General features: G+C 34.5%; 3 protein-coding genes, 1 long non-coding RNA gene and 1 pseudogene across 5 annotated transcripts; 1 reads left to right on the top strand and 4 right to left on the bottom strand.

The window, feature by feature from the left end:
* Positions 1-19,817: 19,817 nt before the first annotated feature.
* LOC112726218 ((+)-neomenthol dehydrogenase) lies at positions 19,818-23,583 on the bottom strand. 2 transcript variants are annotated; one of them, XM_025775522.3, is made up of 5 exons: positions 23,435-23,535; positions 22,405-22,660; positions 21,925-21,981; positions 21,496-21,684; positions 19,818-20,428 (listed from the first exon to the last, which is right to left on the bottom strand). In XM_025775522.3, the coding sequence occupies exons 1-5, from the start codon at positions 23,452-23,454 to the stop codon at positions 20,051-20,053; spliced, it is 900 nt and encodes a 299-aa protein (XP_025631307.1). In that variant the 5' UTR covers positions 23,455-23,535; the 3' UTR covers positions 19,818-20,050. The 2 variants fall into 2 exon arrangements, with proteins under 2 accessions (XP_025631307.1, XP_072064595.1); XM_072208494.1 differs by lacking the exon at positions 21,925-21,981 and having other exon boundaries at positions 23,435-23,583.
* A 143-nt stretch (positions 23,584-23,726) lies between these two features.
* On the top strand, positions 23,727-24,877 carry LOC112729033 (3-hydroxy-3-methylglutaryl-coenzyme A reductase 1-like; annotated as a pseudogene).
* Positions 24,878-38,786: 13,909 nt separating this feature from the next.
* On the bottom strand, positions 38,787-40,449 carry LOC140176925 (uncharacterized). Its single transcript, XR_011868169.1, has 5 exons — positions 40,177-40,449; positions 39,688-39,812; positions 39,249-39,319; positions 39,045-39,148; positions 38,787-38,922 (listed from the first exon to the last, which is right to left on the bottom strand). It is a non-coding gene; the product is annotated as an uncharacterized lncRNA (long non-coding RNA).
* A 5,017-nt stretch (positions 40,450-45,466) lies between these two features.
* Positions 45,467-48,127, bottom strand: LOC112726216 ((+)-neomenthol dehydrogenase). Its single transcript, XM_025775521.3, has 4 exons — positions 47,583-48,127; positions 47,247-47,499; positions 46,405-46,620; positions 45,467-45,936 (listed from the first exon to the last, which is right to left on the bottom strand). Exons 1-4 carry the CDS (start codon positions 47,609-47,611, stop codon positions 45,559-45,561), a joined length of 876 nt encoding a protein of 291 aa, XP_025631306.1. The 5' UTR covers positions 47,612-48,127; the 3' UTR covers positions 45,467-45,558.
* Positions 48,128-52,684: 4,557 nt separating this feature from the next.
* On the bottom strand, positions 52,685-62,531 carry LOC112726215 (O-fucosyltransferase 9). The gene is made up of 12 exons (XM_025775520.2): positions 62,010-62,531; positions 61,430-61,486; positions 60,845-61,349; positions 60,056-60,128; positions 59,738-59,805; positions 58,879-58,967; positions 57,434-57,631; positions 56,244-56,448; positions 55,148-55,315; positions 54,429-54,596; positions 54,127-54,317; positions 52,685-53,263 (listed from the first exon to the last, which is right to left on the bottom strand). Exons 3-12 carry the CDS (start codon positions 61,241-61,243, stop codon positions 53,089-53,091), a joined length of 1,734 nt encoding a protein of 577 aa, XP_025631305.1. The 5' UTR covers positions 61,244-61,349; positions 61,430-61,486; positions 62,010-62,531; the 3' UTR covers positions 52,685-53,088.
* Positions 62,532-72,089: the final 9,558 nt, after the last annotated feature.

The raw sequence follows: 72,089 nt of genomic DNA, 5'->3' as shown, positions 1-72,089 counted from the left end.
TTAAAGTAGCGTAGAAAGGGAGGGATCTTATCGCTGACCCTGCTAAGAATCTGGATAAGGCTACCAATCTCCCATTGAGCTGTTGTACCTCTTTGACGCATGTTGGGCTTTTCATGTTGAGTATGGCCTGGCATTTATCTGGATTTGTTTCAATTCCTCTTTGTGTGAGCATAAAGCCCAAGAACTTACCTGCTTCTACTACGAAAGTGCATTTAGCCAGGTTAAGTCGCATGCCGTGCTTCCGTATGGTGCCGAACACTTGGATCAAGTCGGTTAATAACGTCTCTTCACTTTGTATTTTTATCAACATGTCGTCCACGTAGACCTTCATGATTTTTCCGATGTGGTCTGAGAAGACCTTATTCATTAGCCTTTGGTACGTTGCTCCCGCATTCTTAAGGCCAAAAGGCATTACGATGTAGCAGTAGTTTGCCTTGGGTGTTAGAAACGAGGTTTTTTCTTGATCCGGTGGGTGCATTGGGATCTAGTTGTACCCCGAGTATGCGTCCATAAACGAGAGATACTTATATCCAGATGAGGCATCTACTAGAGCGTCGATGCTTGGGAGTGGATAAGGGTCTTTTGGGCAGGCTTTGTTGAGATCGGTGTAGTCGGTGCACATTCGCCACTTCCCATTTGACTTTTTCACCAAGACGACATTTGCTAGCCATAGTGGATATTTGACTTCTCTTATGAATCCAGCTTCTAGCAGTGCCTGCACCTGTTCTTCCACAGCTTGAGATCGCTCTGGCCCGAGTTTTCTTCGTCTTTGTTGTATCGGCCGGGATCCCGGATAGACTGCCAATTTGTGACTCATCAGTTCGGGATCTATACCGGGCATGTCGGCGGCTTTCCATGCGAAGAGGTCAACGTTGTCTCGAAGAAGCTGTATGAGTGATTTCTTGGCGTCTCTTTTTAGGATAATGGCGATATTAGTTGTCTTGTCCGAGGTATCTCCGATCTGGACTTTTTCTATTTCTCCTTCGGGCTGTGGACGGAGTTCTTCTCGCTTCTGAGCTCCGCCAAGTTCGATTGTGTGAAACTATTTTCCTTCGCCTCTGAGGTTTAGGCTTTCGTTATAACAGCGGCGTGCCATCTTTTGATATGCTTTTATTGTAGCTATTCCCTCTGCAGTTGGAAATTTCATACATAGGTGTGGAGTTGAGACTATTGCGCCGAGTTGATTCAGCGTTGTCCGACCTATTAAGGCATTGTAAGCTGAGCTTACGTTGACAACGATGTAGTCTATCTTGAGCGTTCTGGATTGATTCCCTTTTCCGAAGGTTGTATGTAACGATACATATCCTAGTGGTTGTACTGGGGTATCTCCGAGTCCGAACAGGCTGTTTGGGTATGCTCTTAGCTCTTTTTCTTCTAAACCGAGCTTGTCGAAGGCGGTTTTAAATAGGATGTCGGCGGAGCTTCCTTGGTCGATTAATGTACGGTGGAGATTGGCGTTTGCTAGTATGATGGTGATGACCATGGGGTTGTTGTGTCCCAAGATGATTCCGGATGCGTCTTCTTTGGTAAACGTGATTGCTGGGATGTCGAGAGCCTCGTTCTTTCCTTCGACGTGGTATACTTCTTTGAGGTGTCGTTTGCGGGATGATTTGGAAATTCCTCCCCCCGCAAATCCGCCGTGGATCATGTGGATGTGTCTTTCCGGTGTGCGAGGTGATCGCTCAGATCGTCCGACATCTTCGTTGGTGGAGTGTCCTCGGACTCGATGATACTCGCAGTACTCGTGGCGATTTCCTCCTCCCCTTTTGCCTTTGAGTGGCCGAGCTGGGGGTATTTTCTCTGTATGGCAGACTTCTTTGTAAACATCTACCAAGGATACCCTAAGAGGGGTGTAGTTAGGATATTTTTTTATTTTCTCTCCGGAGCGATCTTCTTTTTTCTTGGATTCTTTGTCTCGGTAGGCGGGACCGAACCTCGAGGCTTCCCCTAGTCGAGAATTTTCTTCCATGTTTATGTACTTCTGTGCTCGTTCTTGTACTTCGTCTAGGGATGCAGGATACTTCTTTCATATGGATTGGCTAAAAGGTCCTTCTTGTAGGCCATTTATGAGGCCCATAATAGCCGCTTCTGTTGGTAGATTCTGTATGTCCATACATGTTTTATTGAATCTTTCCATGTAGTTGTGAAGACTCTCCCGATCTCCTTGCTTGATTCTTAGTAAGCTGGGGGCGTGTTTAGCCTTATCTTTTTGTATGGAAAATCTGGCCAAGAACTTTTTGGCCAGGTCGTCAAAGCTTGAGATGGATTTCGGAGGTAAACTGTCGAACCATCTAATGGCTGTTTTGTTAAGAGTTGTTAGAAAAGCTTTGCAGCGGACTTCATCCGAGGCGTCTGTAAGGTACATTCTGCTTCTGAAATTGCTGAGGTGGTGATTGGGATCTGAAGTGCCGTCGTATAAAGTCATGTCCGGGAGTTTGAAATCCTTTGAAATTTTGGTCTTCATGATTTCTCTGGTGAATGGATCCTGACCCTGGCGGGAGTTATCCTCTGGGGTGGATCGAGTAGCTTTCGTTTTGAGATCGGCTTCGAGTTTTAAAAGCTTATCTTCTAATTCTCGACGTCGTCTTATTTCCCGATGTAGGTCCTCTTCCTTTTTCCATTGATGTTGGGCTTCTTTTTCGAGTTGCTTTAATCGGTCTTGAAGCGCCTCTATTATTCCTGGGTTTGATGAATTTTTGTCCCCGTTGGACTCCGGAGTATCTTTGAGTGTAGCGTCCGTGTTCTTGTGTGGCGTTCTATCTTCTAGATCTGAATCGTGGTCGTTGTCATGGTTGTCCGCCATGGTGATGGGATGACTTCCAGGTTCCCCGGCAACGGCGCCAATGTTCCGAGGGTTACCTGAAACTGGAGGTCGATCTCGGATGAGAGCTTCTGTACTGGTCGGACCGACGTGTCCAGCTAGTGTATAGCGGCCGGAGCTGGTGTGGCCGATTTGTTAGACTGACTGCCCTGCTAATCTTTCGTCACCGGAGGGTGGGGGGTACCTGCAAGATACTCCGATGCTTAAGTTAGCAAGGTATTTAACAGGTTTTTAGTAGAATCAGAGTATGAGTTATACCCGGGTGCTCTAGTGTATTTATAATGGTGAGATCTGACTTTCTTTGGATAAGATAAATTAGTTATCTTATCTTCTGTCGAGCTCAGCTTATCTTCCATGGAACCACCCTTATCTCTATAGACTTGGGCTGCCTTTGGATCTGGGTCATATTCCTTGAGTTGGGCCCTTCTTTGGGCTTTCCTGTCGATTTGGCCGAGTTCTTGGTAAAGAAGTCGGTCCGCCTGACCTAAAGAGGTCGGTCGCTTTGCTACTGAACATCCCGGCTCGGACAGTTCGACCCAGTGTATGAACAATACTCAACATGAAAAGCCCAACATGCGTCAAAGAGGTACAACAGCTCAATGGGAGATTGGCAGCCTTATCCAGATTCTTATCAGGGTCAGCGATAAGATCTCTCCCTTTCTACGCTACTTTAAGGAAGGGAAAGAACTTCGAGTGGACAACGGAATATGAGCAAGCCTTCCAAGATTTCAAAGAATTCCTGGGACGGCCACCTATCCTATCTCGACCATGGAAAGGAGAACCACTCATACTGTACCTTACAGTAGGAAGCCGGGCAATAGCCTCGGCATTAATTAGAGAAGACAAGGGTGGGAAACAACCCTTCTACTTCATTAGTAAAGCACTGCAGGGATCAGAACTGAACTACCAGAAAATAGAGAAGTTTGCCTATGCTCTCATACTAACATCCCGACGACTTCATCCGTACTTCCAAGCCCATACCATTAAGGTTCGGACCAACCAGCCCATAAAGGGGATATTGCAAAAAACAGATCTAGCAAGAAGAATCCTGCAGTGGGCAATCGAGTTGTCCGAATTCGACCTCCAATACGAGCCACGGACAGCCATTAAATCACAATACCTAGCCGACTTCATTGCAGAATTCACAGACACCCCGGAGATTCCTGTAGAATGGAACATATACGTGGATGGTTCCTCAAATAAAACCAGAAGTGGCGCAGGTGTGATAATCGAAAGCAACCAAGGAACCCAACTTGAGCTTTCCCTCAAATTCGGATTCCCGACCTCAAACAATCAGGCGGAATACGAAGCTCTACTAGCTGGTTTGAAGCTAGCTAGGGAGGTTGGAGCTCAGAAGCTCAACATCTACAACGATTCACAAGTCGTCACCTCACAAATAATAGGGAGCTACTAAGCCAAAGATCCTACCATGAAAAAAATATTTGGATAAAACCAAGGAACAGCTCGGACAACTCGGGGAATATAACATCTACCATATACCTCGCGAGCAAAATGCCTGAGCTGACGCACTCTCAAAGCTAGCCAGCACCAAACCAGGGGGCAACAATAGAAGCCTCATCTAGGAAATTCTACAGAATCCGTCAATATCGGAAGAAGAAAAAATCCTAACAGGTCAGGATCAAGGATGGATGACCCCCATAATTAACTACCTCAAGACAGAAGCACTCCCTACAAACGAAAAGGAAGCAAAGAGGTTAAAAAGGGAGGCACAGTACTACACTATCATAAACAACACCCTGTACAAAAGAGGGATCTCAATACCATTGTTAAAATGCGTACCGAGCTCCCATACAAAGGAAGTCTTGGAAGAAGTACACAGTAGCATTTGCGGCAATCATCTCGGGGCACAGGCTCTCTCCAAAAAGGTACTCCGGGCGGGATTCTACTGGCCAACTCTACGAAAGGAAGCTACAGAATTTGTAAAGACATGTGCATCATGTCAGAAGCATGCCAACTTCCACATCGCCCCACCGGAAAAGCTCATCAGCGTGACATCACCCTGGCCTTTTGCAAAGTCGGGACTCGACCTTCTCGGACCCTTTTCCCAGGGATCGGGACAAGTTAAATTCCTCATAGTAGGAGTGGACTATTTCACAAAATGGATCGAGGCAGAACCCCTAGCTAACGCCACTGCTCAAAGAAGCCAGAAATTCCTATATAGAAACATTGTCACAAGGTTCGGGGTCCCACACTCCATTACCACAGACAATGGCACCCAATTTACAGATGCAGGCTTCAGAAAACTGGTAGCCGACTTAAATATAAAACACCAACATCCCCAAGCTAATGGACAAGCCGAAGCGGTCAACAAAGTCATATTGGCCGGACTGAAACGGAGGCTACAAGAAGCTAAGGGGGCCTGGGCCGAAGAACTTCCACAAGTCCTATGGGCGTATCGAACAACCCCCCACTCTACTACAAACGAATCACCATTTTGATTAGCATACGGAGTGGAGGCAATGATTCCAATAGAAGTCGAGGAAGGGTCCCCCCGAGTAGTTCATTACAATGAACAAACCAACTCTCAAATTCAAAGAGAAGAGCTCGACCTGCTTCCCGAAACCCAAGAAAGAGCTCGGATTAGAGAAGAAGCACTGAAGCGACGAATGGCTTCTAAGTATAATCAAAAGGTAGTGCCAAGAAGTTTCAGTGAGAATGATCTCATATTAATCCGAAATGATATTGGAACAACTCGAGCCGGAGAAGGAAAGCTGGCAGCCAACTGGAAAGAACCCTACCGAGTTAAAGAAATACTGGGTAAGGGCTACTACAGACTGTCCGAACTCGAGGGACGAGAACTCCCCAGATCATGGCATGCCTGTAACCTAAGAAGGTATTATAGCTAGGAAAAATAAAAGATCTCGTCACAAGATGCACTCTTTTTCCTGAAAAGGTTTTTTAATGAGGCATCGAGACTGAGATTCAAGTCGACTTAAGGGTATAAAAAACCACCGCATGTATATATTTGCACTTTCTTTGAATAAAATATATTTCAGATTTCTACAAATTCTCAAGACGTATTAATCTGAAGCATTCATCGTCCGATTATAAAGCAACAGATCGACAGAAAGTGAAGAACAAATTCACTGTATGATCTCGATAGGAATGACCATCCGACAAAGGTGAAAGCACGATTCACCTAAATGATGATCAAACTAGGACAGAAACCGCTAACTACAAATCGGCAATGATGAACACAGAATAATGCAAGAAGTTATCGAAAGTGATCCCAAAAAAGAACCTGACGAGGTCTTATGGATTGCTATATAATAACTTAAAAAGACTGGCCGACATCAAGAAGTTGGATCAAGTCAACCCAAGTTATCAGCGAATCCCGGGAAAGAGGTCTGGCCAACCCTATTAAAGAGGAATTGCTATAACTTAGAAGAGACCGACCTAACGAAGTTGGACTCCTACAAAACAAGTTATAAAGTAATCCCTGAAAGAGACCTAATAAAGGTCCAAGAAAGAGGATTACAAAAATAACTTAGAAGAGACCGATATAACAAAGTCGGACTCTTACAAAATAAGTTATAAAGTAATCCCTGAAAGAGACCTAACAAAGGTCCAAGAAAGAGGATTACAAAAATAACTTAGAAGAGACCGATATAACGAAGTCAGACTCTTACAAAACAAGTTATAAAGTAATCCCTGAAAGAGACCTAACAAATGTCCAAGAAAGAGGATTACAAAAATAACTTAGAAGAGACCGACCTAACGAAGTCGGACTCCTACAGAACAAGTTATAAAGTAATCCCTGAAAGAGACCTAACAAAGGTCCAAGAAAGAGGATTACAAAAATAACTTAGAAGAGACCGACCTAACGAAGTCGGACTCCTACAGAACAAGTTATAAAGTAATCCCTGAAAGAGACCTAACAAAGGTCTAAGAAAGAGGATTACAAAAATAACTTAGAAGAGACCGATATAACGAAGTCGGACTCTTACAAAACAAGTTATAAAGTAATCCCTGAAAGAGACCTAACAAAGGTCCAAGAAAGAGGATTACAAAAATAACTTAGAAGAGACCGACCTAACGAAGTCGGACTCCTACAGAACAAGTTATAAAGTAATCCCTGAAAGAGATCTAACAAAGGTCCAAGAAAGAGGATTACAAAAATAACTTAGAAGAGATCGACCTAACGAAGTCAGTCTCCTACAAAACAAGTTATAAAAGTAATCCCTGAAAGAGACCTAACAAAGGTCCAAGAAAGAGGATTACAAAATAACTTAGAAGGGGACCAACGCAAAGAAATCGGTTATGGAGCACTAAAAATACCAGCAAGAGCGTGAAAACCGAGAAACACGTCGGACCCACACAGTCGCAGCCTCAAAGGATCCAAGATACAAACAAATGAGTACAAAGCAATCCAAAGAGGTCAAGCAGCAAAAATTACAACACTCTCAAAAACCAAGAAGAGATATCATGTTAAAGAAAACAGAGTATAATAAAGCTTGAAGAGGCCACCGAAATCGACCTCAGAAAGCCACCTTTGTTTTTCAAAATAAAAGTTGCCAGGCAGGCAACTAAAAAGCGTCTATAGTGAAACAAAACAATAAAGAGTTCAAAAGCCCACAAACCGGGCTATTTACACAAATACTTAAAAAGAAGATCAGCAAAGATCAGGAGCCTTCCCGGCAGCATCAGTACGGGGAGAAGGAGGGCGAATCTGAATAGGCACAGCATCTACAGTTTCATCATCCCGGTTCAGAATCTGACAATCTGGATCAGACACAACGGGAGGAACCGAGGAGGACGACACTTCGACAGAAGGCACTGGGGGAGGTTCAGCATCATCATCATCATCCTGGTCATCAGGGACAATCTTACCATCCCTCACAACATTGTCCAGGCTGAAGAGAGTAAGGTTGGCCTCAGGAGCAATAATCCGAACCTGCTCCTTCAGGTTCTCATAGGCAGCAGTTACACTCTCGACAAGATGACCCTGGAGCTCAGAGTAATCAGCTCGGGCGTTCTCTAACTCCTCCTTCAGGCGCATTCCCTCCCGATAAGATGTGACATAGCTATCCTTATGCCTCAGTGCTGTGTCCTCAGCCAGCCTTACAGAGGCAGCCAGAGAGAGGGAACTCACTTTCTCATTCTCCAGATCTCTTTCCAACTTGGCCACCTTCACTTCAAGCTCCTCCTTCAAGCCTTTCATCCGATCAAACTCCTGTTTGGCCTCCTCCATAAAAGCCTTAGTGGCATGAAGAGGAAGACTCTGAGCAGTTCAATACAGGGCCGCGCCCATGTGTGCCATTTTGATACTACTTCGAGTTATATACTCATAATGATGAAGAAGCGACACATCATTCATAGGGAGGGCACCATAAGGAGCGATCTGTTGATCTACAAACTCGATTGCATCAAAGTCAGGAGCATCAAGGTTGAAAGGCTCAATTGTTTTTTGCTTCTTACTAGGAGGAGCACCAGAAGCAACGGTAGAGGCCTGTGGAGGATCGACCAGACGAACCCGAGGAACATGAATCGCTTTCTTCGGCCCGGGAGAACTTGACACAGGAGGCTTCACTGGAACCTGAAGAGATCCCTCCCCGGCCACCTTGGCCGAGATGTTCAGAGCAGCAGTTGCCTTCTTTGCCTTTCTAAAGGCCTTCATAGAGTCATTGTTCTTTGACATCTCTGCAAATAAAACCAGCCACAGCAGAGAGTTACAATCACAATAAGAGGAAGCAAAAATGAAGAAACAGTATAGAAACAAGCCAGACAAGTACCCAAAACAGTCCGAACCAAGGATGGGTCATTCAAAAATCTTTTTGTGTCAAGATGGGGTGGGGCCCCCCACAAATCCTCAAGCACAACAACAAAGGCATGCTCAACATCATCAAGCATCTCCCAAGTATAGCGAGACACCCTTACATCCCTCTGCCACTCTAGAGGGAAAGAAGGCTCATCATTCTCATCAAGAAAAAAGGGGCGAACCCCCTCGACAGCACGAACTTTAAAGAAGTAGTTCTTGAAGTCCTTAAAGGACTTGTCATACATAGCGAAAACTTTATGGCCCTGAGCGGACCGAAAAGAAACCCAAGAAGCCTTCTTTTTTGAAGAACCACCAGGCTTGGCGTAAACAAACAAATACAGGAAAAGAGTCTGAGAAGGTGTTACATCTAACTCTCTACAAAGAAGCTGAAATATTTTTATAAAACCCCAGGAATTGGGGTGAAGCTGGGATGGGGCAATATTACACGACCACAACAGGTCGGCCTCGAAAGCAGTAAAAGGAAAAGTAACGTTCAGTTGACTGAAGAAGTATTCATAGGCATAGAAGAAGGGACGCTCCCCTTCGATGGAAGTCGGAAAACAAACTCTCTCATCAGAATCAGGAGCAACAAGCTCATAATCCCCCTCCCAGGCACTGTTACCACAAATACTATGGCGCTTCCTCAGTTCTGTGCAAAATTCAGCATCCACAACAGAAACACACAACAAGACAAGGGAGTCCAGCCAATCGGACATCCCCTCGGGAACTCTGGAAGACATCTCTACAATGTTATTGCGAGAAGACATGAGGCCAACTAAATCCTACAAATAAGAAAAGAAGATGGGGTTACTAAAAACATCTCGGACAAGAGAGAAAACAACTCGGTCAATACGATGCAAGCGAAGAAACAGAAAAGGAAAACCCCAAGACTCAAACCAAAGTCCTGGGGCATCCTTTGGAGGCAGTAACAAAGCAAGGTTTCTAGGAAAAATCTACAGCTCACACCCCAGCATCTCTCAGAAAGAATTCAAACTGCAAACATTTTTCATTACAGTCTACCAAGCAAAAAGCATTCCAAAAAATCAAAGCACGCCAAGAAGAAATCACCAAAGGTGTGAAGTTGTTCAGAACCAGACAAAAAGCAATCTCCAAACAAAAGCAAGGAACAGATGTAGATTTTCTATCGGTATCAGACAGGAAACAACCAGAAGTAACAATAAAACCCTAGAAAGCCTCGACGGAAATACCAAGAGAATGCATAAAAGAAAGTCAGGAAAAACATATTACAGTGACAAGAAAACACAAGACCACGAAAAGATTCAAACTTTCAAACATGCAAAATCAAAGCTTCACCAAAAAACTGAAGACAGAGCTACGAAAGAAGTAAGAAAGCTAGTACCAACCTGGAAAAAGCAGCAAGCTTCAAAGAAATTGAAGATGGAAAACGAAATCTGGAATCACCCTCTCACAAGCAAAAGAAAAAGCACGAACAAAAGCAATGTCGCAGGGAGAAACGCGAAACCACAAAACTCCAGGCGAAAATAGAAGCTTCAGAAAATCGCCAAGCGACGCCGCAACGCAAGAAAACGTGAAATGAGGGTGAAAAGGCAGGGGCGAGAGAATGAAGGAAGAAGTACAAGGAAGTTACGAAAAGGGCGAAGGAGAGAAACAATTTCTGGGTTTTCAAAGTCAAAATAAAGAGTCAAAGGGAAAACGGGGCAATTAATGTTAAAATTAATGAAGGCATTAAACCCTCACACGTTCCCAAAGTGCCGATATAAAAGCGCGCGCTTTCATATGAAAACAAAAAAAAAGCTTCTACAAAGAAAGGAATCGACAAAATGCTTGAGTTCGGCTTCACTAGAGAAGGACCAAAGTCAAGGACTCGACCTCGAAAAAGAAGACCGAGCTCAAGCAGGGGCACTGTTCATACCCTGGGTCGAACTGTCCGAACCGGGATGTTCAGTAGCAAAGCGACCGACCTCTTTAGGTCAGGCGGACCGAATTCTTCGCAAAAAACTCGGCCAAATCGACAGGAAAGCCCAAAGAAGGGCCCAACTCAAGGAACACGACCCAGATCCAAAGGCAGCCCAAGCCTATAGAGATAAGGGCGGTTCTATGAAAGATAAGCTGACCTCGACAGAAGATAAGATAAGATAAGATAAAGATAAGATAACTAACTTATCTTATCCAAAGAAGGTCACATCTCACCATTATAAATACACTGGAGCACCCAAGTATAACTCATACTCTGATTCTACATAAAACCTGTTTAATATCCATGCTAACTTAAGCATCGGAGTCTCTTGCAGGTACCCCCCACCCTCCGGTGACAAAGGATCAGCAGGGCAGTCAGTCCAACAAGTCGGCCACGTCAGCTCCGGCTGCTACACCAGCCGGACACGTCGGTCCGACCAGTACAGAAGATCTCATCCGAGATCGACCTCCAGTTTCAGGTAACCCTCGGAACAGTAACCGTACCCAAAAGGAAGATTTCCAAAACCATGCAACTGCATCACCATTTGAAAAGACTTGAAAAGACATGACCTCATATAAGAAAGATTTTATTTGATTCAAAATAAAACAGGAAATTAATTTTAAATTTTGAAAGACAACAAAATTAAACTAAAACACCTTTTTGAAAAAAAATCCACTTGAAAACCTTTTGGGCCACAAAACTTAACTGAAAGCCCTTTGTGAAAACTTAAACACACAAGCAAAAATATCAAGCAAAAATTTAACATTCATGTTGGGCCCATAGGTGGTTTGAACAAAGGAAACATATAGGGCTATCCAGATCTGACTTAAGGTTGTCCCAGATTGACTTTCACTTGAAGCAAGCCCAGAACACGCTGATTTGAAGGAAACGTTCATCACCTGCCCAGAATTGTCTCATACCTGTTTATGAGACAAAAATCTCCAGCAAATATATCAGCATTTTTCAAATAAAGAATCATAACTCAAAATTCCTAGAGAAGTTCTAAGTGTGCAGAATCTATCCTCAGCTAATGGTTTTGTAAAAATATCTGCTAATTGCTCCTCTAATTTGACAAATTGAATACTAATATCCCCCTTTTGGACATGTTCTCTTATTGAGTGAAATTTCACTTCAATATGCTTAGTCCTAGAGTGCAATACAGGATTTTTAGAAATATTAATGGCACTCATATTATCACACATTAAGGAAATATTTTCAGCATTTAATTTGTAATCGGCAAGCTGTGTTTTTAACCATAAAAGCTGAGAACAACAAGAAGAAGCAGCAATGTACTCAGCCTCAGCAGTGGATAAGGCCATAGTTGGTTGCTTTTTACTTGACCAAACATTCAATGACTTTCCAAGGAAGCAATATAGACCTGAAGTACTCTTTCTATCAACTCTATCACCAGCAAAATCTGCATCGCAATAACCAACTACAGAAAAATCATCAATCCTAGGATACCAAAGACCAAAATTGGATGTGCCATGAACATATCTAATGATCCTCTTAACTGCAGAAAGATGTGACTCTTTCGGTTTGGATTGGAACCTAGAACACAATCCAACGCTTTGCACAATATCGGGTCTAGAGGAAGTTAAGTACATTAGGGAACTAATCATTCCTCTATACCTAGTCTCATCAACATCTTTCTCAGTTTCTCCCTTATCTAATTTAGAATTAGGGTGCATGGGAGTACCCATGGGTTTGGCATTTTCCATACCAAATTTCTTAACTAATTCCTTGGCATACTTCTCTTGATGAATGAAAATTCCATTTTCAGTTTGTTTTATTTGCAGCCCAAGGAAAAATTAAGTTCACCCATGATACTCATGTCAAATTCACTTGTCATGAGTTTTCCAAATTCAGAACAAAGGGATTCATTTGCTGATCCAAAAATAATGTCATCAACATATATTTGGACTAGAATAAAAGAATCATTAGAATTCTTGATAAATAGAGTTGTGTCTGTGGTGCCTCTTTGAAAACCATTTTTCAAAAGAAAAGAGCTAAGTCTCTCATACCAAGCTCTAGGAGCTTGTCTCAAACCATAGAGAGCTTTTGATAATTTAAAAACATGGTTTGAATGCTCTTTATTTTCAAAACCGGGTGGCTGTTCCACATACACCTCTCTATCTATCACCCCATTCAAAAATGCACATTTCACATCCATTTGGTATAATTTAAAACCACAAAACGCAGCATAAGCTAAGAGAAGTCTTATGGCTTCCATTCGAGCAACAGGGGCAAAGGATTCATCAAAGTCTATTCCTTCTTCTTGGTCATATCCTTGTGCCACTAGCCTTGCCTTGTTTCTTGCAATGCTACCATCTTCACCTAGCTTGTTTCGAAAGATCCACTTGGTACCGGTAACTTTCTTCCCACTTGGCCTAGGAACCAAAGTCCATACTTGGTTCTTCTCAAACTCTTTGAGCTCATCTTCCATTGCTTTTACCCAAGAGGGGTCACTAAGGGCTTCCTTGACATTTTGAGGCTCCATTTGAGAGAGAAGGATAATGTTTGTTCCTTCATTTGCCTTTCTTGTGGAAGACCGAGTTTGCACTCCATGAGAGACGTCCCCAATAACAAATTCCTCTGGATAATTCTTCAAGAACCTCCATTCATGAGGTCTGATGGACTTAGAGGCAGATTCAGATACCAAGGGATTTTGGGAGCTTCATGCTTCAGGATCTCCTTCAGATTCATGAGACAAAATGGAATTGTCTCTTGAATTTTCAGCAACGACAGTTTCTGGTTCAGCTTGTCCAGAATTTCCATTTTCTTGAGTATGCACATCTTCACCGTGCTTTTGAGCTTGATTTTCTGCATCACAGTCTTCCAACATACTTTGCACCAAGTTAGTATCACAAAAAGTAACATGTATGGACTCCTCAATAATCCTAGCATCTTGATGATAAACTCTATATGCTTTACTAGTTGTGAAATATCCTACAAACAAACACTCATACGCCTTTGGATCAAATTTACCCAAATTGTCCTTGTTATTTAAAACAAAACATTTGCATCCAAAGATGTGCAAGTAATCCAAGTTTGGTGGGTAACCTTTCCAAAGTTCATAAGGGGTTTTCTTCAAAAATTTCCTTATGATTGTTCTATTCAAAATGTGGCAAGCCGTGTTAACCGCTTCAGCCCAAAGGAATTTTGGAACATTACTTTCACAAAGCATAGCTCTTGTCATCTCTTGTATGCTTCTATTTCTTCTTTCCACCACACCATTTTGTTGTGGTGTTCTTGGACAAGAGAAGTTGTGAGATATTCCATATTCCTCACAAAAGGATTCAAAAAGGTTGTTTTCAAATTCAGTTTCATGATCACTTCTTATAGAAGAGATTTTAAATCCTTTTCATTTTGAATTTTCTTGCAAAAAGGCTCAAATGCCGAAAAGGCTTCATTTTTGTGTGCAAGAAATAAAACCCAACCAAACCTAGTATAGTCATCCACAATCACTAAACCATAATGTTTACCACCTAGGCTTTGAGTTCTTGTTGGACCAAATAAATCAATGTGTAGCAACTCAAGTGGTCTTTTAGTAGAGATGTCTTCTTTTGGTTTGAAAGAACTTTTTGTTTGTTTTCCCATTTGGCAAGCATCACAAGTGATGTCTTTGTCAAACTTTATCAAAGGAAGACCTCTTACTAATTCTTTCTTTACAAGTTTGTTTATTTGAAACATACTTGGATGGCCCAATATTTTGTGCCATAACCACTTTTCAGATTCTTTAGAATGAAAACAGGCTACATTTTGATCCTTTAGTTCATCAAGAGTAAGTCCATACACATTATTAACACGCTTGGCAACAAAAAGCACTTTATTTGTTTTCTCATTAACAACACAGCATTCAAGTCTTTTAAAAGTCATTAAATATCCCAAATCACACAACTGACTTATACTCAAAAGATTGTGCTTTAGACCACATACCAAAAATACATCATCAATGAAAGTAGATTGTTCATTACCTACTTTTCCAACAGCAATGATTTTACCTTTACCATCATCTCCAAAAGTCACAAAACCTTCATCATACTTGTTTAGTTTGATGAAGTAAGTTGACCTTCCAGTCATGTGCCTTGAGCACCCACTATCCATGTACCACATGTCCTTTTTGTTTTTGGATGCTAGGTAAATCTGCATGAAGAGTTTCAAGTAGCCTTAGGTATCCAAACTAATTTGGATCCTTTGAAGTTAATCCATCTTGGTTGCCCAAGTGCATTGAAATCACAAACAACATTATAAATTTGGTTTCCCACAACTCTCTTTTCAATTAAACATTGTCCATATGAGTGGCCAAATTTTTTGCAATTAAAACAGTGATTTTCATATGCATGTTGCTGAAATTTTGATGTGCTACCATGCTGGAAATGATTGAATGACTGAAATTTTCTGGTTTTTGGAAGAGATGCGTTTCTCTTGACAAACTGATTTTTTGTTAAAATTGTTCCTCTTTGCAAAAACATTTTCACCAGAATTTTGATTGACTTTTGTACCTTTTGAATAGGAGATTTTGTTGTAAAATGGTAGTTTTTTGAAAGCAACCTTACTTTTCGAAATGTATCCCGAACCTGGCCTGTTTGAGCTAGGTTCGGTTCTTGATGAAAGTTCAATTTCACTTGTGTATACTTCATCAACTTTTTCTTCAAGAGTTGGAACATATCCAATACCAGATTTGATTGGTGTGGATTTAGCATTTGATGAAGAAGCCACAAATTTTATAGAGGAATCATTGAAAACTGCATCTTCCTTGGCTATGTAGCCCAAACCATATTTTTCAAAAAGTGGTCTTTGGTTTGCAAGTAATTTGTCTAAGTTACTTGAACTTTGAGCAAATTTTGCTAAGTCACCGTTCAGCCTCTTAATCCTATCTTTTAGTTTTTCATTTTCAGCCATTAGCTCTTGGGAAGGATCCATAATGTGCTTTCCTTTTAATTTTTCAAGTTCAGATTTTAGAAATCTGTTTTCTTCAATAATATCCGAAGCACATTCAGTTTCCTTCACTTTTTCTTTTAAAAAATCATTTTCATCTTTGAACACATCTCTTTCAGATCTGCACTTATTATATTTATCTAGCAACTTTGATGTATTTGCAGTGAGATCATCAATAATAGCATGCAAGTCATCTATGGTTAAGTCATAGAAATTTACCTCATCAAGATTGTTGTTTCTAGCCATGAAGCAGTCTTTATTTTCTCCTTCAGATTCTTCTTCTTCATTTGAGTCGTTCTCAAGATCTTCCCAGGCTGCCATGAGTACTCTTCTCCTTTCTTTCTTGCCTTTATCATCCTTCTTGAGCTTGGGACAGTTTAGTTTGAAGTGTCCAGTCTCCTTGCAATGATGACACGTCACTTTGCTCAAGTCCATCTTGTATTCCTTTGAGCTTGAACCCTTGTACTTGCCATTGTTCTTCATCATCCTTCTAAATCTTCTAGCAAAAAACAAAAGCTCATCATCTGAAATATCATCGCTGGACTCACTCTCTTTGGGTTCAACTTTTGACTTAAAGGCTATTCCCTTTTTCTTTGAATTTAGGTTTGTGTGTGTGGTTTCATAGGCAAGGAGTTTTCCTCTCAGCTCATCATAGGTTATTGGGCTTAGGTTGTTGCTTTCGGTTAGGACAGTGGCAGTAGTTTCCCACTCATTTGTGAGGCTTCTAAGGAGTTTTCTCACCAAGGTTTGTTCTGCATAGTTTGTACCCAGAGCATCAAGGTTGTTGATTATGATTGAGAATCTCTCAAACATTTCATCAATGCTATCTCTATCCTTCATGTTGAACATCTCGTATTCTTTTCGCAGCATATCAATCCTCGTTTCTTTAACTTGTTTAGTGCCTTCGTGTGTAACCTGGAGTTTTTCCCAGATTTTTTTGGCTGTCTTGCATCTAGACACCTTCCCGTACTCTTCAAAACTGATAGCACAGTGAAGAAGGTTGATTGCTTTAGCATTCAGCTCTATCTTCTTCTTATCATCTTCATTCCATTCAGCTTCTTCTTTTGGAGTCACCACTCCATCAGCACTTGTTTTTGTTGGGATCTTGGGACCGCTCACAACAATCTTCCATAGGTTGTAGTCAATGGATTGGATGAAAATCCTTATCCTTTCTTTCCAGTAGGAATAGTTCTTCCCGTTGAAGAAAGGTGGCCGGTTGTTTGACTGGCTTTCAGTAAGGGTGTAGGCAACTGTGGTTGTGCCCAGGTTGTTCGCCATTGGATATTTGCTCCAAGCGGTTAAGCTTGATTCTTGAGACCTCAGCTCTTGATACCAATTGAAGGTTGTGGTAGGCTTAGAGAATGGGGGTTGAATCTATGCCTTCCTTTTAATTACTGAAGTTAACCCTTTTTAATCAATCTTAAGATTCTGATTCTGTTTGATCTGAGCAGCGAAAATTTATGAAACAATTTATTTTTATCTCATGAATATCAGAAAACAGAACATAGCAGAGAAGAGAATAGCTAACACCAGCATGTATCCTGGTTCGGTTGCCTTGTGCTATGCAACCTACGTCCAGTCTCCTCCATAACTATGGAGGAATTTCCACTATAGTTAAAAGTATTACATACACCAATTTCACATTCAAGTTCTAACCTAACTTGACATTGGCTATGCTAATACCTAACTCTTCACTCTTAGTGCTGACCCAACTAAGAAAGGGATACCTCACAGGTACAAGATACAAGACACAGACATACCTAAAGAAATCTGAAAATAACTCTAGGCTTTTCTCTCAAGTGTATCACTCAGCCTTTTTCACTCATGGCTTTTACTTGAGCTCTCTCAATATGCCTTTTCTCACAAGAAATTACAGAAAGATAAACATTGAAAAGTACATCACAATCTGTAAAACATGAAGGAGATTGACTTCATCAGCAGTCTCTTTGCTATGTGCAAAACCAGATTGGCAAGCCTCTGATTCAGTTCTTCATACTAGCAGAATGCACCTTTGATTAGGTTACACTGTCCAGTTAGTTAAACTTCTTCAAAGAGCTCTCTCAGAACAAAACATCTATTCACTGGTTTTCTCTTCTTGGTTTCTGAATGAACAGCAAACCTCTTTTATCTCCTTGCATGTTGCTGGGTTCTTCTTCCAAGGTCAACATCTTGAGCCTTGAGCTTCACCAACCCACATATTCACTTTTTCTCCTTAAACCTTAGATTAGAAACTTTGCTTCTGACTTTTTCATCTTGACCGAAAGCCATAAAACAACAACCATAGACATCTTCCAATGGTCAACTTAATCTTAGCCCTTGAAAAATAACTTGGTCCCCAAGTCTTGTTTAAGACCGTGGATATACAGCAGATTGAGGCAGAAAACAACTTTCCCATGTATGCCATTTTCGGACGTGCAGATTGTTGGGAAGAAGAGAAGAAGATATGAAGCATGCAAGAGGAAATGGGTTACCTTTAACCTAAGCTTGATTTGGTTTGGATTTTCTGATTAGACTTCTGTGTTTCAAGCTTAATCTCTCTCTCTCTTGCTTCTTTAGTGACTTGCTTTAGGGAAGAAGCTCTTTCTCTCTTTCTTACTTTTCTGAGTTTCTGATTTGACTGAGACAGAGAAGAAAGAAACGTTGATTTGGTGAAAGCAAGTGAGAGGGAATTGAGATTCAATTCGGGCTTGGATCGGGTTCTACTCAAGTTCAGCCCGTTGGTGCCTTGCCTTTGCTTCTTTGAAGAATTTAGCTTGAGATGAATGATTTGGGCTTGTTTTTTATTTTCACTTACCATTTAGCCCATTTTTAGATATCCTTTGTTTGATGTTGGGCTGCTGTACCACTTGTTTTTGGCCTGCATCACTTATAAAAAATAATCAAAACTAATTGGGTGATTAGCCCACTAATCAAATGTTTGTCATCATCAATTAATTAATTTCTTAACTCAACACCTTTTAAGAGTGGAATTGGGACAACCAAACTATGCTATCCCTTTTCTCACACCAAATGCTACCGGGAAAGCTATACTCTTTAGGGTCACATTGCTAAATTGTGATTAATTGTTGTTAATTCAATAATTCAACTAAATTAATCAAGTAGTATGTAAAATCAATCTACAAGCCTTCAACGACGACGATGGAGGAAAGAGATGCCTGAGGACCGAGGCTAAGGCGAGAGGCTTGAGAGAAAGAGGTAAACAGCGGAGAGTTGTCGATTTGCTTGAGAGGATAGAGCACGACACCACGGCGGAGCAGATCAAAGGTTTTATAATGCGGAACAGAGCAGAAGTTTCAGAACGGCGTGAACAGAAAAATACGACAGAGCAGAGCAAAACAAGGCGCGAGCTCAAGCAATGAGAAACACGACGACGACAAGCAGAGAAGATGGATTACAGCAGTGGCAGATTTGGCAGCACAAGGTAGAAACAACAACAGCAGCGCAAGGCAGAGATGGTACTGGAGGTGAAGAAAGTGGTAGTGGCAACCTCTTTCTCTGTCGTCTTCTTCTCCTTCTTTCTCTTCTTCCTCCTTTGATAGCAATTTTCCCTTTCTTTTCTTCTCTTCGTCACTCTCTGTCTCTCTCCCCTTACTGTGCATTTTTTTTTCCTTCTTTCTTCTTTTTTTTTCCGCGCAATAGAGAACCCTAATTCTCTTTTTATGGTCCTTCTCTTTTAATCTTAACTTTGTGTTTTATTGTTTTTTTTTATTAAGTTGGATTTGTTTTATTTTAAAATTGATAGAAACTGAAAATCAAAGTTAAAATGTGTATTAAAGATAAGATTTATTTTTTAAAAAAGACATTAAAAATTTTAGACAACACTTAAAAAATAAAGTTTAAAATAAATTAAAAGACAATTCTTATAAAAAGTAAGATATTAGCTTTATAATAGTTGCTTTTGTATATTTGATGGAGCAACACTTAATAAGTGTCTTTTAATTCAAAGGCATCACTTATAGTGTGTTGATTAAAATACGTTGTTAAGTTCTATTTTTTTTGTCACTTGTATAAAGTCTTGTCTATATATATTTTAGACAACATTTTTAAAGTGTTATTTTAAATATATGTTGCAATAGACAAAAAATATTATAGTGAATACGATATCAAATTATCATATCAAAAATACATTTATAATTTTACTGACACTAATTATAAAATGATATTGTTCTTTAATTTGATATACTCACCTTACGAAATTGAACTGCTTCTGTATGTAATTAATATATAATACACAAAATCATAATTTTTTATACTAGCATTATTTAAATTAACAAGTATAAATTTTTATTTAAATAAAAAAAAAAAAAAACCATAGGACAACAACGAATGCACATAGATGAAATGGGACAAAGAAGCCTGCAGCTATATTTACATATGAGAAATTATAATTTCTTCTTATTATGTCTAGAAATTCTCATAATTTAAAATTTCACTCACATATATTGTATTGTCCTTAATTACTATAAACAACTATCCATTATATATTGAGTAAATTTTGAATTAGAAGAATCCTTATGAAGCACACAGATAAAAGACTATACCATCACTCTTATACCCTGTTATACACGCATCAAAAGGGAATGATTTCATCCACTGAATAAAATTGACCAGAAGGAGAATCATCAGGCAACAATGCAAGCCTTACAGGAGATTCAGCACCTTCATCAATGCTCATAAATCCAGTATTCTCATTCAAATCGGTCTTCACAAATCCAGGGCACACACAATTTACTCTAAAATTAGGGAATTTCTTAGCAAGCATTCTCGTGTATGCATTCAAAGCAGCCTTTGACATTGTGTAGCCTGAAACCACTATTGGCCAGTTCTTGGATTCCAATGAACCTTGTTTGTAATCCTTAAGGAACTCTCTCAGAACATCGCCAAGTTTTTGGTTTGTGAGGTTATCAATGTCCTCAAACAATCCTCTAGCCCATTCATTTGGTATATGCTGAAATAAAATAATTGTTTATATATATATATAAACGCTAAAAAATTTGGATATGGAAGTAGGATGGTGTTATACCTTAACGTGATAATTTTTGGAATTTTTTAAAATTATGGGAGGTATCTGTCAATTTTAAAAATTTGGGTACACAAATTGGACTGTTCGAGTACCTGTTCTAAAAATCGGACGGTCCGATTTGTACTCCGTAAATTAAATCATCCCACATTTTAAAAAAATATCACAGTAGATCACAATTTAGAAAAATACCATTATTAATCCAATATTAAAAATAAAAAAGTGTATATATGAAAAGAGTTTCGTCACCATGTAATCTAATTATCTAAAAAATTAAATATAAATGATTATATAAAAATATAAGAATTTTTCATTTTTTCTCAAACTAGGATAGAAATTTGAAACCCTAGCAAAATATAATCAATTATATATAAAAAAATTAATCACCAAATTAGTTATAGTGCATGTTTGGGCGCCATTATTTTGTTAAAAAAAGATCTTTTTTCATTGAAAAAAGATCTTTTTTTATTTTTTAACGTGTTTGGCAAATTTCTAGTAGTAAAAGTAAAAGCACTAGTAAAATCAAAAAAAGATCTTTTTTGAGAAGCTATAATTTACAAAAAAAGATCTTTTTTTCTTAAAAAAAAGATGTTTTTCATATAATAAATAAACAAAAAAGTACTTTTATATTGTTATACCCAAACATAATTGATAGATAAAAAGACCTTTTTAGATGAGATATCCAAACATAAAATTACTTTTACTTCTCTATAAGATCTTTTAAAAAAAGATAACTCAAAAAAAGATCTTTTTTTTTAAAGCTCACCCAAACAAACCCATAGTATAAAATATATATATTAAAATATAAAATACATATTAAATAACACATGTATTTATAAAAAAATATATGATGATTAATTTTTAACGTGTACATAGTATTTTTGAATGAAAATAATATCTAAACAAAAAATAGAAAAAAAAATGCATTTGTAAAATGCATGATATAGTTTTTAATTGTAGAAAATACACACATATATACAAATTAAATATATTACCTTCAATACCCCCATTGCGGAGGAAACATTGACAATCCTTGGTGAAGTGGATAGCTGAAGCAAAGTAAGAAGAGCTTCGGTTACTCTTTCAGCTCCAAAGAAGTTGGTTTCAACACATTCCTTAGCTAGCTCATAATTTTGTCTAACTATGATATTCCAATCGGTCCAACCCGTTAATTCACCCCTTTTCTACACCAACAAATTAGTTAAGGTTATGATGCCATCTATTTAGTGATAATATAAGATATTATCTTAAAAGCTCAAAATAATTTTACACTAATAAATTAATTATTATATATTTATGTCTTATTTCATATATTTTTTATATAAATAATTGATTTAGTTATTATTTTTTATGTGCATAATTGAATAATTTTATAGTATTAGACAGTTTAGTTAATTATTTTTAATGAGAATGAGGGAATTTACCCTTCTAAGGACGTTCTCTCCATTTACTACTCCCCCAGGAACACCTGCGTTATTCACCTGCACCAATATTATTGTGTCGAACATGTATATTCTAATAATTCTTTGGTAATAAACAGTATCAAATATCAATCCAATACATGACTTTAATTAATTCGTCCTTAGAAATTATATTCAATTGGCGTTGAATTTATAATAATGTGTAACAGATATTAAGTATTAACATTATTTGAAAATAATATTTATCAGATCAGTGCCTTTTTAGTACATATTTTTATTTAGAAAAAATATACTCTATATCCTCAAAAATTAAAATGAAATAGTAAAACGTCAAAAATAAAATATAAATGAAACTATCCTCCTATACTTTTTGTGCTTATTAAAGGAAATGTGCGTCAAAATTCAGTTAAATATAAAAGTACTACGATACATCAAATAAAATAATGTGTAATAACAAATATTAAGTACAAATAAACAGCTTACCAATATATCAAGTTTTCCAAATCTTGTCTTAACAAAAGCTGCCAAAGAAGCAACGCTAAGAGGGTCAGTGACATCAAGTTGATGAAAAAGCAAAGCGTCATGAGAGAGGCCAAACTCTTTGTTCAATCTTTCAATGGCTTCCAAACCCCTCTTCTCATCTCTTGCTGTAAGCACCACCACAACGCCACCAGTTGATGCCAATTTCTTGCATATCCCAAACCCAATTCCTTTGTTTGCTCCTGTCACTACCGCATACCTAATAAAGCAAACATATGTTAGTTATTACTAATTGAGATTTTTTTATCCATTGCAAGCTAAGTGGATAAAAGTCTCGTAAAAATATAGAAGTCTCTGGGTAATTAAATTAAAGACTTTATTCTTTCATTCTGTTGGATTAGAAATTTATAGTTATGGGATCAAGATAATTATTATATTTATCAATCTTACATTTAGAATTTACTACTAATTAAGAAGCTATAATATATATTTGAGCCCGATTACACATTGTTTAGCTTCGATTTTGAGCAAATGTTTCTTTTCTTTTCTTTTCTTTTTTCTTTTTCTTTTTCTTTTTCTTCCCTTTTTTTTCCCAAGTGTTCACAAAAATAAAGTGTTAACAGGCAAATTAAGCGATGTATTTTCCTAGGTAAGTTCCCCCCATTTTTAGGTTCAATTTATTATATCACACTTTTAATTGAGGGATATTCAATACTATAAATATAAACTAGTTTTATAAAATTATTAAATTACATATTATTATATAAGGAATCTGTTTGATATCTATAGAATTCAAATTAAGCATTTATTTCTACTGATGATGATATCATAAAACACAGCATTCGTATCAAAAAATTTCATATACTAATTTCTTTTTCCTTTGGATTTTTAAATTTCTTTAGAAGTAAGTTTTAAGACTAGCATAAGAAGATTAAAATCCACAATATAATAATGATTAAAAACATACAATTTCATAATTTAATGTTTTCTTTTTAAATATATATAATTTCATGAGACTATCGTTTCTCTCTACCTTTTTGCTTCTTCTCCCATGTTAATGATGCCCAGCGTATTAAAAGCTTTAATTTGTTACAGAAGCAATTCTAAGAAAAATAACTTTGGTTTGTTTTTATCAGCTAATTGTTGGCATCCTTTTATAGCGAAGCTGCTCATCTTTTTTATCTTGTCTCTATTTAAAAATTATATTATGATAGATATATACGAAATAAAATATATATGCACCGTACACAATAATTGGATATTTTTAGGAGAGAGTCATTATTTGTATGATATCAACATATTTACACGTCATTATAGGGACATATATGTCTATGCGTGCGTTTAATTATTAGTGGTATTTGTGTAAGTGTATATATATATATATATATACACGCAACGTTGGGAATCAAATATGGATATTGTCTAAGGTTAGTTTGAATAGATAATTTAATTAAATTTTTTTATAAAATAAAATTAAAACATAAAGATTTATATTAATAATAAGAGTAAAGGACAAATAGATTTCTGACTTTTTTTTGCAGACATTTTCGTCCTCAAGGAAGGGAAAATACATTCAAGTCCCTCACCTCCAAAAAACGTGGACATTTCAATCTTTCCGTTCAATTCAGGCAGTTGGACTGGACGAAAAAATCTGACCTGGCAGAGGTGGCGCTGACATGGCTGTTACGGAGCCCACGTGGCAGTGAGCTTTTCGAAACACGACATATAAGTCTCCGGAGACGAAAACGACGCCATTTCGTTACTGACCTCCACTTCTTCTCCCTCATCTACCTCCTTGGATTCTTCGGCATTGGCCTTGTCCAACCCATTATTGCAGCTTCCTCTCAACCTTCCTCCGATGAAGAAGAAGAAGAAATCATTAAAGACGACACAAGAAACCCCGGCCCCTGCCCTGCCAGAATAATTGACTGCTCCGTCATCGCCGCTATTTCTCTTGCTCCGCCATCGCAGAAACCTCAGCTTCCACTTCACGTTCCGCCTCAGATTCCTCCTCTCTCTTCCGACGACGAGGAGCTCGTACAGCAGATGGTGTCCGGCGAGGTGCCGATAGGGTTTGTTCAGATTCCAGTGGGTGTTGCGGGTCCATTATTGCTCGATGGGGGTGGAGCACACGGTGCCAATGGCCACCATCGAGGGCTGTTTGGTTGCAAACACAAACAGGGGTTGCAAGGCCATATGTCTCCGGCGGCGCCTCCTCCGTCGTCCTCTGTGATGGCATGACCAGGGCACCTGTTGTCAGGTTCGCCACCGCCGTCAGAGCCGCACAACTCAAGTCCTACCTTGAAGACCCAATCAACTTCGATTCCCTCGCTGTCGTTTTCAACAAGTAATTTTCATTTTCCATAATTTTAGTTCCTTTTTTTCACTCACACCTTCAACACAAGTTTTGATTTTTTGTAATGTTTTTGGTTCTTTGCTCTTTTGGGTAAGTGAATATCGTGACAAGTTTGAATTTTTTCTTGGCTTTCTTTTGTAAAACTCCTTCAGATGCCATGGAAGGAAGAATTTCCTTTCTTCATTCACTCCCCACAACACCCACTTCGTCGATTCTGTGCAGATGAGGGATTAGGGCAAAAAAGTTTAAAAAATTGGGGGTCAGTAATGAAACGGCGTCGTTTTCGTCTCTGAGGACTTATATGTCCTGTTTTGAAAAGTTCATTGCCACGTAGATTCCGTAACGGCCATGTCAGCGCCACCTCTGCCAAGTCAGATTTTTCCGTCCAGTCCAACCGCCTGATTTGAACGAAAGGATTGAAATGTCCACGTTTTTCGGGGGTGAGGGACTTGAATGTATTTCCTCTTCTTTGAGGACGAAAATGTCCGCGAAAAAAAAAGGTTAGGGACCTATTTATCCTTTACTCTAATAATAATTTATAAATTATTTTATGTTTAATTTTTTAGTCACAAAAATTTTCATTTTCCAAAAGAAGTAATAGATATTTTTTATTATAAAAATTATTTTTTTTCAATTTTTATAAATACTTTAAAAAATCTTTTCAAAAATATTTCTTAATAATTTTTTTTATCTTTGTGGAGTTTTGCTAAATATCGCTTAAGAATATTTACTAAATTTTTGTATGGAATTACTAATTTTCTTTTGAAAATAAATTACATTCGTTGAATATATTGGTCGTTTTTTGTTTTTATTTTATCATCAGTTAAAAAAAAATTATTTTAGAAATTTAATAGGTATCTTTTTACCAAGAGAATATTTTTATTTGAGTGAGATTGAAGAGAATAAAAAAGCGTGTTATATTTGTGAATGGTATTTGTTTATACTCTGACCTAAAAATGTTAGCAAGGTCCAGAATAAATGAAATTCAATTAAAAAATATAACACGACGTGTTTCTTCTCGACTTTAAAAAAATTGGGATCGACGATAAAAGAGATCGGTTCTATTTATTTGAGTAAGTAACTAACTCTTAAGATATTTTTTACTATCTCTCTCCTTTATTTAGAAGAAAGATCTCAACATCTTTTTAAAATAAAGAAAATGACCATCTACCATCAAAAGTAAAATTACACTAAAAAGAATAGTTATTACTACTATTATATACTGATAACTTCAGATATATTTAGAGCCTAATCTACTAAAAATCTACTTAAAATTTTTACTAACTTAAGCGTCAGAATCTTTTACAAATATCACCTCTTACTATTTTATAAGAAATACGAATGACGATATTTTAACATCAATAAAAATTAAACATTGTCTAAAAAGAGTCTTAGATCTCACGTTCCGAAAAAACTCAATTTTCTTCAGATACCCTCACAACAGTATTATTGTTGAAGTTGCCATATACAAGAGTGTGCATTGGCTTTTGTAGGTGATAGAGAGCACTAACTAATAAAGCTCTCCAATTTAAACCAATAAGAACATTTATAACAAACTATTACTATCTTTTAGCCACTCAACAAACTGCATATTCACTACTTATTCTATCAGTGTAACTTCTCAATTTAATTGGTGCTAGAAGAGACCAAGGAAAATTCTTGGTAGAGTTCAATGTTCTTTTTTTATAGTTATGTTTTAAAAAGAGGGGAAAAAATCATATAATAACCATTGATTAAATTATATGTTTAAAATGTTTGTAGTGATAGATGTATATTGTGGTCCGTCTGACCTTATTGCACGGATATCAAATTTGAATTATTTCTATACCTATCATATCGATGGTACGTTCTCATACATATAATTTTCGTTCACCAAAAATTATATATTTCAAGATAATGTAATTAAACCGTTGGTGAATAATATGTGTAAAATATTTGTAATGATAGATATGTATGTCGTGGTCCCATTTTTTATTTATTTATGAAATATTGTGGTCCAAACAACCGTCTTAAACATAAATCCAATAATGTTTTTGTTTTATATATCTGATGCTATGACATCGATGTTTAATTAAAAAAAATTATTATTTTATTCATGTTTAATAATTTTAAAAAATTATTGCAGATGGCACTTATAAAATTATTTTTTTGCTCTTTTATTTATAATATAGAATATTTACACATCTTGGATTATTATTATTATTATTATTATTATTATTATTATTATTATTAAAAAGTAAATTTGTAAAATATTTATCAAAATTCTGAAAAATAGACATATCATCAAACCGGTGGAATTAGATAAAAAAAAGTGAATTTGCAATAACTTTTTAAATTTGTGTCATTTTAGAAAAGGAGTATTATTAACTAGTTATGATCGATTACCAAAAATTATTATATTATTTTGTTAGAATTTATTTTATTTTATTTTATATGTTAAAAATTTTGTGTGTATATTGATTATGTTAAATTTGTATTTGAATTATATTTAAATTTAATATATTTAGTTAAATTGTATTGAATTTAATTATAATTATATTAATTTTTTCAAATTCTTTTAAAGTTTAATATCCATAGATACTTTTTTTTTATTGGAAAAAAATAAATAAAGACCGTGACAGAAATAGGATAGAAACGGAGCATTTTACTAAACAGGGCAGGGACGCGGGAGGAGGGTCTCTATCCTCATGAAATCTCATTACCATCCCTAATTAGATATTCAAAGCATTCAATTAGATTTCAACTAGATATAATAAAATAATATATTTATATACAAATATATAATTTTTATTTATTATTTTAAAATAATCAATCACTACAAAATTACATTGATTTGATTAATTAACTGATTTTTTCACCAATTTATTATCAAACAATTTTTAGCTTTTACCGAAACATTCGCATTTGATTTGGCTCTAGTCACAGACCCAAAAAATGTTTATAATGGGACAAAAATATATTAAAATAAATTTTATTAAACATCAATATATTTATAATTTAAAAAATATAAAAAAATATTTATAATTTGAAATTAAAATTATATATATATATATATATATATATATATATATATACTAATAATTTTACTTATATTTATAATAATTATGTATAAAAATTAAAACAAATAATATAAATTAGAATTCAATTAAAAAATTAATTTTTTCAATTAATTTTAATTAATATCAGTCAATTTTTTAAAATTATATTATTTATTTTAAAATTTAAACTTTCAAGTATCTAAAAAATTAAGAATTTTTATAATTAAAAAAATAATTAATAAGGTTAAGTACTGTTTTCATCCCTAAAATCTGGGATAAAAATTAAATTCGTCTCCAACTTTTTTTTGTTATTAAAATCATCTCCAATGTTATAAAACGTTATAAAATTATCCTTTTATCCATAAATAACATTTTTTTAGATAATTTTACCCTTAAACAAAATAAAAAATATTAAATAAACAATCCTACCTACCCCCACCCTCCCACCTAAAACAGAAAAAAAAGACGCAGAACAAAAGAAAAGAGAAACAGAGAGAAAGAAGAAAGAAAAGGAAAGAAAGAAAGAAGGGAATAAAGCAGAGCAACAGCCGGTGTTGAGTCATCGGCGCCAATCACTGCTGTGCGGAGCTTCTGGCGAAGGGAGGGAGGGGAAGCTTTCTGTCGTCACGGTGGAGGTTCCGGTGAGGACTAGCGAATGCTTTCCTTCATGATCGTTGTTCAGAGAGAGATCGAGGGTTGTGTTCATGTTCTCTGCTTGAAGAAGGTTTCTCGGAATAGAGAGGGTTTGTGGTTCATGTGGCATGTGGATCTGTAACCTCTGAGAAGACTTGTTCTTCAGATTTAGAATATCTGGGATTCATGTTCTCTCTTTTCTCTTTTCTGCGTTCTCTCTTGAGTTTAAAAGATTGGATTTTTGAATTTTTTTGTCTTGAATTTGAATGTAATGTTGTTGTTGATGGATTTTTGAATTGGAATATATTGTTGTTGTTGATTTTGTGTTAGCTTTGTTTGATTTTTTTTTGAATTAAAAAAAATAGTTAGTGGTGTTGTTGTGATGGAGTTTTGAATCTGGATGTATTGTTATTGTTGATTCTGTTTGATTTTTTTTTGAAATTAAAAAAAAAAATAGTTGGTATTGTTGTTGTTGAAGATTTGCGTGGAGACTGGAGAAAAAGATGAAGAAGAAAGAAGATATAAAGAGGGGTTGTTATGAGAAGAAGAAGATAAAGGGTTGTTGTTGTGAATGAGAAAGGAAGAGAAGAAGGATATGCATTTAGATGAAATTGTTTATGGAATCGGATCTGCGTTAAGAGAAGATGAAGATGAATTTTTTTTTTAATTTTTGTTTAGGGGTAAAATTGTCCAAAAAATATTCTTTATGGACAAAAGGATGATTTTATAACGTTCAGGATAATCTTAATAACGAAAAAAGGTCAGAGACGAATTTGATTTTTACCCTAGATCTTAGAGACGAAAACAGTACTTAACCCTAATTAATATTAAATAACTAAAAGTCAATTTTTTATCATTTTTTATTATTTAATATATAAATAATATTTTTTTATCTCAACTAATTTTTTAAAAAATAAAAATTTTATTTATATTTAAAAAATTGAACATTATAAAAATTTTATTTATATTTAAAAAATTGAACATTAAAAAATAATTTAAATTAAGCATCAGTTCAATAATTAATTAATTGATTATTTTAAAAAGAACATTATTATTATTTATTATTTTTTTATTTTTAATTTTGATATTAAATTAAATTTAATGCGATATATATAATTATATATTAAATTTAACAAAATATTTTTTAACATAATTCTCAAAAAAATAATTTATAATTTAATATAAAAACAAAGATAATATAATAATAAGATTAAATATATTCGTTTATATATAATTATTATTAATTTTTCATCCTCCGGACAAGTACCCTCTCTCCATTCCAGTTCGCAAAGTCTTGATAGTAGTCTTGCTAAGCTTCGAAGTTCTACTGTTGTGAGATCTTAGTTTTGATCGCAATTTACCTCTACGTCTAAAATGGAGGCGTATGCCATTTTAGCAGAATCACAACTCTAATCTACAACTGTTCTTCACCTCTCTTCATGTTCTCAGTCCTCTCTGCTCACTGCACCATAAAAAAACCGTGCTTTAGAGAGAATAGGTGAGAATGTGAACTTCTCATTAAATACAGAAAAATAAAATGAGTAAAATCAATTTACGATATATCTAGCTATTGCTATTTATAGTTCTCACTAACAGCTAATTAACTTAGCTATGCTAAATAACTACTATCTAACTAGATGCAGAGTCAGCTTATTAGCTCAGCTACAACTACAAATAATATAACCAACTATTATAACTTGCCAAATCAGAATATGCTAAAATAATAAAGCCAATTAGTTAACATTGTCATCAACTTTAAACTAAACCAATCTAGTAGCCCGTTCTCAATTAACCGGGTGTCTAATTAGTTGGTTTGGTCTAATTTTTATAATTTTAGTATTTATTAATATTCTGATATTATTAAAAAAGTGAATTCTAGTATGAATATAAATTGTCGGGTTAGAATGACTAAATTGTTGATCACTCAATGAAACTGTATCTGCTAGTAAAAAGAGATCAACTTTAAATCTTTAATCATGTATTCTTGATTGATTTCTTCTTTGTAGCCACCTTATTAGCCACTAAGAACAATAAGGTTACATCATAATGCACCAAAACGATATAAGTGTAGACATGACCATCTGAGTTTTGTACATTTTTTCTCCAAGAAAATCTTTCAAAATTAAAACCCAATCGAGACTCTTCCACTAAGCTGATTCCCTTGGGTTCTGATGATGAATTTTTCTTCCCTTGTGTTTTTGAAAAAGAAAGCTCAGCAAAAGACCACAGCATCCTAACTAAGACCTACTATTAGTGATGAATTTAAAAAATTTTGACAATAGAGACAAAATATATATAACATAATAATAATTTTTATAATAAAAATATAAAATAACATGTAAGTTATTCTTCATGATATGTCACATTTTAATTGGTCATTATCTTAACTATAGTTGGGTTATTTTGTAATTTATTATTTGAGATGGGTAATTATATAATTTCTTAAAATATTAAAATTCTACCCCGTTAATTGAAGCACGTTCTCACGCAATCTCTTTCTACAGTGCATCATTCATTAACGGGTCGTTGAATTCCCATGGCTCGTAACTTCCCCGTTCTTCCCAGTATAGCCAGCACCAACTTAATTTCTATCTCTTGTCCTCTCACTTAATCCCTATTTTTTTTAGCCATGAATCACTCCTTACCAACATCAATATCATTAATGGTTAGTTCGGTTATTAAATTTTTTTCATTAAAAAAATATATCTTTATTTAATTACATGATGAAATATATATATTCATATGTAAAATATAATATAATAAAATAAATCTATTCAAAATACTTAAAAGTATAATTAAAATCATGAACATATAAATATAATAATAAAATTTATACTCTAACTAAGTAAACATATTTTTAATCGTACATAAATTATTTAAAAAATAAATATATTATTAAAATTAATAATACAAATTTAAAATAATAAAATCTAACTTTTTTACTGTATTTTTTTATAATATTTTTATTCTTTTAATTTATAATTTATTAGTACTTTATTATTTAATTAATGATTAAACAAATTATTTTTATAAAAAATTATTTTTTGTATTATCTTAAAGAAGAGATCAATATAATAATTTAAAAAAAACGTAAAAATGAAATTTTAAATAAAAAAGATTTAATATCAAAATTTTTAAATATAAAAATAATTTGTATAAATATTTAAAAGATAAATATAAATATATGCATAAAATAAATAAAACAGATAAAATGGGAGTGTTCATGTTCTTTATTTATTTTAAACATGTATTTCATATTTATATCTTGAATATCTATACAATTTGCTTTTGTATTTAAAAATTTTAATATTAACTATTTTTTATTTAAAATATCATTTTTACATTAATTTTTAAACTGTTATATTGATCTCTTCTTTAAGAATATACAAAAAATGATTTCTCATGAAAATAATTTGTTTAATTATTAATTAAATAAAAAATATTAATAAATTAAAAATTAAAAGAATAAAATACTATAAAAAATACTTGTAAAAAAGTTGAATTTTATCATTTTAAATTTGTGTTATTAATTTTAACAATTTATATTTTTTAAATAATTTATGTATGATAAAAGATATGTTTACTTGTTTAGAGTACAAATTTTATTATTATATTTGTATATTCCTAATTTTAATTATACTTTTAAGTACTCTGAATAAATTTATTTTATTATATTATATTTTATATATGAATATATATTCTATATATTATTTTTAATGAAAAAAATTTAATAACCGAACTAACCATTAATTATGTTGGTAAGGAGTGATCCATGGCAAAAAAAAAAAAAAAAAAAAAAAGATTGAGTGAAAGGACAGGAGATAGCAATGAAGTCGGCGCTGGCTATACTGGGAAGAACGGAAAAGTTACAAGCCATGGGAATTCAACGACGATTGCGTGAGAGGCAGTAGATCACAGTTAAGGGGTAGAATTTTAATATTTTAAGAAATTATACAATTATCCATCTCAAATAATAAATTATAAAATAACTCAACTATAGTTAACATAATAACTAATTAAAGTGTGACACATCATGAAGGGTAACTTACATGTTATTGGGTTGAGTAGAATTCACCATATATATATATATATATATATATGGAAAAGTCTAGGGGGTCAGCAATTTTATTGTATTTTGGCCAGCATGTAACCAGCAGAGAAATGTGAGCCATTGGATGAAATCTCACACCAATCTCACACCATCAAATCATCATTGATGGCTAATTGATGGCTACCAATTACAAATGTTGCTGCCCCCTAGCATTGCTCTATATATATAATTCAGCTATCAAATAATGTAAAATAAAATAATTATTTTATATGTTTTAACTAGATTTATCATAAAATAATTATTATTTGATAATTTTATTTTACATAATTAAATTCTAAATAATTGTTGTCTATGTTTATGTTCAATGATTTTTTCTTCAAGAATTGGAGCTTGGTATTATAGTTTAAACCTGAGATAAAGACTAATATATTTGGATTTTCTTCATGAATCCTTGAACGCCAAACGTAAGCTTGACTTTATCAATTAATGGCTCAATTCTTCCACCAAATCTGATCCAATCACCGAGCCAAAAAAATTTGAGAATTGGCAATGTGTGAACGACGTGGTGAGCATTTTGATTCTGAATTCAGTGTCAAAAGATATTGCCACATCCCTTATCTACACACAATTATGGAATGATTTAAAGAAATGCTTCCAGCATGGTAATGTTCCTCGTGACTTCGAACTGAACCGTGAATTGATCAATCTTCCCCAAAGTGCCATGTCTGTTTCTCAATATTTCACAAATGTTAAAAGTCCTACGAGAAGAATTGAACTCATCGGCATGTGTGTTTAATGCAATTGTGGTGATGCTCAAGCAATGCACGAATTTCTCCAAACTGAGTATGTACATTGCTTCTTGATGGGTTTACATGAATCTTTTGCATAAATTTGTGGCCAAATCCTTCTCATGGAACCCTTGCCAGCTATCAACAAAGTCCTTTTTCTGATCACTTAGGAGAAAAATCTTCGTATACTTCGTAAGGGAGATGATACTACTACCTCTTTGATTGTCTATATTGATGACATCATTCTTGCTTGATCAACACAAGAATTAGTGAATTACAACAATTTACTAATTATAAAAATAGAAAATAAAAATTATTTGAAGATAAGGATGTATAAATAATTATATTTTTTACTTCGTATATATATAATTATATATATTTCATATATAAATAATTATGAGGTATATTTTATAAATAATTATATTTCATATATATATATATATAAAAGATGAATTTTATAATGACTAACTTCTCATTTCACAACTATTTAATACAAAAATAAAGGGTGCATGGGATTCATTTTTATTCCTTTCATTTTTTAAGCAATTTTATCAAAGTCACTAATATCTTAGAGAAGTTTTAACGGAGAACTCTCTCTTTTTCATATTTATGGCTCATTTATCATAAAAAAAATTAAATTTACATCAATTTTTACATAATAAATAATAAATACAAACTAAAGGTGTCTCTTTCTTTTTTAATAGGGGTGACTCACATTGGCTTCTACTATAGTCCTATCGCGTTAATTAATTAAAATAAAAAATTAATATAACCATTAAATTAATTTTTTATTAAATTAAAAAATAATTGAGTAATATAAATTAATAACATACAAAAAAAATTAAATAACTTCATAAATAACATTAATAATAAAAAATATATTATTCGAATTTTAATTAATTAGCAATATTACTTACGTTAAAGAAATATATAGTTAACGAAAAACGAATTGAATTTATTTGGATTCATTTTTGAAACAAAATCATAATATTAGCAACATATTAGTTGAAAAAATTTGAGAAAAGCATTAGAGAAGATCAGAAGAAACTGTAATAATAAAAGTGCATATAAACTATATTTATAGAATAAATTAACAGAAATTATTTTTTCAATGGATAAATATATTATGTTTTTGTTGTATATTATTATTTGGAGTGTTTTGCATAAGGGTGGAGGTGCAGAGACTGACACAATATGCACCTTACGTGTTGCATATTCAGTACAGAATTTCAAGGTGCTTTAACAAGGATTTCCAACAGAGATTCGTCACGTGTCGAGCAGTGGAATAACACGCACTTTGCGTATTAAAAGAGCAGAAATTTTTCGCTTGGTTCCGAAACACCTTTGCGTCTCATACATGACCACGTGTCGCGCTGCATTATGTATGGCGTGGCGTTAAGATCCAAACTATGCATAAAATATGGAATGTCCATTAGTTGACTAACTGTGGGTAGAATTACTAAAGTTTCTGCGACTGCCTCACCTCCCCATCGCTGTCCTTGTCCTTGTCCTCGTCATCGACTTCATACGTAGTTTTGAACTCCTCGTCACTATCATTCATTCCTTTGTACGCTTCAGTTCTGTTATCTTACACATCTGGGTCATATTGAACTCCATCCACAGTTATATGTTCAAACTCAACATACGACTATATCCTTGGATATTGCACCTGAGTTTGTTGGTAAATATGAAACATCCGCTGAATACTTGTTTCACCAATGATCGGCATAACCTCAAACTATATCAGGCTGTCAAATACGACAACCAGACTACGATAGAGAATGTTGCTCACTCTCTTTATAATATCACTCTCTATGCTCTGACAGATTTTTGGTTACCGACGGATTTTGTCCTTCTATAAAAGCCTTGTCAGAAATTATTTACCGACAGATTTTTTTCCGTCGAAAAATTACCAACGGATTTTTACCAGTTACCGACGGATTTTTCCTCTGTAAATTCTCCATCCATTTCCCTGAGACGACAAACTTTCCGACGGATTTTCCGTCGATAATTACAGACGGATTTTTCGACGGATTTTTCGTCTGTAATTTGAACCTCGGAAAATCATCCCACACTCTGATTACAGATAGAAAATCCGTCTGTAAGATAAGATAGAATTTTTTTAGATTTTTTCATTGCAAAATAAATTTGTTTTCATACAAAATAAATATAAATATAATAAATACAAATTTTTATTGAAGGTATAAATAGAAAAATACACCAAGTGAGTACAAAGCGCTTTCTTTATAATAAGAAGCAATTATTTCTATACAATAATACAATCTGAATACATTAGATGATAAGTAACTACTAGTGGACTCATCAAGATTCAATATCCTAATTTATGGATAGCTTCATTCTTTCTTGAGCTTCTTAGTGATGATGGCAATATACTTGCTTCTTGAGATTCTTGGTCCATCAAAATTATTCGCTGCTTCCCACCTTCTGAGCAGAGGATGTCTACCTTACTATATCCGATCTACACTCAGACAACAAATAAGGCAATTATTAGAAAAAAGAACCAAAAAGGAGTTGTTACCACTGCAGTTACTTTTGATTAAATTTCAAGTATCTGCCTGCAACAATTTTCAAGATGAAACTAAGATGAGTGCTTACCACTGCAGTTACTTTTGATTCAAGAAAGATCAATGGCCATGATTTAAGTTCAGTTTCTTCAATCGGAGGTGCTGGTGGATTCCAAAGTATGAAATAAGGAAGAAGCGCATATGCACCGCCAAAACATGAAAGTAAAAGGGCCAAACAGGAACTTTGCTTTTTGAGCTGTAGAACATCATAGTCAACATTGCAAGGGCATGCAAAGTAATAACAGAGTTAACATTGCAATTGGAGTGCAATTAACATTAACAAACCATGTTAATTTTTTAGGAAATATCAGATTCAGAGTGAAATACCTCCTTCCTGTAGGAAGTAGCAGCATGCTATAGGCCAAGGGCCACAAACCCATTATGTACCACAGTGATACAAGCACTTATTCATTCTGAAACCATCATCTCCTTTCAAATTCAGAAGCTTTTGCAGGAAATACATGTCCCTTGACTAATACAGGGGGCGGGGGAAGAATTAATCCAAAAATTTAATACAAAACAAAAAGATATGAAAATGGATGACATTAGGGAATAATAATTTAATTTCCATGTATTACATCTAATCAGATCTTACAGATAAATTAAAAAAGGGAAAAAGAAAAACAGTTCATTTTCACACCAAATATCTCAAAAAGAAGTTGCTTTTAACTATATAAAACACCTAATTAGATGTCAGTTTAAAAAATAATTTTACGCCCACATTAGTATTCTCTTATTCTATTAAATCCAATCTTTTACCCAAACCATTCAACTGCTATTTAAATGGGATAATTCCTTCTTGGTGTTTATCTTTGCCGCTTTTGAAACATTTAGACCTTTCAAGTAACCAATTCACATGTAATCTAAGTGCAATCTCATCTTATTCATTGCTGTACTTAAATTTATGCGGCAACAAAATTCATGGAGATATTCCAAAGTCGGTTTTCGACCTTGTGAACTTAACTGAATTGTGTCTGTCATCAGATAACCTGACAAACTTCAAAGACAAACTGACACCATAACTTACCTACTCAGAAGTTTGGTTTCTAGGGATACACCTTCTCTAAGAGAAGCAACCTGCCAAAATTAAAATGAACAAGGACACGAAAAATCAGCAAAGGCAGCACAAGGAGTAAAGCAATTTCTATTGGTAAGTATTAAGCAAATGAAAAATCAAACTCGGATATACATTAATATTGTTAGGTTTCAAAGCTCAGTTAATATCTTTTTTTTTTTTGGTTTGGAAAAAGGAGAAGAGGAGGGGGACCCTCACCTGTTTATCAAGCTCCCTAGCTCTGGCCTCCACTTCTTGGCGTTTTTCCTCTACAACTCTTAACTGACAATATAATCAAGCAGATATGTTAAATATCACATAATTTGAGTTTAAAACCAACTTTGTTAGGCCAGAAGAGCGCCACCTTTTCTAATATAACTGGCAATTTTCCTTCTGCTTGTAGTCTAACTTTCACAAGATCAGTTGGATTTGCAACTGCAATTGCCACAACAACTGTTGATAACACAAAGTAAAAAATATTTGCATTACGTATCCAAATAGAATAACATTTATTCTTCATAGTAAAAAGACAAGAATCCACAGATTAGAAAACAAAAATATTTTAATACTCTCTCCAGTTACATTGATTTATTAATGTACTAAAAGAGGTAGAACACAACACAGAATGATAACGGTTCATTTATTGGCTAAGTACACAGAATGATAACCCTTTTCAAGTACACAGAATGACTTAGCCATGCATTTTATACTTAATTTTCAATAGAGAAACAAGATAAGCATTAACCAGAGGAGAGGTAAAAAATTATCAAAAAATTAAGACATCATATAATGTTAGAAGAAGTGAATCAGCTTTATTATACCAAATTCAATTATAAATGAGATTGACTTTGGAGATTTGATACATTGAATTGTTCTATATGGACATAAATAGAAGAAACTATTAGCCCCTAAAAATGCTTAGAACTTAACACTAGATTAAAAAACACTCATAATTAAAAGCAGAAACTGCCTGGCCAGCAATCATTCAAAGTCCCGTGCTTTGCATTAAAGACTTTACACCCACGCCATCACCAAGTTTTTGACTAGCTGCTCGGAACTCTTCCATAGATTTCTCAGGGTTAGTTCTTTTTAAAGATCATGGACGCTGCCAAATAGCAATAGCATATTTGGAACATGTAATGCACACAATGCAATAAACCAGAACAAGTCTAAAAACAAGTGATTCAGATTCAATTCAGTGACTGGATACTTTATACAAGTATTTGATCAATTAAGCAATCAAGAACTGTCATTGAGTTGAGGAAGAGAAGAGGCTTCAACTCACAACAATTATATGAACATGAAAATGCAGTGTCTGAAGAGAAAATAACATAAATGAATCAATTAAATAAATAAATAAGAAAACAGTAAGAATTGAAGTAGAAGATGATGATGGAGAAAGAAGAATACCTTTTCCCTATGTGTTGCTCTCTCAACAGCATCAAGGCTCCTTCTTGAAGAAGCATTCTTCCTTGCCACCACACAATTCACAGAAGCAGAAGCATGATCTGATGCGAATCCAATTCCAGGGCCACACCATACATCCTGAAAAGAAGAAGAAAAAGAAGAAGAAGCATGTTTATGGTCACATGTTATGCTGCTTTTTTCGGTGTTCCTCCTTCTGCACTTCTTGTTCTTCCTAGTGTTCTTCCAATCAGCAGAGGATCGAATCGCAGCAGGAACTGAGACTTGTTGTGATGATGCAGAAGCAGCAGCACAACCAAGTCCCCTGAATGTACTCTTGTTCTTGTTTGTGGTGGTTTCATTGGAGAAAGAGGAGAGGATGAGAGAGGATATGGTGGATTTGCAGCTTGTGGTTTGGATCACGGGGAAATAATGTTGAATCATTATGAACAAAGAAATAATGTTGAATCATTAAAAAGAACTAACCGTTCCATGATCTTTTAGCCACTCTCCTAAAGGCCTATTAGTATTCTGAGGATCATAGGGTTCACCATAAAAAAAGTCCGGAACGACCACATAGTAACCAGAAGCTGCAATCTTGTCTCATGCTTCCTAAACAACAAAAGATGAACAATGTTGGAACACATTGAGATGGAAACAGAGATAATTGACAATAAGAGCAGATTGAATCAGATTAGCCTCCTACTTCTATTGGTGGTAAAATTTATCAAAACCTTCAGAAATTTTAAGTGAAAGACAGCGAGGCTTTAATCTTAGCAAGTAACCTCAAACAAGAAAAGCTTATACCTTCCTTTCTTGTCAATTTTTGTTCAGTCAACTGTCAAACAAGAACACATTCAAATAATTATAATAAAGCAACAAAATTTGGTTTAATGAGGAGAAATAAGCTACAAGACATGTCCTGAATATTAACTCACCTCCAAATCAACATATGAGGGATTTCTTCCTATTGATTTAATAAATTTGTCAAGACCACTTGCATTTAGAGCTGCAATTTAAAGAATCAGACTTTATATATCAGTGTAACTGCAACAATGCATAATGGATCCAACAAAGGACCTATTAACTTCTGTCTTATGTCAACTAAACTCAATATACTAAATTTTCACAGCTAATCCAACAAATTGTGTCAGATGAAATACTTTTCAACCCAGAGCAATGAAACTATGGCAGCCTCATCAATTTTTTAGAATTGCGATTGCAACTAATAATTAATTACATCATGCTGTTAAAACACCTTTACTCTCTGCAAGAGTTGCTATACTTAACAATAAATAGTGAGAAATATCTCAAGACATATGAAGTACAAATATATGTTAATAAAATAATAGAAATATAGAATCCCATAAAGCTTACCCTAAATTTGATTAGGGCACCCCAAAGGACAAATGTCTCATTGCAATCATGATGCCTATGATTCCCTCTCAACCTGCCAGGCCGAATCTCTCCTATATGAACCGAAGCACAAGTGAGAGCTCCACCTGCAGAGAACCAACCACCATTTCCTTTTCAAATTCCAATGGCCACAAAACATAGAATCACATCGTACATCTAAGTCTCCATTAAACCACTCAAATACATCAACAAATCCACTAAACACTAGGAAACAGATCCATAACAAGAATGCAAAATCCTCATTAAAAAAAACAAAGCTAAAATGCAAACTATTCTCGAAATGAACGAGACCCCAAATTACTCCACCCAAAAATTCTCAACTTCAATTTGACTCTACTCCATCGCATAATCACATTATAAACATGCTAATCATGATACAATTTGACATACCGATCTCTAACTAAAAGGTAATGATGAGAAACACCAAAGTTAGAGGGGAAAAAGAAAAACCTAAAATGCCAGAAGCTCGAGCTAGCGAGATAGGGTCGAGGAGCCAACCGCGGGTGTCCTTAGCGACGAAGGAGGGGACGGAGGAGCTGAACCTAACAAGGTTGGCCATTCTATCAGCTTCGCGGGTTGATTCTGTTAGCGGCGGAGAGAAGAAGGAGCCCGTTGACGGAGAGGGGAAAGCTAGGTTTAGCTAAGGGAGTTCTTCGATTTGAAGTTAAAGTTTCTTTGATTTGTGTATTGTGAGTGGAGTTCGAGCAAATGCTAGGTTTAACTAAAAATTATAGACGGAAAATTTTAAATTATAGACGGATTTTCTGTCTGTAATAATTTAATAAAACTAGTATTTTTGTCTATTTAATTACAGACAGATTTTCCGTCTGTAATCATTTTCCACGAAAAAAAAATTAATTTTTTCGATAGAATTATCGACGGATTCTCTTTTCCGTCTGTAATTTATGCTAATTCATTTTTTTTGTTTTCCGACAAAAAATTCCTCTAAAATTCCGTCTGTATTTCCGTAGGATAAAATCCGTCGAAAATATCCGTCTGTAATGACTAGTTTTCTAGTAGTGAGAGTCCGTACTATAGTTCCGCAAACGTTACAGTGCATGGAACCACAAATAAAAATGTACTCTCACAAGCAAAACTCACGTCCTCGTATGTATTTCGTATAACCTCACCGTTGTGGTAAACCACTATATTTGCAGTGTCTTCCATCACACCAGTGAAAAAAATACCTCTCTTGCAATGCAGTAAAATAGTAACAAGCTTCAGTTTTTATAGGCAAAGGACTTATCTCGCAGGTTTTGTGTTGCAAAACTATCCAACTAGCGTTTGCCACATATGTCCAACACGCAAAATACATGTTGCTTGCATGCCTGACACGTGTCCAATACACAAAGTGCATATTGGCTTGATGTTCGCCACGTAAACAGCACGCAAGGTGCGTGTTGCTGCTGATTGGGCCACGTGTCTATCACGCACCATGCGTGTTGAATCAGCACGTGACCTGCGTGTTGCACCTACTATATCTACAACATCCATCCTCTTATATATACACTAAAAAATTCTATTTTCAGCAAAAATTCGTTTTTTTTTTATATTAAAATTTTTTAGCTAAATTCTAACAATCGTTAAATTTTTATTGGTATGTCCAAATTCCAATAAACATAGACGGTCCTTCGTTAATCCTTGAGCAGGGACTGCTTTTTTGGTGCTTCAACAAAGTCAATGCTTTTTCTAACATAAAATAAAGTGGGAATAATTTTTTTTTTCATTGGAACTGGTCTTAGGCACCCTAAATACAAAAGGTGGTGTTCCAAATATAAAAAAGATGTGTAATTGCGGTTTCCCAAACATTTGCCAAATGATATACTCTTTCTTTATTTTTTTCTTCTTCTTGGGCACAGATTCAGTGCACAGACGCACCAAAAAAATATCAAAATCAAAATACATGTTTTTGTGGGGTTTCTTATACAATTACATATAAAATAAGAGTAATTTTTTTTAATTTTTTTAAACAAATATATTTCACTTAATTGTTAAAAGCTGTTTCCTCTTTCAGATTCTCTTCCTCCTCTTCTTTTGCCGTCCCCCTTCCATTATTTCTACCGCCAACAACGACAGAAAAAAAGAGCTAAAGCTCCACCATTCAACATTGTAAATCTCGGTGCTTCTTTGTGTAGAACCAAAAAAGCACCATGACCAATAATCCTATTATCATTGAAACACCTTATACACAGTACCAAAAGCACCATGACCAATAATCCTATTAGCATTGAAACACTTAGTAGCAGCCTTCAACTCCTTATAACTAAACTACTTAGGCATCTTAATAATCTCAGAACCAAGTGTATCCAATTTTTTAACACGTTTGAATTTCTTAGAATAAACCCAAATCAAAGCACCAGCAAATAAAGCAAGAACAAAAGCACCAGCAGTAACAACACTGGCAACCGCACCCAAATTTTCTTTACACAAACCATTGTGGACGACTTACTCTCCTTTTGTGCCACTGAAGGTGCAATTGATGGCGGTGGCGACAACAACGACGAAGAACCAGCTGAATTAGCCCCCGGGTTCATCAGAGTAACCGCCAGCGGTGGTGGTGCCGCCGCCCCCGCGGACGACGACGGAAAGAAAGAGCTAAAGCTCCACCATTCAACACTGTGAATCGTCGTCCGGCGAGAGGACAAATGCGAGGCCGCCGCCAATCGATGAAGGGTTGAGATTGGTTACAGAAAATGAGAAGAAGGTTCGAAAGCTGGCCAGAGAATGGTTTCCCGGTTGGCGGAATTTGACCGGACGAGAATATAAGGCTTTGCCGGAGCCGGAGCTGGGGACGGGAAGGTCGTACGTGAGGCTGACGGTTCCGTTGTTCAAGTGAGCGTCGCCGAGGAGCTTGAGAGAACTGAGCCTTAAGGTTCCAAATTCAAACTGAATTAATTTAAATATTTGATTTTTTTATTTTTTTTTTATATAATACCACGAAACATTTTAAATTTAACAATAATAACATCATAAAACTAATATTTGTAAAGTTACCCCCACTGACATAAAAGTAAATTAGAGTATTACTAGCCAATCTTATGAAATGAGATTCAAACAAATTTTTACCGTTAGATTAAAAAGCATATATAATCCAATGACTCTTCTTTATCAACAGACGCATCGGTCAACCAAAGCTAAATATTATGCACATTGGTAAGCCAAACACACACGACACATGAAATCCGTACCCCTTCTTGTTGTATCTCTTTTATGAAGTAATTATAGTCTTTCTTTAGACCAATGCAGTGCTACAATGTCCATGGAAGCCTAGTGGACTATTGGTGGTTATAATTATTAGCACTAATTACTCCATACCAATTATTTGTTCACTTTTTAATGTAACTAAAATCTAGCTTTATCGGTCATGGCATTATGAAATATGTGGCATGTTGCAATGTGAAAACGCCGATCATTCCATGATTCGGCATTTATTAGGGTTGCACACGGATCGGATTGGATTGGATATAGCCTAAAATTCTATCTGATCCGCACTTCACTCATCAGATCGGATCGGACATGATATCCGCATTCTTTTAGGTCAGATTCGATCCGATCCGATCCGCAAGTATGCGGATCGGATCGGATATCGAGTATACCTGTATAATTTAAAAAAACTATTTTAAGATTCTGTTTGGCTGTTTTTACAAAAAAAATCCAAAAAATTCATTTTTTATCTGTTTAAGCTTATTTACTCCTAAAATATTATCAATAATAGTTCTCTTGAATAACAAAAACAAAATAATAACACAAGATTTAAGTTTAATTATTCTAAGTTGAAGTACAACATAAAAAATTAAAAACAAAATATCATAAAATTCATAAAATAACACACTAAAATTCATATCACATTAGGGTTTACTTTCTTAAACTATGCTATTTATATATGATGTGCGGATATGCGGATTTGCGGATCGGATCCGCAGATATCACTACCGAATCCGCAATCCGATCCTACCACAGTGCGGATTGGATCCGATCCGATCCGATGCCTCTGCGGATCGGATAATATCTACAAAATTCGGATCGGATGCGGATAATTACCGCAGATATGCGGATATTATCCGATCCATGTGTAGCCCTAGCATTTATATACGTGCCTTCAAGAAAACAGGCAATTCACACCATTAATCAAAACTTTTTTTGGTTTCTCATGTTATTTCTTTGAAAAAATAATCCTCTCAAGTTTTTTTAATAATTAAAAAATAAAATTTAATTTTTAATTTTTAATATTTTTTTATATTTTTTTATCTCACTTATAAAATTAATAGTAAGAGATCATATTTTACTCTTTCAATTATTAAAAACATTAAAAGGATTCATTTCTCCCAACCCAACAAATTAGGAGGATGCTTCCATAAAGACTGTAAAACATATTTCTGTAAAGACACTTATGTGTCGCATTATTATTGGACGTATTAATGAACCGGTTATTTTTTAGTTTCTTAACAAACTAGAATAAAACCGATTTTTTTATAACAATAACAAATTAACAATAAATCCAATTGTTATCCGATCCGATCGAACCGACCAATTTACATAATCCACTGGATCATTTTTTTGTTTTTTTTAAAATAAAAATCAGGGATATATTTATCTTTTTATCGAAAAATTTAAACATGATTCGGTTTAAATTGTGTAAATCAATCAGATCAAATTGGGTCTAATAATTATAGTGCGAACAATTGGGTTTATTGTTGTTGCTATAATAAACCGATTTTGTTCTGATTTATTAAAAAATAAATTATTAACCAATTTAATAAAAATGTCCAATAATATCATGATACATGTAAACGTCTTTTAAGAATTTGAACCAATAAATTGCTATATATATAAAGCGGGATTCAATTAATCAAATTTTATAGAAAAAAAAGACACACTTATAGAAAATAAATTCTAATAACTAGAGAAGGTACTAGCCTAATTTCAATGTATTGGACAAACATTGAAAATTTCTTTGTAAATTGTAATGGAAAGTTCATATTCTAGAACATTAACGCTCAAAACTATCACTTAATAAAAAAAAAAGAATTGACCATTCTTTTTTTATTGAAGCATCAACAACATGAGAAAATATCAAATCAACTAGCTTGTATGAAAAGTTCCCCGCATTTCACCATCACATAAAGTATTTTGTCATTCACATAATTAGTCAAATTTTGTAGGAGAAAAAAGAGGCACCGTGACAGAAACTAAGTTGAGAAGGTACTAATCCATTCCAATGTATTGGAATAAATAATGTTGAGAAAATCTGTTATGGAAGGTTCGTATTCTAGAACATTAAAGTTCCAAATATCCCTTGCGAATTATTAGATTCACCATTCTTTCTCAAATTGAAATTTCAAAATATGAAGCAACGTCAACAGAAGAATACAGAATAACCCAATTTGCATGTAAACTTGCCCACATTTCATTATCACACAAGATAATTGTTAATCCACATAATTAACAATTTTTTGTAGACGCAAAACAAATGCAATTCGAAAGAAACTAATAATAACATGAGAAGGTACTAGCCCATTTTCCATGTATTGGACTAATTAATGCTGAAAATTTCTTTGTTATGGAAGCATCATATTCTAGAGCATTAAATTTCAAAACACCACTTGCAAAATTAGAGTTGACTATTCTATTTCAATTGAAATTGACCATTTTGAAGCATCAATATAGTCAGAATTTAGAAATATAGAATTGGCCAACTTGCATGTAAAAATTCCCCTACATTTCACTATCACACAAGAAATTACACATCGGTAAAGAATTTCACCATTCTCATTTTCACTAGTAATTTGCATAATATGTAACAAAAATTAATCATTCATCAAACTTCAAAAATCAAAAGCTTGACAATTCTTGCATAGCAAAGAAGTAGCCAGAAGGTGAACCACTAGGCAACAATGCTAATCTAACAACACTAGCAGCACCATTTTCAACCGATAAGATTCCGGTATTTCGGTTAATGTCCGTTTTTACAAAACCTGGACAGACACAATTAACACAGAATTTCGGATGCTTCCGTGCCAGAAGCCTTGTGTAAGAATTCATGGCTGCTTTTGAGAGCATATATGCAGACAGATAGGTTGGCCAGCCTTTGGTTTTCAATGAACCTTCTTTGAAATCTTTCATGAACTCCCTTAGTACCTTGTCTATTAGATCTTCTGTGAGGTTTTCGGTGTCATCTAGCACCCCTTTAGCCCATTCATTTGATATGTGCTGAAAAAAACATCATAAGACAATGTTGTCAGTGTTGTCAAAGTATCAGAGACAAGTTCACACTTTAAAAAAGTCAATTTAAAGAAAGTAAAGGATCAATCTCGTTTTTATTCTTAGTCTTTGTTTCTTTTTAAGTGTCCTCCATTTCCATGAAAGGGTTAAAGAAGTGTAGTTCTTTAAGATCCATATTTTTTGTTTCTTTTTGTTTGTTCCTTGCAAGAAGAGACTTATCATCATTTAATATAAACAAACAGCAAGAGCTAAGACTAAACATCTTAAATTTTGCAGGGACCAAATAGAAAATTACAAATTTACAGAGACCGAAAATTTATTTGACTCTTTAAAAACAATTGAACCTCGTTTGTCTACTTCCATTTCATGTTTTCACTCTTGAAAGCATTGAGAAGGAAGACAGGAAATGAAAACAAAACCAAAAAAGATACTTAAACTTTGGCCATTTTCTTGTACCTGTAACAACCCTGCTGTGGAAGAAACATTGACAATCATAGGTGAAGTGGATAACTGAAGCAAAGGAAGAAATGCCTCAGTTGTTTCTTTAGCACCATAGTAGTTTGTTGTTAAGCATTTTTCAGCCATATCATAAGTTTGATTAAGCTCTTTCCACTTAATTATTGATCCTATAAGATCAGCTGAATCGAAACCATTGATTCCTGCATTGTTCACCTACACGACAATAATTTTGTTATTTAATGTAAAGTATTGACTTTCACATCAATTAAAAAAAATGCAACACTGCAAATAGTACTCTTCAGTCGGTGTGTTTTCCATATTTTAACATATGCCTTTACCAAACATTATTCATAAGCAAATAGAATTAACAGAATCATTCCAATAAACTAAATTTAAAAAAAAAAAAAAAAAATCTGCCATAAGAGGAATTACTCTTGGAACAGACACAGAATTTGCTTGATTAAGACCAAGTTTTTATAAAAAGAAAATTCTTGCATATATGCATAAGCCAGATTCCAAGCATTGTTATTTTATAATAAATGTCACTTAGGAAAAAGAAAAATAAAAGGAGGGGGGACAAAAATAGAAAAGTTCAGAATATTCAGCATTAATCTGGGAAAGTTAAACACTTAAAAAAAATATAAAAAAGTAGAACATTTAAAAAAAAAATAGAGAGATGAAGCAACGTTTAGAATATTCAGCATCAGTCTGCAAAGGTTCGAACTTTAAGCACTTAAGAAAAAGAGAGTAAATAGAAAAATTAAAAATACAAAAGGATGAAGCAAAAGATCATGTTAATTGATATGCAGAGCATTAATCATAAAAATCTTGAAACTTACCAAGATATCAAGTCTTCCAAATTGGAATTTCACAAATTTCACCAATGATGCAATGCTAGAAGAATCAGTTACATCAAGCTGGTGAAAGATCACAAGTTCGTTAGAGAAACCACACTCTCTCCTCAATTTCTCAACAGCTTCATATCCCCTTTTCTCATCTCTTGCTGTCAGAACAACCTTCACACCATTCGATGCCAACCCTTTAACAGTTTCCAACCCTATCCCTTTGTTTGAACCTGTAACTACTGCATACCTGGGGGAAAAAAATCCAAAATGCCCTTCTAAATTTGTGTTTTTTACAAAAGGGTATTAAAAAAAAAAAGTGAAAGTTGTTACCTTTGTATGGAATCTGCCGCTGAAACCATGGATGCGCTGTGCTTTGCTTTTAACTATAGATAGATGAGATTTGTTTGAACAAGGGAGAGAAATTGTTAGTAATATTTATGGAATCCGTTGACGGCTATAAAATAATATAGAACTGAATTTTGTTTAGGATATAAAATTAAAAAATTGAATAAAGAAAATAAAAATAAAATTGATTGATCTAATTATTATATAGTCAATTGAGTTGTGAACAGTTTTCTTCTTCAAGTATCATCGCATTTACTTTGACCATTTATTAGTGATGTGGATGTTGCCGTTCATCACAATTCACAATTAAATCTAACGCTTCTAGATTGTCTTTTTTGTGTACACATTCATGATTCATGATTCATTATTCACCCTTGTTTCTAGATTATCTTAAATGTCAATTATTCACCTTTTCTAGATAACTATGTACTAATAAAGGTAAAGGTGAAGAAGATAGGAACAAACAGAAACATCACTGGATTAGTTTACCTAACTAGACACCAAAAAAAAAAGTTTACCCAACTATAAACAGAAAACAAAGTTTTAAATTTGTAATTGTTTTATGTTTCGGTCATACTACGTTACTACATGATCAAATTATTAATTAAATTTAATTAATAATTAAAAAACATAAAAAAATTTAATTAAATTTAATTACAAAATAAATTTTTTACTTAATATTTTTATTCGTCTTTTATGGCTTTTAAGTTTTAATCTTATCCACCGTAAACGACTTTTCCTCCTTTAAATATTTAATATTTTAAATGAATATTCATTTGCTTAGAAGTAATATTTAATTATTTTTTAATAAAGTAATTTAACCCGCTTTGATTGACTGTCTTTTTCGTTACTAAAAGACTTCGAATATGATTAGTTAAAATTTTAGAGTAAACACCCAACTCGGTTCCTGTCCATTTTAAATTAGGACAACGCGATTCCTCACAAAAAAAAGTAATCCACGTCGGTCTCTGTCTATGCATAAAATAACTCATCGCGCTCCATTCCATGTATTTCCGTCTATGGATAAAGACCCACGTGGGTTACTTTTTTGGTGAGGAATCGCGTTGTCCTAGTTTAAAATGGACAGGGACCGAGTTGGATGTTTACTCAAAAAAATAATATTAAAATAAGTAGTGTAAAAAAAATATTATAAATTTAATATTATAAAAAAAATTATATAAGAACTAGTTTGACCATAATATTCTTTTATTTTTAAATTAATTTTTATTCAATTTATTAAAATTAATATATTAGAAAAAATTCACCTAAATATATTAATTTTTCAATAAAATCAAAAAGTTAAAAGATTTTAATAATGTACATAGAACTTATTTTATACAATTATATTACCTTAACACAAAATTAATCACCATATAAAAATAAGTTTAATATTCATAAAAAATTCTTTTTTTGTTATGAAAAAATTAATTTTTTTTATTATTGACAAATTTATTATTCTCTTATATCAGATTTTGTTTTCTTTGGAAAGTATAGAACTTAACTTTGTTTTGTGGGGCTGGCCAATAAAAAAATAAAGAAGTTAATAGAAAATTTCAAATATAACTAGTTCATTATTAAGGGTATAATAGATATTTTACCAATTCTTTTTTACTAAAATCTTCTCACATAGCCAACGTGAAACATCTTATGACCAAGGTAATATTCACTAATTTTATTGTGTATTATCAATTTTTTTACTTTTGTGTTATTCTTTTCCCTCAATCTTCTCTTATCTTTTATATCTTTAACATTTATGTTGCATTATTTGTATTTGTTACGCAATGTGTCAATATAACAAATGATTCAACATTTTAATACATATTTTTTCCATGTTATATCAATTATGAAGTGCGAACACTTTTACTTATTTAATGTATCAGATGAATATCGAGAAGTATCATATTTAAAATATATTTAACATATAGAAGTGTCATATTTTTAACTAATTATATCTTAATAAAAAATAAAAAAATTGTCTGTAAATATATTTAGATACACCTAAATATCATCATGTATTAACGTGTGCAAACTTATTTTTAACATGTATTTTTTAGATTATTTAAAAATAATATATAGGATTAATACTCAAACTAGTCCTTATATACTTTTTTTTATAATATTAAATTTACAATATTTTTTGATACTACTAACTTTAATATAAGAGAATAATAAATTTGTCAATAATAAAAAATTAATTTTTTCATAACAAAAAAGTATTTTTTTTATGAATATTAAACTTATTTTTATATGGTGATTAATTTTTTGTGTTAAGGTATTATAATTGTATAAAATAAGTTCTATGGACATTATTAAAATCTTTTAACTTTGATTAATTTTTATAAGGTGAATTTTTTCTAATATATTAATTTTAATAAATTGAACAAGAATTAGTTTAAAAATGAAAGAATATCATAGTCAAACTACTCGTTATATAATTTTTTTATAATATTAAATTTACAATATTTTTTGACACTACTCATTTTAATATTATTTTTTGAGTAAACACTCAACCCGATCTATGTCCATTTCAAACTAGGACAAACGCGATCCCTCACCAAAAAAGTAACCCACGCCGGTCCCTGTCCATAGATGGAAATACATGGGAGGGGGCGCGATGAGTTATTTTATGCATAGACAGGGACCGGCATGGGTTACTTTTTTGGTGAGGGATCGCGTTGTCCTAATTTAAAATGGACAGGGACCGGGTTAGGTGTTTACTCAAAATTTTATTTGCTTGTTACTATCCTATACTCAATTGCGTATATATATATATATATATATATATATATATAGATCACTGGATTAGTTTACCTAACTATAAACAGAAAACAAGGTTTTAAAGGGCTATGCTACACATTTAAGTATTTTTTTTATCTAAGTTTTATTTAAGTAGGTCAAATATCAACAAAAATCACTCTTATTAAAAGATTATCATTACACGCGCTTTTTCTTTTTCTTCTTTGCTACGCTTCTTCATCATCTTCTTCTTTTTCTTTCAAGTACACACATATGTCATCTTTTTCTTCTTTCAAATTTACATATACCTCCTTCTCCTCCTCCTCTTCACGCATGCAGATTCTTCTTTTACTCCTCCTCGTCGTCCTCCTCCTCTTCTCCTCTTTCGTTATCATCATCACCAACAACACAAATTATTTTTTCAATTAAATTGAATGGAATGCAATTGCTAAATTGAATTGAATTAAATGGACGCAGGTGTTCTGAATCTGAATTGAATTGAATTAATAATCTCTAAATTATAGACAGAGGTGTTTCGAATTTGATTTTATATAATGGATTATGTATAATGGATTATGTTTTGTTCACTCAGTACTATACAATTATTTCACCATGAGTACGTGTTCGGTTCATTATGAAGAAAGCTGTTCGAATTTGAATTTAAATAATGGATTATGTTTCGTTCATTTAGTACTATACAATTGTTTCACCATAATAATATGTTTGGTTCATTTTTGTTTTGTACAATTCAAAACTCTTTCTCCTTATCTTCTACTGCTTCTTCACCAGGGAGAGAAGGAGAAAAAGACAAAAAAAAATACAATAAAAATGGGGAGGAGGAACGCGAAGAAGAAGACGCTCCGTGAAGCGTGCAGAAGAGAAGAAGCGTGAGAAAAGAAGAAAAATGGAAAAAGCGCATGGCCTAAAATTGCTTGGATGAGCTTAGATGACAAAATTATTTGGATGTGGAGAATATCTTAAATTTTTAATTGTTTTATGTCTTATGTTTTTAACTTTATCCTTCGTAAATAACTTTTTCTCCTTTAAATATTTAATATGTTAAATGAATATTCATTTGCTTACAAGTAATATTTAATTAATTTTTAGGGTAAAATATTAAATTGATTTTCTTTATTTGGATGTAATTATATTTTTGTCTTTAAGATTTAAAGTGTCCTATTTGAATTAAAAAAAAATTATTTTGCTTGAATGTAGCATACCGTGAAGTCAAAGTTAAATAATTAACGGAATGTCTTACATGACTGCAGTACAAGAATAAGGTGGATAATTTAAAGAACAAATACAAGCTCCTAAGACATAAATGGTTGCATCAATACATTTATTTATCATTTTTTTTACAATTTAAATGAAATATTTTCTATAAAACTAAGGAGAATGATAAATAAATTTTGATACATCCACAGTTGATTTTGTGCCTTTGGAGTTTATACTTGTTCTCCAAATTATCGACCTTGTTCTTGTACTACTGTTATGTAGGGCATTCCGTTAATTATTTAACTTCCTCACGGTAGAATTACATTGAAACTAAATGAAACTTTTTTAGATTCAAATATGACATTTTAAACCTTAAAAAGTAAAACAAAATTACACCCAAACGTAAAAGACCAATTTAATACTTTACCCTAATTTTTAATATATTAGTTTTACCCGCTTTGATTGACTGCTTTTTTCTGATAATACTAAAAAACTTCGAATATGATTAGTTAAAATTTTACTTGCTTCTTACTATACTATACTTATATATAATATAAGAAAACTTTTAAATAAACTGATATTTCAGTCATTTTTAATCATTAATTTTAATTATAAAAAATATATAATTAAGAATAGGTTTTGATTAGTACGTGAGTATAGTCGAAATTTTCATGCATAATTTTTTGTTTAAATTTGTGTGCTTCAAAATATGTGGATGTTTGATTTTTTTTTTATTAAGAGTAGGTTTTGACTTAATCAATACTTCAAATTGTATTAAGAAAAATTATACTGAAACAGTCACAAATTTTTTTGGAAAACGTATCCTTTTTTATTTTTAATATTTATAATTTTTTTAAAAAAATACATATAACTATTAGTTTCATTTAATTTGCAGGCAAAAATAAAAGTATACATGTTAAAATACAAATACATATTAAAAATAAATTAAATCACACATATTTATATACAAATACACTAATAATTAATTTTGGTGTACAAATAATATTTTTGTGAAAATTTTGATATAAGCACTATATAATTGTAATGGTAGCTGTAACAATATATAATGCAACCTGAAAATATCATCATGCTGCCACTCCACAAACTTTTACCACGAAATCCAATGCAATGTATCATATCAAAACTTAGAATGCCATTATTGAAAGTAGTCATTTAGACAGTTCATACAAATATCAATTATCTCTAATTGGTAAATTCAGAACCAAAATTATAGGCCATCAATATAGCCTTCACGCTATTAAATTGCCATGCTAAACTCAGCAGTCAGCAGGGAACCAAGAATAATTCATGATGCAATCTAACATCTGTGCAAGTTTACAATTATTTAATGTACACTTAAGTGCCATTTGTTGCACTTAAATGAAAATAACAATTAACACTTAATTCGTGGACTTTTTATAAGCTTTTACTTAAAATAACTCTACCATATTTTAAAAGAAAAAAGAAAATCGAACTAAATGATAAAAAAAAAAAAAAAATACAGGTATTGAACGTATTCCTAAAGGCCATATATTTACACTCAAAACATCATACATTTCCCAGAGCTACAATTTCTACTTCTTGCTTCTTCCTGTTTACACATGCAATCTGGCATGGGAAACGTATAAAGAGAAGCACCAGGCTTTTTCAACTCGATGCCCTTTTGATCACTGTGATGAAGCATGTCTTTCATTTGTTGTTTGAAAACTTCCCACCTGCATAATTATGCATAAATTAAAACATGAGTTATGAGAATGGAAGTTATCAATATTGAAATAAAAGATAAGTAACTTGAGGATGCTTGGCAGCCTGGAAGAACAGTAACATCAACATTTATAGAAATAAGTGATAAATAACATCGAATTTGTTTTGAGACAAGCATCCAAATCATAACAAGGGTGAAATATTATCTTCTAAACTGTGCCATTAGTCATAATAAGTTAATAGCCACTGGCTAAGCATTAGTTTGTCTTGAGAAAGGAGTTTTAATCTGCCTAAAAAGGATGAAATCAACCAAATGTGTATGCAGCAATTATTTTTAATAAATATTAATAAACCTCAACAAAAATATAAACATAACATTATCTATCTATAAAGCATTGCAGGAAAAAGCCAAGAATGAAAACCAAAGATTGCCCAATGTCTTCACATATACAAAATAAAAGACAACCCAGAAGCGTTACCCTAACCCATGGCAAGGTTGCATAAAATCAATGATAAACATTTAAAGAGTACTACCAACATTGGAGTTAAAGAATGTATCTTTATCTAACAGTTTAAATTTTTGAGACATAACTTTAGAGCCTCTATCACCAAGTAGGATCTCTTTTTAATCAATTATGTTCCTCTATTCAAATATACCTTCAAGGAGAAATAGTTCACATCAAGAAGGTATGCACACGCAACTACCCTGGTAGAAGCAACAAGAAACTTCTAAAACCAATGCTAACCATAATGATGATTATTCAACCATCTCTGTTTCATCACATTATACTGAATGTATTACCAAACACATTTCTTGCTGCCCACATCAACTGAAAATGCAAATACAAACCAAGAAAGAGAGCCAAAGTTGTACCTTATGTTAGGATTATCGAATAGTAGAGCCAATTTTCGCTTGTCAGGTTTAATTGTCTTTGCATGTCCTCCATATATATAGCGTCTGTGACCCATCAAGAAGTGTGGAAAATTTCCACCCTGGGTTGTAACAAAGACTTCACTGTGTAGGCAAACGGTATAATCAAGAGCAGCCAACCTAGAAGAGTAGCCCTGCCTCATAAATGTGTTACAGATATTTACTTCTTAATGAAATCATCTTTCATTTCTATACAATATAATATGGATTTTTCTTGATCTATGCATAGTTCGATTCACAAATACCATGAATTGAGCAAGCTCTTCTGGAGTAGCCAGTGTATTCTTGGTTTGTAATCGTGGAAACATCTGTCTGAGTGGTGCCATGTACTTCTGTGCTTTATATATCTTTCCTGCTGCAACATATACGGAGGTTGTATTATCATAACCCATTCCTCTAAGCATCATTCCCACCTACAGCATCAAACAAAATTGAGCAATGAATATCAGAACGATCACACATACTATTCTTACAGCAAGATTCACCCAAGCAATTGAGCCAGTAAAAACATATTAGTAGTCACATACAACATGTCTTCAAGGGGATTTCTCCTGTGCATAAAAATGTAATATGCAATTATCATTGCTCAAATAAAAATACCATGTCGTCCTTTGAGTTTTCTATTTGAATTTTTCATTTGATAACTAGTTTATGAAAGGTAAATTTTGGGCATAACTCCATCCAAAGAACTGGCTTGAGGGAGGAGGGCCAAGAAATCGTAAAGCCAAATTTTGACAATATCCTTAAGTAATGTAAAACTTAACACGCCCACTCAGAATGTTTACAGTTCTCTGCATGCATCCTGTATCTTGGCTATTTTCTATACGAGGGTTTAAGGGAAATAAAGAAGAAACACGAGAAGCAAAAACTTCAGATCATTTGCAAAGATGACAATTTTGCCAAAAATATAACAAAGCACACCAATGCATACTTAAAGGAAGAAATGAATTTGTAATCTGTATACCTCCAAAGGAGTCAATGGGCATCTTCCATCAACCCGATTTACACCAGGCTTTATTACCCTATGTCTTCTCCTGAATTTGCCTCGCCAACTCCTTTCGCGAGCAATATCCATTTCATGCTTCTCCTCCTCCCCAGCGTCATACTCACAGCATGAAAATGCAACCATATCCTTTATACATATAACCACTATTAATTATGATACATAATTAATGTACAAAGAATTAACTAAAGAAACATCAGTAACTTCTATAAAGATTTGACATAGTATATTACTCAACATATAAAAAAAAAAACAAAAAAAATGATATTTATAAATGTGGGTAAACTACCAAAATGATACTCAAAAGTTCATCTCACCCATAAAAATAACCCTGAAAGATACCAATGACAAATAAACCCCCATGATATTTAAAAATGTGACAAAAATAACCAGATATTAAATATATATTTTCAAAAAAGCTTTAGAGATCAGAGTTTAATGCAATTTTTTGCAACCACTATTAGAAAGATCGACTTTTTATTCTTAAAATTTGGTGATTTTACACCAAGTGATTTTTTTTTTTTCTGTGAATGATTCAAATGCTTTAATAGATTTTACGGAAAAAAAAAGGCTAGAAATTGAATTTTGCTACAATTTTTTATATCCACCTTCTAAATAATTATCTAAATGATTACACAAAAGCTTGAATCAAACGGACAATTGCTAAATACAAAAGTTGTTTGTCACTTATAAATATTTTTGGTTTTTTTTTGTCATGTTTCTAAATTATTCAGGGGTTGGTTTGTCGTTCGTATCTTTCAAAATTATTTTTGACAACGGCATGAAGTATCAGTACCATTTTGGTAGTTTACCCATATAAATGTAATCAACTTGCTCCAAATACATAAATACTAAAGCTAAATTAGAATAAATAAATTAGTCAAATCCAAACAAAAGAAAAATTAATAAGCTAAAATCCCAATCAAAAAAATTAATAAGAAAAAATATCTTAGTCATTATAAATTAAAAAATAAAAAATCAATCATCATAAGTAAAATATACTTAAAATTATGCATAAGAAACATAGCTAGCTAACCGAAACATTTTAGAATATCACCTCCTCAAATCGAAGATGCACAGAAACATATTTCCCTCCACTGTGGGAGCTATGTTCAACCATCCGATTAACCATGCTTTCTGCAAGTGTTCTTATAGATTCTGAAAATCTGAGAGCTCCAAAATTGGCAAAGCACCTAAGCTCTTGAATTTTTGAGGGTACATCCTGAGCTAATCTGTTGGAGAAAGGTGCAATGCGAATAGCTCTGTAGCAAGTATGAACAAATCCCTCTTAGAAGCCTTAGACAACATATGGAGAAAATCATGTCTGCAAAGGGCATAAATTAACACTTTAACAGTACTAATAAAGAACCACGGCAATTGACAAGAACTACTTTTCTTATGAAGAGAATCTTTTATAGCATGCGTATAAGGAAGTAACAATAAGCCTGCATTTGTTCCTGGTCAGCAAAGGAATGACACAAGCCATGAAGCAATAATAACTGCGTGACTCTTTAGGAAATAGGAATTTAAATTTGGAGCACCAAGACATGCTGTCATTTATATATAATATAAATGCATCATTTCTGCTTTCATGTTCTACTTCCTGTATATACATGTGCATTCATGCCTTTAAAAGCCTACGCCAACTTATATATACCAAATCAACAAAACCTTATCTAGCAGCCTACCCGTTGTCAGCATAAAGGAAACAACAAAATAAACGCCCAGCCTAAATTTTTAAAAGAATATGAGATTTCAATAACATAACTCTGCAAACAACACATTAGTTGAATCAGGCAAGTATGGTCATCAAGCTTACACAATACTTTCATCTATGAGATTTTTGGAAAAGATGGCAGGTACCGTAAAGGCGTAAAGTTTTTCAAGATAAGTCAAGGGGGGGAATTCGTATTTACATGTACTCGTTTGGATCCTGAAAATCAGGTATTTATTTCTGTGTATTTGGTTATTTTTCTTATATTGCTTCCATTAATTGTGACTTCATTATGTTGAGTGGGTTTTAGTAATTTGTTCCCTGCAAATAATCCTACTTAAATTAAACATATTCAGTTATCAAAATATTGATGAGTGAAGAGACTACATGTAAACATTAGGAATATATTACATTTGTTCTATCTTCTACTAGAATATTATTTGACATTTTAGCATTTGGAAAACTTGAAATTGTCACTGGGAAGAATTGGAGGCCAACCAATGGTGAGGAAACAGAGGGGGAAAAAAACGCACCCCATTTCTAATAGTTGAGGAAGGACCTTCTGAAGATAGTGAGCAGGACTAGACCAAGCTTTAACTCTAAGATTGACAATGTTACTTATGTTATTATTGAACCTCTGAAGTATGTCACTTGGGAGCTCTCTTACCACATGCACACGATTTCCAAGTGTTTCTATGAAGAAATCTTCATCAAAAATGTCACCAAAGTTGCTGCCAGACATCAAAAGAAAAATATCAACACATAAACAAGTTCAGAAGTATTCATATGGACTAGAAAATAACTGCCATTAACTTGGATTACATAACATGATAAACAAAATATCTATGAGAACTTTTATGTAATTATTTATAGAATTAAAATCTACGTAAACGTGTTCCAGATATGCGGACACATAACTGAGATTGCAGTATTGCACTTTAGATGTGTTAATTATGCACAGCGAGGGATTGATTTTCTCTTTTCTTCTTTTTTAGTAAGAAAAACAAATCGTCAAGAAGATAGTAGACATATAATGACACAAGGTGTAAAATCATCCAATCAAAAAGTGTTTCTTTAAATGCTGTAGGATATCCCTTGGTGACCAATGTGTTAAGACTTTCAATTCAACATTTGTGTAGAAGCTTTGCATATGTAGTAATATTGTAATAAGTTTACATAACGTCCAAAGTTCAGAATATTAAAATGGATTGCCTTAAGAATGAATGGTACTACAACTCATTTCGGTACAAGAAGTTTGTCTACTTATACAATTTTCTACATGACCAAGGTCAATTAATTATTTCATCTTAAGTATGTGTTTTAATGGTTTTCACAGTTACTTTTATATGGGAAGAGTACACCAATTTATAGATAGATATGAAATACAGAGAACGAAGGTCATAAGTAAGAAAGAATCTACTTTAGAAAAATACAAGGATGCTCTAACTAATACTTAGTCTCATAAAGGATTCAGATGTGAAAGATTTTCCATTACTAAAGGTTGGTTTTGTTTGGATAGTTCCTTCCAAGGCAAACATTTTTCAATCCTCAAATTTGAAGTCCATGTCAATGATTTTATTTAAAGGGCAATCAAAGAACAAGATGATCTTCCATCTACCCTATGTCACCAGTATTATTTGCAAGTTAAAGGTAGACATATAGGAAGCAGAATGAGAAAACATGGAAAATTATCAAACTAGAGATTCTAAACATCTTTACTCCTGTATAAACTATAAAGTTGTTGGACCTCATTAGCTACCTTTTGGTCACATTTCTATGGACTTTTATACCCTTGATACAAATATGGTCATATATCAATTTTATAGTTTTTCTTTGGGAAGGCTAAATCCCCTCCCCACCCACCCAAAAAAAAAAAAACCTTAGTGGCTAGTATTTCACAACAATTAACATGAATAATCAAATAACCAATGTATTCAGGTTGCCAATTCCGAAATTAAGTGGAACAAAAGAAGTTTACCTTTTGTCTCGCCACACACTGTTTAAATGAAATATTGGAATAACAAGAGTTGCATTTAGTAGTCCAGCAACAGCAACAGCATCACATATCTGTATGATAGTTAGTATAGTAAGTACCAAGACAATATAAAAATTTGAATTTTCTGATAAAAGGCAATATGGAAATATGATGCATGGCAAACAGCAATCCCCAGTATTAATGTCCTTTGTCAGTTTGTCTAGTTTCTTTATCTGATATTCCTAACAGAGTACACCATACTTCCATTCAAAGCAAAATGACCTAGAGAACAACATTCAGCAACTTCATAGAGCATAACTCGCTAGGCATAGATTTTCAAAACCAAATCATTTTTGTAGATCATTAATAGCACTCTCAATCTCTCCTATGCACAGGATTTAAAGTTGCATTGCACCCATCCATTACTTTGATACACAGAACAGTGATTTAATGTAATGAGAATGGAATATAACTGTAATCTAGTTTGATATATGGAATCAAAGTGGAACTGAATCAAGGTTTATCGAAATAAACATAGATGCTCCTCAGAGCTAAAAATTTGAATTGTATAGAAATTTAACAAGGGCCATAGTTGTCATTCCGTAAAAACTAATGAAGGTTTCCCATTTCGTACAGCATGAAATTTCAATCCTTCCTTTTGTAGGAGGAAAGGTGCTTCCATGCTCCATACATGGCTATGTAAACCAAGGAATAATGTGGATTTACCATTTCTTTCTATAGCAAAAATGGCCTTCCCTTATTACACGGAATGGAATCACCATTCATGCACACCACATATGATGTAAAACTCACAATACATAAAGTTCTGAAAAAAAAAAAATGATTTCATCAATAGGCATACCGAAAGGCGTTGCTGATTCAAGCCACCGTTTGCTTCAATTATAAGGAACCCATTTGACTTTGGCAATTCTAAAATTTAAAAAAAAAAATTGGGGGGGGGGGGGGTTGAGAGAAAAAGTTAGATAATTGCTTCAACAAAGATAACAAACACATGAGATGAAATGATGGAGACTCATGATCTAAAAGGTTAATGGTGAACAAAATAAACAAGAAAGGAAGTATACAGAAGATATAAATGTGAATAAATTGATGCTTTATGCAACAAGAAACAAAACAAAATTTCAGGATTACACAACTTCTCATTCAGAGGAGCAAAGACCTGTTTGAGGAACACTTTTGTTAGCACAAGGCTTCCACCCTTTATGCTCCTTTAGATTCCATGATTTCATCAACTGCATGATTTCCATCTTTATTCAGTCATGGCCAAAAGCATATTATTAAAAGAAATGGACAATATACTAGGAATTATGAAAATGAAAATTTATTCAATAACAAGTTTTCCATGGCTGAAAATACTATGAAAATTCGTTAGCTCAAGTGGCACCAACTTGGTATTTACTCCCACTTGGCCCATTTGTCGCTGTTGTCAACCCTACACAGCTGCACATCAGGTATTAGACCTATTGATCCTAAATTAGTAGATCTAATGATATAAGCACTCATATATCTGTTGCAGCAATAACTAGCGTTTAACTCGCAAGTTATTTGCGGAATTCCGTGTAAATATTGTTTATGCAAAGTTAGTGATGGACTGTATCTGTGTGTTCCCCCACCCCCCCCCCCCCCCCCCGCGAGTTAGCTGTAACAATATATAGTGCAACCTTGAAATATTATCTTGCTGACACTCCTCAAACCTTTACCAAGCAATCCAATAGAATGTACAAGTCATCAAAATTCAGAATGTCATTATTGGAAGTAGTTATTCAGACAGCTCCATGCAAATATCAATTATCTTTAATTGGTAAACTAAATGAAGAACCAAAAATAAAAGCCTTCTTCACCATTGCCGAGGTTCACTTCTTCAAACATGAATTGAGGTAATATTGGTCCACTGAACTAAACACGAAAGGTAGAATAAAAATTGAAATGAGAAGAAAAGATTGGATACCGCATTTCCAGTGGCATTAGCATTGGCTTGAGCACCCTCATCCACCATGAAAGGCCATAGCTTTTCAAAGACCTGAGGACTTCTATAAACTGAACCGGGAGGAGCACGCTTGTGCACAACAACAACACCATCTTTTATACTCACAACATCAAAGCTCAAAGAACCCATGTACAGCAACATCCCCGAAATATACAACAAGGGCGCAAACAAAAGCAACCCTCTCCTTCTGAAAACTGCCGACATGAGAAGAAAGGCCAATTTCTCCATCCAATTAGTGTCCTCCTTTGATGAACCTCTGCTGCAGCTGCTGCCCTTGCTCCGGCCATGGCGGAAACGTGGGGACAGTGGCGGCGAGCTGCTGGAACGTGCTCCTCCACCCAAGCGACTGTACCCATGCATTGGATTGCAGATCCTCCTTCCTGGAGGATTGAGACTGGGGACTGTACCAGGAGGATGATCACAGAAGAAGATCCAAAATTGACTTTGAAAAGAATAATGTAAAAGCCTGCATATAAAAGTGTTGCTCTATGAAGCTCCTCAAGGATAATACTTAAACTAGTGTATCACTCCCTACCAGTATCATACCATTTGATTTGATGAATTTTCGTTCCACAAAGTTCTCCCACAGGATCGACAGTGATCCTGCACACACATCTCAAAGGAGCATATAGTCAGTTGCCACTTGTTAAAAACGGAATTTCATGTGCATTGGGCTTGCAATTGTAATACTAGCAGAATTTACACATAGCCACACACATATACACCGTTCATTGAAGAGAACTAGTTGGCCAAAATTTTACAAGAGCATCATAGCGGGATATTTAACATGCATGGATTGTTTGATAAATGCTATGCACCGTGAGGGTCGAAATAAATTCTTTAAGCCTCGTTCTGTATGTAAAACTGAATAGCTTGTAAGAATTTTAGACTCTGTCCCGTTTAAACAACAAATGGCATTGGATCTTAAATAAGCATTTAATCAAAACTGTTTTCATTAGTGATATTATTTACATTATGGTGAAAATCAAAACTAACACTCCTAACAGAACAATTGGATCTTTAAAAGAAGTTTGCATATGGAACTGAAGAAAATAAAGAAAAATAAAAACTCAAATTAAGAATCTAACACATGATGTGAAAAAATGATGGGAGGGATCTGAGGTACCCGTCTCCTGGAAGTGTTGAAACTGCAATTGCAGACAACACAACTCGCTGCTCTTTGGAAAGAACGGGGTTCTGCGGTTGACGTGAACAAGCGCCTCTGTTCGCGCTCAATAGGGGGAATCTTCTTGTTAAGCCCTCAGTTGCACAAAATTACAATCTTTTCTTTCTCGTTTGGTATAATCCAAATGAAGCCATACTGAAATTGGATCTACACCCAAAACTATTGATAATAAGAGTTGGCTCCTCACAAGCTTTCTACGCTGCTTCTGCTTCCAAAAAACACTCCTTGACCAGAGAAGATAAGCTCAACGGCAAATCAGAACCGTCGGCGCCGGCGGCAAGAGAGGAGACAACGGCAGATGCGACGGCAAAAGGGCAGCTCAGAACAGAGGTGACATAGGCGACAGAGAGGAATAGAAGAGACGGAAGAACACAGAAGAAAGGGGCGGTTAGCAAATGGAGACCACAAGCGAGCAGTGGGCTGGACGGCGGGGAGGACAGAACTGACAACGTGAGAAGAAGCGAACAGTTTGGCTTTTTGTGCCTTTTATAAGAAATGTTTGGGGTCGAACCGCTCAAGCTCGAGGGAGTCGGTTTACCGGTTTGATAGGATTAACCAAAAATTGTTGGGTTAAATTACACAGTTGGTTCTTATATTTTTATTAAAATTATAAATTGGTCCTTATATTTTAAGGGTTTGTAATTGGTCTTTAAACAAAATTAAATTTTATAATTTAGTCCCTACCATTCAAACAACCTTTGATTTAACAGAATATTCGTCAACATATTCGCTATTTTAAACATGCGAGTTGTACTTGTTTGACAACAGAAACTAATTTGTAATTTTAGTAAAAGTATAGGAACTAAATGTATAATTTAACCATTTAAAAATGACCAAAAACTCTCTAAGCTATCTGAATCCACTCCACCTCATTCCACCCCAACTCTCTCACTCTCACTTTTTCACTTTCCAAAACAGCACCCCACCCACCGTCCACTATCCTGCATTCTGTCTTTACATTATCACCGAATTCAATCCTCCACCCACCCACCACCCTCTGTCCCAACTCTAAATACAACAACTCTCGATTACTCACAACATCTTCGGCAGCGGTGAGATCTTCATTGTCATTGTATCAATTATCGTTCATCAAATTCTCCAAAGGATTTAATCCAACTAAAAAACCAATAGGTTGCGATGGTTGTGTTGGGGATGGGTCTTGTCTGGGTCGGATTTTGTTTGGGTGTGTTGGTCCGGTTCACTTTTCAAAAGAGTATCCCACTCCAGCACTATTTGTCTCACTCTTCAGTTTACTATTGTCATGCTGGATCCATTGCATCTATGCTCACGAGTCCCTCTCTTCCTCCTGCGTTTTGCTTTTAATATTATAAAAAAAGTTTTTTAATTTTCTTTTTTAGCTCTTTAGTTGTTAGATTATAATATGTTTATTTGTTGTTATTTTTATATAATTGTGGTAAATTAAACTACTATTTTTATGTTAATATGTGGAAAAAATAAAAGAAAAGAAGGAAAAACTGAAGAGGAAAAGAAGAAGAAAAGGAAAAAAAAAGACAATATAATAAATGTGTATTTTTTTACGGTAAACATTATTAAAAGCTTGATTATAACAGAAATCTAATTACAAACTTTTAAAATATAAGGATTTTTAATTTCAGTAAAAATATAAAAACTAATGGTATAATTTAACAAAAATTGTTATTATTCTAATATTATAATTGTAAAAACCAGATCAAACCAACCAACTTGCTTAGGTTGCAGATATAGGCAAATCAGTTGGCTAAGACCATTTCACGTAAAGAATCAGAACCTACCGGTTAAATCCAATAAAAATCGGACCAACTAAATCGCTCAAGTTGTAAATGCGGACTATGACACTGCGTATTGCCGTATTCCTTCCTGCTGCAAGTCCACTAAATTGTCATACTTTTTGTTATCATATTTGCAAATTATATATATAACAATCTTTCATCAAATAATTTGTTTTTTGAAATTAAAAGTGAGACTTGAATTTGCGACCTTTAGATGAATATAGGGAGACTATATAATTTGAGTTATAATTCGTTGGTCTTTCATCAAATAATTTATTTCTATATAATTTTTTAATTTTAATTACAAAATTCACTCATTCTTAAATTAATTATATTTTTATTTACCTATAAATTTTATTAAAATTTTACAAATTAAAAAATAAACAAAAAATATTTTATTGATTATAACTTATTTTTTTTATAATTATACAATATTTATTAATATTATTTTTTCAATAAATACATATAATATACAATAATATAATAGGTATAAACTAATTAATAAATTATTAAAATCTGAATGTGTAAACCCTACTAAATTAGTAAATAATTAGTCGATAAATTAAATTTTAATAAAGAAGATTAGAAATAAAAATCTTATATTAAAATAGGATAGAGCTAAAAAAAACTCTAGCAGATAAAGAGTACGTACTCCGTACTCAAGAAGAATGAGAGAAGGAGAGAGCAGGGGCTAGCGGTTGAGGGCGAAACACAGTGAGGAAGATGGCCATGCCATCGGAAGAGATAAGGGGAGAGCGTGAGTGGGGTCTATCCGGTGTTAAGGAGGATTCTTCTCGAGAGGGGTTAGAAAAGTCATCCAAGGTCTCCTTTAGAGATAAAGTCATTGGTGCAGAAAAGTCTAAGGCCTTTGCATTAGTAGGGTCTTTATCTAGGGATGGTATCGCGACGGTGACAGGTAAGCAGGGTGATTCTTGTCCACCAAGTGTCAATTTTACCAAGGAGGCAAAGAGCTGTCTAGCTGAACCTTATAAGGAAGCCATCATGATCAAGGTGCTGGATAAGCATTATGGCTACACGGCTCTCATGCATAAGCTTCGGATAGTATGGCGCATCAAAGGAGGGTTTGATTTGTTGGATGTGGAGTTTGGATATTTTTTGGTTAAATTTGATATTGCTACGGATCATGAGAAAGTCATTCTTGGTGGCCCGTGGTTGATAGACGGTCACTATGTTATAGTAAAGCCATGGGATGTGGATTTTAGGCCATGCGAAAAATCCTTTGGATCAACGCTTGTATGGATTCGAGTCTCGGGACTTCCAATTTGGTGCTACCAGGAACAAGCAATGCTGCGAATTGCTTCTGCAATAGGGATTCTGGTGAAAGTAGATTTGGCCACTAAGCTTGCAGAAAAAGAAAAATATGTCCGAGCTTGTGTTCAAATTAATCTTGAGTTGCCTTAATCAAATATATTATAGTGGAGGGTGTGACTTATGAAGTGGAGTACGAGAGTTTACAGTTGATTTGTGCTACTTGTGCACGGTATGGGTATGATAAATCATTGTGCAGGGAGAAGGAGTCATTGGCAGGAAACGGAAATTCCTTTGGTGATGGAAAAAATAATGAAGCCCCAATACTAGTGCCACACAACAATCATGAGATTCAAAAAGAGGCTGAATCAAAAGCTCATGATTTGGGTGAGAATCCTCGTAATTTGGGTGAGAAATTAGGAGTTGTTAAAGGGAAGGATGTGGTTACGGAATCATTGGCTCCTCACGTGCCTGATGGTCATGTTAATGAGACATGCATGGATGATGGAGAGGGCTGGCAACAAGTGCTGCGTAAGGGAAAATTCACAATGGGCCAGTCATCAGGTTTGAAGGACCAAGATGGAAAGCAGCACAAGTTTGGTTCGAGAAGGGTTCCAAGGCCCAATTTGCATGGTGATGGAGGCAAATCAATTGGCATTAGGATGGGGAAGCGAGAAAAACATGAAATTGCGCCATCTCCATCGCGCAGAACTCCTGCACGTCGTGGAATTTCTCTACGGAAGTGTCCTCGGCCTTCCTCCTTGCAGAACTCGCCAGTTGATAAAAATGGTGGCACAACGAAGGAAACCTTAGTAGATGGAAGCATGACAGGTGCAGTGTCAGGGGGTCCGAAGGTGGCAATTATTGAGGATCAGAGTGTGCTAGTACCACAGGACAAACCACCTATTGAGGTTGGTGATTCTATTTAGAGTTTATGTTCTTATTTATTCTGTCCCTATTATTTATGGATAGTTTAAATATGATTGTTTGGAATATTAGGGGTGCTTCTAATAAGTTAGCCCGGGTGCATTGTAAGGAACTTGTTAGAAAATTTAGACTTGTTTTCTTTATTGTGGTTGAAACTCACTCCCCTTTTCAGCATTTAAAATTATTTTGGGAAAGGTTGGGGTATCACTCTGTTGGTATAGTAGAAGCAGAGGGGCATAAGGGAGGTATTTGGTTTCTATCCTCTATGAAAGGTGTTTGTTGTAAGTTCATTGATGCTTTTGATCAAGGTGTTGCTGTTGAGGTTCACTTTGATAATTTAATTTGGAGGTGTAGTGGTATTTATGGCAGTCCTCAATTTAATAAAAGGGTTCTCCTTCGGGATTATCTTGTTGCACAATCCATGGTTTTTCAAGGACCTTGGATTGTTCTTGGTGATTTTAATGAAGTCAAATTTTCTCATGAATCTAAGGGCTGTCAATTTTCTCATCAAAGAGCAGACATGTTTGCTACTTCATTAGGAGATAGTGGTTTGTTTGATCTGAAGACTATTGGGAGGCGGTTTTCTTGGTACAGGAGGGTGAAAAATTATGTTGACGTGGCAAAAAAGCTTGATCGAGTCTGTATAAATAGTAGTTGGTTATCTATCTTTCCAGAGGCTTATGCAGAAGTTTTAAATAGGCTTCAGTCTGATCATTGCCCTATTCTGGTGCGTTGTAAAGGTCGTCCTCAGCCTAAAGGGAATCGACCTTTCCGATTTGTTGCTGCTTGGGCTACTCATCCTGGGTATAGGAATATTGTGAACCAGTCATGGTGGTCTGGTAATAGAGGGATTCATGGCAAGCTTTCGGAAGTATAGAAGAATTCACTAGAGTTTAACTCGAAGGTATTTGGTAATATTTTTGTTAAGAAATGTGAATTAGAGCAGCAGATTAATTATTTACAAAAGCGTTTGGAAGTGGTGGATAGTATTTATTTGCGTCAGAAAGAGCAACAGTTGCTTGATGATTATAATAATACTCTAGTGCAAGAAGAGCTCCTATGGTTCCAAAAGTCCAGAGAGCAGTGGGTAAGGTTCGGGGATAGGAATACAAGATTTTTTCATATTCAAACTCTTGCGCGAAGGAAGCACAATAAGATTCATGGCCTTTTTCTCAAGGATGGAGTGTGGGAAACTGATCCAGAGGTTCTGAGTCAAGAAGCAGAGTCTTTCTATAAAAGCTTATTCTGTCATTTGGATGATGTTGATTTGGGTTGCCTTGGTGATGTGCCTCTTCCTTCTCTGAATGAGGAAGCTTGCAATAATCTTACGGCACCAGTTACTATGGAGAAAGTTAGAACAGCTATTTTTCACATGAACTCTTTTAAAGCTCCGGGTCCTGATGGGTTTCAAGCTTTCTTCTTCAAAGAATATTGGGAGATCATTGGTCATGATGTTTGGAAGATGGTTAAGCAGGCATTCTCCGGTGTTACTCTTGATCCGAGAATGTTGGAGACTTTACTGGTTCTCATTCCAAAGGTTGAATCACCGGTATCTATGAAAGATTTCAGGCCGATTAGTCTCTGCAATGTAGTTTACAAGATCATCACGAAGGTCCTTGTTAATAGGCTTCATCCTCATCTTGCGGAGATTGTTGGCCCGCTTCAAGGAGGATTTATTCCGGGACGAGGAACTCCTGACAACATCATTATTGCTCAAGAAGTCCTCCACTTTATGAAGAAGACTAAATCAAAGAAAGGCACACTGGCCTTTAAGATTGATCTGGAGAAAGCTTATGACAGAGTTGACTGGAGGTTTTTAGCTCATACCCTTAAGAGCTTTGGTTTTCCTATTCCTACACTTAATTTGATTATGAATTGTGTCACTGCTTCTTCCTTATCTATTCTTTGGAATGGGAGTCGTCTGAATGGCTTTACTCCTAGCCGAGGTCTTAGACAAGGAGACCCTATGTCACCCTATCTTTTTGTGTTGTGTATGGAGCGATTGGCATGCTTTATTAGTCATCAGGTTGATTTGGGCTTGTGGGAGCCGGTTGCTATTTCTAGAGGGGGACCAAGAATATCCCACTTAATGTTTGCGGATGACTTGCTTCTATTCTGTAAAGCTACAAAGAGACAAGTGCAAAATGTGATGTTGGTTTTAGAGACTTTTTGCAAAGCATCTGGGATGAAGATTAATGTGGAGAAGTCTAAAGCGCTTTGCTCCAAGAATGTCTCTGCAATAAGGAAAGAGGTTTTCACTGGGGTATCCTCTATCAGATTTGTCCAGGACTTGGGCAAGTATCTTGGAGTTAACCTTAGCCATTCTAGGGTGACTCGTTCAGCTTTCAATGGTGTCCTGGATAAGATTCGAAGTAGGCTAGCAAGCTGGAAAGGGAGTTTACTCAATCGGGCTGGTAGACTCTGCTTGGTTAATTCTGTTGTCGCCGCTATTCCCACGTACCAGATGCAGGTCTCTCTTTTTCCCAAAGAAATTATTAGTAAATTGGAGTCTATGATGAGGAATTTTCTTTGGAAAGGACAAGTTGATGGAAGAAGATTGAATCTTGTTAGTTGGAAGGTACTGGTTACTCCAAAAAAATATGGAGGTTTAGGGATTAGAGATCCTTATTGTGTAAATATTGCTCTTCTTAGGAAGCTAGTTTGGACTTTTTTCCAGCAGCCAAACAAGCTATGGGTCCAATTGTTGGATGCCAAATACCGATCATCTCTATATGACTGTTTTAGTTATCCTAAGAACAAGGACTCTCCCATTTGGAGGTGTCTTTGCAAGGCTTGGGAAGTGTTGAAGGATGGGTTTGCTTGGTCTATTGGAGATTTGAACCAGAATTTTTGGTTTTCTAGCTGGAGGAGAGAAGGACGGTTATCTAATGAGATGGATTATGTTCACATTTCTGATTCGAATCTCCGGATACAGGATATTTGGTCGGTTGGTAGGTGGCATTTGGATAATCTTTATTCTCCTTTATCTCAAAATCTGAAAGGTAATATTCTCTCTTACAATCCAGATGAGCAAGCAGGTCCGGAAGTGGGTTGGTATTGGAGTGGGTCTGCTGCTAAAGTCTATGACTCACGCAATGGTTACTTGTGGTTGTGTAAGCAGCTGTTTGGTTGGGAGGAGTGGGAGAATTGGCTTTGGCTTTGGCGTCAGCTTGTTCCGGAAAAGCATAAGTTTTTGGCTTGGTTGTGTCTTAAGGAGGCTCTTCCTACTGCAAGTTTTCGCTTTAGAAGAGGGATGTCGTCATCGGATAGGTGTCCAAGATGTCTTTCTAGCCAGGAATCGGTTTTACATTGTATTCGGGATTGTCCAAAAGCTCAGCTTGTCTGGCATAGGTTGGATTTTTCTTGTCATCCTTTGGATTTGAAGAACTGGTTCTTGTATCATAGCAGAGAGCATCCGTTCAAGTTCTTTTCGGCACTTTGGTGGATATGGCGAGCAAGGAATAATGACGTCTTTAATCCCCATGAAACTTGGCCTCCGAAAAAAGTGATTTGTCTGGCATTAACTTCAGAAAAGGAGCTTAGGAATATTTTTGAATTACAACGTATGTCCCTTCCCTCTACTCTAAATGGTTTTTGGAATCCCCCATCCATTGGTACTTTTAAGATTAATTGTGATGCTAGTTATTTTGGTTCAGGTGATAGTGTTAGTTTTGCTTGTGTTATTAGAGATTGTAATGGGAGCTGGCAAAGGGGGTGTTTGAGAATGATTGAGAGTAATAGTATTCTTCAAGGAGAATTGTTTGCTATTTGGAGAGGATATCTCTTAGCTTGGGATGTGGGTCAATGAGATGTTATTTGTGAGACGGATTGTGTGGAAGCATTTAATTTTGTTACTCAAGATGGTTTTGGGTTTAGTGATCCATTGGTGCTCAAAATAAGAGATATCATGCATTGGAATTGGCGTGTTGACCTTCGTTTGATTATGAGAGATGCAAACACGGTGGCAGATACTATGGCAAAGATGGCGATGAAGTTACAACTTTCGCATGTGGAGCTTCCTTCACCTTGGGAGGAGTTTAAGAGTAGTCTTAAATGGGACTGTCCCTCTATTTAAGCAGTTCCTTGTTTTGTTTGTTTTGTTTTTCTTTGTTTAATTTATTTCAGTCACCAAAAAAAAATAGGATAGATCTCTTTAAAACGAAAATTTTAACATTAACTTCAAAGAATTTAGCCTAAAATTAGGCTGAACAAATCGAACTGATCAAACTGGGTCCAAATTGGATCCGTGGGCCCAACCAGACCCATCCTTTAAAGAAGACACAGCTTCCTTTCCCCTTCTCTTTTCAATCACGCTGCCATTGTTAGAAGGGGAAGAGGAGAACTTCCAAACCCCCTAACATTCAAACAAACCACCATAACTTCTTCATCCGAGCTCCGATCGCCGCACCGTTTGTGACTACGCGTCTAGCGCATCGAGCTCTACGATTCTATCGGATCAATTTCATAAGTAAGTCACACCACTCATCCCAGCCTCTCAGTCTCTTGAAATTTTGAAATTTTGGGGCTTTGGTTATTGAAATTCGATGTCTTGATGTTTAGCTCAAATTAACTCGAGGAACTTGTGGACCTTTGCTCAATCAAAACATATATAAGGTAAGGACTCTCAAAATTCTATAAATTCTAGTTTATATGAGTTTGGGTATTGAATTTGGATGTGATATATGTGAATTAGGCTTGTATATGTTGAAGTTGATTGAGTACTTTTGAGGGTTGGTGGAGTTTAGGAGGCCTTGCCTTGGAGATTTTGAGGTTTGAGGGTTGTTCTTGGTGCCTTGGTGGTGTCTCGGGTTATACGCGAAAATCGGCCAAGGTATGGTTTACGTTTCACATATTTAATATATAATGTTCTGTGAAAACTTAGCCTAGGTGACCATAGGATAAGTTAGAATGTATGAGTATATTTAATGCTTAGTAACCTTGAATAGAATTGTGATATGGATTTGGTGTTGTTGAATGGATGTTGAATGAATTGTGATATGGATTTGGTGTTGTTGGATGGATGTTGAATTTATGATTGTTGGTTGAAGAACGAAACTCTTGCGCGGTCTAGAACTTTCAAAAAAAATAAATCCTCGTTGTAAGTACAGCTTCTAGACCTACAAGAATTCCTTTCTTAAAAAAGTTTGGGTGTCACAAGTAACAAATCCCTGATAAAATTGATAACCGAAGTATTTAAACCTCGGGTCGTCTTCTCAAGGAATTGCAGGGAGGTGTTCTTATTATTGGTCATGCAAAGGTATATTTTTGGGGTTTTCAAAAGAGTTGAACAAGTAATTTAATTGACAAGAAAAATAAATTAATAATTACGAAAATCTCTTGGCAAGGTATGAGAGGTGGAATTCCTATCCTAGTTATCCTTATCAGGTGTGTTGAAATTGGGTTTTAATCCCGCTTAGTTATCCCTCATTAAATAAAGAAAAGTCAAGTGGACTAATTAAATTGATCCTCAAGTCCTAGTCAACTTTTAGAGCGATCCAAATCAATTAGCAATTGCCAATTTCAACTACTGCTTTATTTCAATAACTCAAGCGTTACCAATTACTCAACCAAAGCCAAGAAGAGAAAATATAAATTAAAACATCAATTGAGAATAATTAATAAAAGAAGTAATAAGTCTGGAATACCTCAAATTGAATTAATAAAGATATCAAATATAACATGGAGTTCATAAACAAATAAAAAGAATATTGAACCTGTGATGAAAAAGAAATTGGAAGTTGAAATAATAAGAAATCCTAAATCCTTTAAGAGGAATCCTAATCCTAAATCCTAAGAGAGAGGAGAGAACCTCTCTCTCTAAAATCTACATCTAAATTATCAAAAGTGAATTATGAGTCATCCTCCCTTCATTTCTCTACTTTGCAGCCTTTAATCTGTGTTTTCTGGGCTTGAAACTGGGCCGGAAATAGCCCAGAAATCGCTGGGGGCGAAATCTGCCACGCTGATTTTTGTAGATGCGACACATCCGCATGGAGCACGCGTTTGCATCGCCTAGCTGTACGGCCACTATGGCAAATTATATATCAAATCGAAG

Source organism: Arachis hypogaea, chromosome 12 (assembly GCF_003086295.3).
Source record: "Arachis hypogaea cultivar Tifrunner chromosome 12, arahy.Tifrunner.gnm2.J5K5, whole genome shotgun sequence".
Lineage (NCBI taxonomy): Eukaryota > Viridiplantae > Streptophyta > Magnoliopsida > Fabales > Fabaceae > Arachis > Arachis hypogaea.
This window is presented reverse-complemented; position numbering and strand designations above follow the sequence as displayed.

Coding starts and splice junctions, on each gene's coding strand:
- LOC112726218 (XM_025775522.3), bottom strand. CDS start 23,454: ATGGGAGAAGAAGCAAAAAG. Junction 22,661..23,434: donor ATGGGAGAAGAAGCAAAAAG/GTAGAGAGAAAC, acceptor TTGCTTTATTAG/GTATGCGGTAGTGACAGGAG. Junction 21,685..21,924: donor GAGAGAACGTCCTTAGAAGG/GTAAATTCCCTC, acceptor TTGTTGGTGTAG/AAAAGGGGTGAATTAACGGG.
- LOC112726216 (XM_025775521.3), bottom strand. CDS start 47,611: ATGGTTTCAGCGGCAGATTCCATACAAAG. Junction 47,500..47,582: donor GCGGCAGATTCCATACAAAG/GTAACAACTTTC, acceptor TTTTTCCCCCAG/GTATGCAGTAGTTACAGGTT. Junction 46,621..47,246: donor TTGGAAGACTTGATATCTTG/GTAAGTTTCAAG, acceptor ATTGTCGTGTAG/GTGAACAATGCAGGAATCAA.
- LOC112726215 (XM_025775520.2), bottom strand. CDS start 61,243: ATGCATGGGTACAGTCGCTTGGGTGGAGGAGCACGTTCCAGCAGCTCG. Junction 58,968..59,737: donor TGAATCAGCAACGCCTTTCG/GTATGCCTATTG, acceptor ACTATCATACAG/ATATGTGATGCTGTTGCTGT. Junction 55,316..56,243: donor TGCATCTTCGATTTGAGGAG/GTGATATTCTAA, acceptor ATATGTATAAAG/GATATGGTTGCATTTTCATG.